This window comes from Ischnura elegans, assembly GCF_921293095.1.
Source record: "Ischnura elegans chromosome 13 unlocalized genomic scaffold, ioIscEleg1.1 SUPER_13_unloc_1, whole genome shotgun sequence".
Taxonomy (NCBI): Eukaryota; Metazoa; Arthropoda; class Insecta; order Odonata; family Coenagrionidae; genus Ischnura; species Ischnura elegans.
The window spans coordinates 2,288,238-2,360,326 of NW_025791657.1; the positions used below are offsets into that span (position 1 = coordinate 2,288,238).

General features: G+C 36.7%; 3 protein-coding genes and 3 long non-coding RNA genes across 7 annotated transcripts in view; 2 read left to right on the forward strand and 4 right to left on the reverse strand.

The window, feature by feature from the left end:
- Nucleotides 1-3,384: 3,384 nt before the first annotated feature.
- On the reverse strand, nt 3,385-4,916 carry LOC124172611. The gene is made up of 2 exons (XM_046552054.1): nt 4,726-4,916; nt 3,385-3,805 (listed from the first exon to the last, which is right to left on the reverse strand). Exons 1-2 carry the CDS (start codon nt 4,843-4,845, stop codon nt 3,605-3,607), a joined length of 321 nt encoding a protein of 106 aa, XP_046408010.1. The 5' UTR covers nt 4,846-4,916; the 3' UTR covers nt 3,385-3,604.
- Nucleotides 4,917-4,965: 49 nt separating this feature from the next.
- On the reverse strand, nt 4,966-10,657 carry LOC124172614. Its single transcript, XR_006868212.1, has 3 exons — nt 10,622-10,657; nt 10,103-10,236; nt 4,966-5,489 (listed from the first exon to the last, which is right to left on the reverse strand). It is a non-coding gene; the product is annotated as an uncharacterized LOC124172614 (long non-coding RNA).
- Nucleotides 10,658-11,964: 1,307 nt separating this feature from the next.
- Nucleotides 11,965-21,158, forward strand: LOC124172615. The gene is made up of 3 exons (XR_006868213.1): nt 11,965-12,003; nt 12,122-12,259; nt 21,146-21,158. It is a non-coding gene; the product is annotated as an uncharacterized LOC124172615 (long non-coding RNA).
- Nucleotides 21,159-22,054: 896 nt separating this feature from the next.
- On the forward strand, nt 22,055-39,412 carry LOC124172603 (zinc finger protein 84-like). Of its 2 annotated transcripts, XM_046552046.1 has the most exons (5): nt 22,055-22,154; nt 23,226-23,357; nt 26,106-26,231; nt 27,243-27,315; nt 37,757-39,412. In XM_046552046.1, the coding sequence occupies exons 1-5, from the start codon at nt 22,086-22,088 to the stop codon at nt 38,860-38,862; spliced, it is 1,506 nt and encodes a 501-aa protein (XP_046408002.1). In that variant the 5' UTR covers nt 22,055-22,085; the 3' UTR covers nt 38,863-39,412. The 2 variants fall into 2 exon arrangements, with proteins under 2 accessions (XP_046408002.1, XP_046408003.1); XM_046552047.1 differs by lacking the exon at nt 23,226-23,357.
- On the reverse strand, nt 32,740-36,688 carry LOC124172613. Its single transcript, XR_006868211.1, has 4 exons — nt 36,497-36,688; nt 36,230-36,411; nt 34,403-34,527; nt 32,740-34,306 (listed from the first exon to the last, which is right to left on the reverse strand). It is a non-coding gene; the product is annotated as an uncharacterized LOC124172613 (long non-coding RNA).
- A 28,914-nt stretch (nt 39,413-68,326) lies between the features above and the next one.
- LOC124172601 (zinc finger protein 568-like) overlaps nt 68,327-72,089 on the reverse strand; it is a 21,465-nt gene continuing 17,702 nt past the window's right edge. The window contains exon 7 of the mRNA XM_046552044.1: nt 68,327-70,049. Coding sequence (XP_046408000.1) covers nt 68,542-70,049 — 1,508 coding nt within the window. The 3' untranslated portion in view covers nt 68,327-68,541. The remainder of the gene's footprint in view (nt 70,050-72,089) is intronic.

The window sequence follows — 72,089 nt, forward strand, 5'->3', positions numbered from 1 at the left end:
TAAGTATTCTATGCTACTTCTTACAAGTGACAACAGATATAATTAATATAATGATATCCACATTCAATCACAGTTTTACACCTGCCTCTTGAAACACAAAACTTCATTCCATGCTATATGTAAATTTGAGCTTTCTTACAATTAGTGATGGGTCGATTCCAAAATTTTATCGATTCCGATCCCGATTCCGATTCTGACATTTCGACTCCGATTCTACCGATACCGATTCCATCGATTCTGATGCCAAAGGCTCCAAGAAAAATATCACTTAATTCCAGGCAACAAGAAAACCACTTTAAAAAATATTACTCTGTGAAAGAGAGTTGACAAAAGCATCTTTCATATCATCACTATGTAATTAAAATATAATAGCTAAATTTCAAGACAGAACATACCTGAAAAGTGGTGTTACACGATAGACACTCATAATGTCGACCATATCTATGTATCCAAACTACAAGGGAGAGCCCTGAGTACAGACATTTTCATAGCTGTAATAAAGATTACATACTACGTAAGTATATGAATCGTGAAATATTTTCCCTTTCAAATTTTCAAGCAGAAAAACCAATTATTCTACATGCTCAGCCAGCAGGTTTTGACGTCTCCATGTTACAGTATTACTGCCTGCAGAAAATTGCCTTTTGCTACTCACTTGTGTGATTGAGCAAGTACTTTCCTACCAAAATTGCAAGATTTCGGAGACTTTGCAATTTTTATTAAAAATTATATCAACGATTTTTTTGGATCTTGAATCCTCATGGAATTCAAGTGGACGAAGCGAACGAACTATAGAACTAAACTTTAGTTTTGTAGAGCCAAAAAATTCTATACTTCTCACATCATTTAATCAACCTTAAAATCTCTTGCTTTTTTTAAGTTCAAGAAAGAAACTAAACGCTACAAATGAATATCACATCGGACGGACGCAGTAATAAAAAAGGCCAAAAGAGCCTTGTGGTGTGAAAACTCCCCCTTCCGCGCGACTCACCTCGGCGAAGGTGGAAAGGGAAAAAGGGTATCGGTTGTTGCCTTTCACGGAAACAGTTCATTTTTCTCTCTCTTAAGCTTGCTGACTTAATCTCTTCACTTTACTTCAATACCCGAGGCATATTCCTTATGCGTGGGATGGTTCCGAAAAATATGCAATCCTTAGTATTTTCACTCCAATAGTGCGCTAAATGTTCTAGTCGATCTAAACATAATCCTTTTTAACATCCTCAGTTTAGTGTTTTAAGTCAATGAAGACGATTACCAATGCTTTACATGACGATTTTCAAGACTAATGCTTTAAAAAACTTGAAAAATCGGCCTCAGTTAGCGTTAGAGTTCCGCAGCGTGTAGCTCAGCCTTGACGCGCGATTGAAAAATCGCACTTATTTCCTTCGTCGCACACTTTTTTTTTCCAAGATTTCTAATTAGTACTCTTTATAAATCTGTACTTTATATTGTGGTTCAAATTTTCCGAGTTATATTTTTCGTAAACGAAAGACAATGTCTACTTTATGTCAAATTTCACGTGAAAAACGGGTCGGCCATTTTGCGTCGTAAAACCAGACAGATGAGAGCCAAAATCTGCAAAAGTCATTGAAAGTATAGGCGGTATAGGCTAAGCACCAGATCAAAGGAATATTGCGTTTTTTATTCCATGAAACTCATACCAACGCAAAACCACTTGGATAAATTCAAAGATTTTTTGAGGAAAAACGATATCTCGCGTGGCATTGAAAAATTGGTCATGTTTGGGCCTCTGTATCTCACTAAATGTTCGTATTTATGTAAAATGGCATATACATATATATATGGTAATGATTTATGAGTATTTACGCTAAGTTTCAAGTCTCTATCCCCAAAAAGGTCATTTTGGACTTTATTCCAGCTTTTTCCGATTTTGGACCAGTGTGCGCCGGGTAGGAAGACGATCGGCCGCCGCGGCTGGCGTAAAGGTATTCGGCGCCCACGGCTTGTATACAGCAAGCTGAAACTACAAGGCCAAGGCATTAGAATGACTTATCGGCTTTAAAAACTGCATTATTACTTGAGTTTCATGATAGCACTTCCTGTCGGCAGATTCCTGGACCTACTAGCCTGGAAAGCTCTGTAACCTTAACTACTCGACTCGACATTTGTAATGCTACTCGAAACGCTCGAGTCGAGTACCAACTACTCGATCGACTTGAATTTTCGAGTACTCGCACATCCCTAGAAGATATGTGTTTTGTTATTATGATTACGTGGCGCGAAAATTCAAATGACTGTTGGAAACGCGGTCGTATATTTTGTTGTTTGAAGTACTACTGGAATCGGAATCGATTTTTCACCTTGGCAAGTACTCGTTTTCGATTCCGGTTCTTGGTCGAGAATCGATGAATCAAAAAACAGTGCCTTTAAAGGAGGGAAATCTATCAAATGTTAAGGAAAGATGATCATAATCACCAATATCCCGGATATTGACAACTTAACAACGATCACACGAACCCACGACCTTCAGTTAGTCAGGCAAGTACTTTATTCTGCCGCCACTGCATTTTAGGTAACACTGCAGTAAGTGTAGATTGTAAAATTTATACTCAATACTGGCAATAGAGTGTTTAAGGTTGCTATAGGAAGCATGGAAAAGCTATGAATTGAATTACCTTTTAAATGCACCCTGTAGTATATATAGAGGGCAAGAGCCTAACAATCTTCCTTAACCCTCTTATGGATTCTCTTCACCTTAGAAGAGCTCATAGTTTTCCTTCTTTCTTACCATCTATAACCCATACTTTTTTTATCTCCCACCAATCCAGGAGTAAAACCTAATCTGCCGCACTACACCACATCACATTTACCCGTCCATCTCTAAGGAAACGTCCTCAGTGAGGGAATGGGGCTCTGCGGTACAAAAAAATACCAGGTCTTCTAGCTCCACTCCACAGTGGCATTGGGTTATTTGACATGTTGCTTATTATCCCATATTCTTTACATTTCAAAACCCATAAGACCTAATTTTTTTAAATTGCAGGATATAAGCTCCCAGAATATTCATAAGATTTGTCTTGATTGCCAGAATCACTGTAAAAATTACAAAAGTAACACTTGTCTCTTCTCACTTCACCTACACCTGTTCGATTATTAACGTTTAAGAACTTAGCCTTCTATGTACACTGCAAAGATATAACATATAAGGGGACACAGTGAACCAACATTATATATCACATGGTTACCTAAGACTTATTCGGTCCTCATTCGTTATATAAAGAGGTAACATGAGAGTTTAGGCACGTTTCATAATCAAGGTGAAGCGGGAAGATTGAACAAACAGGGAAGTATCTTGAAACCAATCAGTGTTATACATAAGAATATTTATTAGCTTGCAAGCAAACTCAAGCTATCTCAGTTCATTTGCCATGCAAATTTCTGCCATAAGATTAAGACTGTTCCACAACAAACATCGCCACAAGTGTAAATAGATAATAGTGATTAGGCTATTTGACTCGCATAAACTTGCTGTTCCGTACAACTGAGAGTTGTAGAATAGAATTGAGAATAGCATCTATTCATGTCAGGCACACCCATTTTCATTATACAGATGAGAAATTTACACAACACAAGGTCGTCCAACTCAGGTGTTACTGCAGGTGAGAATAAAACTTACCAAAGCATCTGGTCTCATTTCTTGGCAGTCTGACACAGGAATGTATATTTCAGTAGTTTGGAATGCACATGGGAGCTGTGAAGTGCCTTCATTTGCACTTTGCAAGCAGTCCTTTGAGTCAGTAGAAGACTCTAAATTGTCATCACCTGTCCACTCTTCTTTGATACTCTGCAGAGAAAGTAATGGAGATAAACAACTAACCTTCTTCAAAGTCAACAAATTAGGGGCACACCTATATATAATGAAAAAGGATTATTGAAATCTTACCTCTAATACGAGAAAAGATTACGTTAGATTGAAGGGCCAAGCATGCATCGCTAAGCCACTCCACTTGAACTGCATTTAAGGACGAAAGATCTAGAAAACACTGTCACGAGGCATTGGTGAGGATATTTCAGGGTGACAATAGTACACCTACAGAGGTATGGTTATTAAGGTGTACTCTTCAGCTAACACTTTTTTCTTTGGTTTATTTAAGACTCAATTCTCCCCATATAGTAACTGCTGGAAAAGAGGGACGTGAAGTAGAGAAGGGTCATTTTGGCTGAATACCTGAGCCTCTTCCATGAATTGCCAAGCAGCAAAGGGAATTTCAACATTGGGAGAGAGAGAAAGAGATTGTACACTATTTTAGCAAACCAGCTTTTCCCACCGACCAGGTAACAGGATACATATTGGAGAACAACACACTCCCTGAACACTTAATAGGCTAGCAATAAATAATCATAATATTTCCCCAATACTAGGCACTATTGACTGCCATCAAAATGATCCCTCCCTTCTCAGATGACCTCTCAGCACTAAAATCTGTCAACAAAATGGAGTCTCTTGCGGTAAAATTAGAAACAGTTAAAGAAGGTTTTGAAAACATGCAATCAGCATGGCCACAATGCACGCACTTCCCCTTACCTTTCTATCTGCAACCCATGCATCCCAGACCACAAAAGTCTTTACCACATTCTGCTTTCCTATTACTCAGTGGACCATTACCAGAACTAAATTATGTCTCCTCACTCTTTAATAACTTGACCACATGTATTCCACTTAACTTTACTCCCACCTTTTCCCTGGTGCTCTCAAAAACTTACCAGGCTGCCTCCAGGATTTGATGCTGCTAGCCAGGGTGCATCCATCAGCAATGAACATTCTTTGCACTCTACATCAGAACACTGAGCTTCAGTGATGGCCATACTAAGCACAAAATCCATGTTCTCCTGTACTTTTCTAAGACACTGGAAGGCCTCATTGTTCAGTAAGTCGATTGCATGATGACACCAATCAAATACAAGGAAAGGGTTAATGCAAGCCCCTATTATTTTAAAACAATAATTTATGTCATCAGGTAACTTGGCCATGAAATTCACTATCACGTTCCCAACAGTAGAGTGAGTTAACCTCTGACCATTGACCAAATCTTGGTTTTGTGACGGCAACAAGTTTTTCCCACAAAAGCTGTTCATAAATCGATACTCCTTCCATGTTATAGAAGATGGTAGAGAGGTAATTACACATTCCTGAGATTTTATCAACACTTTCACCGTTTTTTGTTCACTAATCCATTCAGGAAGTCTTCCCAGATGCACTACCACATTATCAGTTTTGGAGTGTAACGGCGATTTACATTGATTCATGATATCCTAATACAAATTTATAAACACTACAGACAAATCAAACAGAAATATCTGCTTTTTAGTCAACAAATAATTTGCATAAAATTTGGGGTGATGTTTGAGATCAATCTTCCACTAGTTGCAATGTAAAATATGAACATCAACAGCTGTGCATCAGTTCCCAGGAAGGGTATCATTAAATGTCCATGGCTTGTATTTTAATAGCAGTAGGCCAACAAACCCTGAAAAAATAAATGTTATTATAGACATTTAGATAAAATAAATTCACAACAGTAAAAGACACTGCCCAGCATAGTAATGGAAACCCATAGAGACACTGTTATCTTATAATGATACATGTTATTATATCTTGCTAATCCATTGCGAACAATTCAAAAATGAAGAAGTGGGAAACCTTCCAATGCAATGAGTGGATATCAAACGACGAGGTTAATGACCAAAGGTCACTAGGAAAAAGGTCCTCATTCAAAGAATTCACGATTATATTGTGCATACCAATGTGATAAATTTAATTCAAGGTGTATAACTAAACAAGAAAACCAATTCTGAGGATCTCTTTTGCCTGAACGAAGCAATCAATTTCATTGCCACCAGAAGCATGAGAGAGAGTACACAGTTGCGATAGGTCATAAAAATCCTCTGTTCCATAGTGCTTCATTCATTACATGTTAGTTTATTCTCATTATAATAATTGCACTTAAATTCATGTTTCCCAAGTTTGCGAGCCTTAATATCCCTTATTTTTCATTCCAATGACTCACAGTTTGGATGCAAGGACGCTAAAATTATTCCCATCTGTTTGAGAGTGACAAATTTTAAAAACCATGAAAATTGAAGATGATGCTTTAACGATGCAAATGTCTGCTAGTTTTAGAACCAATGGCTCAATTGAATGCCTATTGGTACTGTTATGTAATGCATAATGTCTTCAATGCAGCTGGTAAGAGTTTATAAAAGAGAGAATCAGTCAACCTTAACCTTCAGTTATTTTGGGTAAAAAAACTAGTGCTGTTGCTGATCACACCATCACGCATGGAATGTCCTTTAACATCAGGCATGCTGAGGCATAAACAGAGAGACCAAAAATAAACCCCAATGCCTGCTACAGAAAGACTGTTGAAAAATTAAGGCTAAATAATTTGGCTTAATTTTAATAATTCAGGAGCAGACTTAAGCATTTGGTCAATCTAAACTGGAACTGAGCTTGTCACCATTTCGTACCACTGAGCATATCATTCTGTGAATATTGGCCGGTGAAAAGTTGTTTCGTCTGAAAGCTGCCTTAATGTAGCACTGGCTGCATTTAACGCCATAGACGGCACACCATCGGGCCACACTGAGTAAACATACAAGTTTTCTAACAAACAGTATCCAAAGTATTTGCAACCGAGTAAAGTAATCTCCCAAATATCTGAGTGTGGATTTGAGCTGTAGATGAAAGGAATTTCAAAAACTCCATCATGAATTAGTCTTCAAATTTCATAGCAAAAAATGAAACATTTACAATTAAGTCTGTCTTCTCATTTTAATTTTTTGCCTTCTTGTGAGTAAATCAGAACATGCAAATAAAAAATTCCTCCCATAATTTTTTTGTTTCTATTTCAGGTACCCCTCACTTAACTATAAACATTTTCCTAAAGAGTGTCATACTAGCACATTTCATGCTAAGTGAGGTGTTTTTAATGCATAACAATACAACTTATATCCTGTGCACCACAAGATGACTTTTCTGGGGCTATTTTAGATTTTAGAGCAAAGTTGCTAATGCACAGTGATAACAAAATCCAGGTAATTATTATCTTTTGTAGAACCATTTACTTCATTAATACATTGGATTGTGTTCTCCTTTGCTTTTCCCATTCTAATTAAGAGGTGACAGTAGGTTTAGAGTTAGCACTTTAGCTGATGTAAAGCATGAATTTTCCTTGAACATTTACAGAACAATCTTTCATTCCAGCCATGTTTTACCAAATACTATTGCCTTGAAAATAGAATTGAGATTGTTTACCATTGGCCTACTACATTAGATACAAGACATTTCTCCTAGGAGATTAGCAGTGTTTTAGTGATTTAAAACTAAGAGTGACTTAAATGAAAATAATTACGGTTATGCTTTTTGCCTCATATCATACAAGTCATACCGCTGAAGTTCGCACAATTGACAGTGACTTCCCGCAGAAATATTTCTACTAGGCAAACTCACTTCCTTTTTTTCACCAAGAACTTATTGTATCTGGAGGTTTTTTATCCCAGGTTTCACAATAGATGAGAAAGAAACTAACCAACACATCGGCTCTCAGTAGATTACAGTCGGGTACAGGAATGTGTGCCACAGTTGTAAGGACAAAGCATGTGAGCTGTGAAGTGCCTCCAACCGCATTTCGAATGCAGATGTGACTGAAGGCACTTCACAGCCCCCATGCAGTCCCTCGTCTCTGAAGAAAAATCCTACTCGTCACCAGCTGCCTCCTCTCCTTTCAGAGAAAGTAACTGTGATAAGCAACTCACCTCCATCAAAGTAAAAAAGGAAGAGATGCTCATAATCTTGATGAAACAGGATTTCCAAATATTCTATCTACACTTTCAAATAAATATTGAGCATCGTCCATCTATAGCTAAGTGGCTTGAAAACTACTGAACCAAATGAAATTTAATTTGGCAGGAAGAAACCAGGTAAACTTGATTCGTATTCAGGCAATGTAACGACCTTTGAGCCCTCAAAGTGGGCCCTTTCACAGAAAAATATATTATGCATATGGATTAGAGTATTAAGGGTCGTGCAGATGTGGTTTTATTCCCTTAATTTAATTGTAATTATATTCTTAACAGCAATGTTGATGAAGGTTGTCATTGTCACATTTAAGTGAATGAAAATGAACATTTTTTTTATTCCCGCACTCAATCAGAATATCAGGAATTTCTGAGTAAAGAGTTATAAGCTATCAATATCACTTAATATATTTTATTTAAGCCCAAGTCTTACCATAGAAACCATTGACATAGCATATGCTTTCGATATACTTCTTTCATTCTTGATGTCTTCTTTGTGTTTAAAGATTATCTCTGGGGCTTACATCATTATGAAAAACATACTTGCTGGCTTAAATAAATTTATTTTCTACTTTCTATTATGCATGTGAATTGATTAGAGCATAAAAAATCAAAAGTGGTCAAGCACTAAAAACTTATTATACGTAGTAAAAAATGTCCAACATTGAATTCTAAAAAAATGAAATTAAAATTCTATAAACAAATTAACAAAATATATCTGAAATACCTTCATGTACTTGTTCCATTTGTATGCAAGTTGCTAATTTGTGACATCATAATCACGTTTATTATATTTACATCAACTTTGACTATCCAGATTATCATAGATTTTACTTAAACCAGCATTGTGAGTTCTATCATTACAATTTTAGTATGCCTTCATGTAAACAACCCTTTTTTAAAACAGTTGTGATACACTATATCCAGGATAGAAAATTATAGTTTTTTCATGGCCAAAGGTATGGTTTCCACTATTCTTCAACCAAACCATAGAGATGAGTGGGAGTAATACCATTAATAACCTACTTAATACAGTTGCAAAAACGACACACAAAATAATATTCTATGCTAAAAATATTTTATTTATCATGATTGTTTTCAAATAACCCTTATAACTGAAAAAAAAACAATAACACAGCAATCATGAGCAAAATATAACCACCGTTCTTTTCTGGCCTGTGCACACCATGCAAACACTTGAACAAGATAATGTGTGGGCGATTATAGTACACCAGAATGGAACAAGTACACATGTATGAACCATATTAGAACAGGTTCTATTTTTTCTTCATGCACTTATACGATTTGGGTGGTCAAACTGTGCATTTTCGTGTCAATTTACGCAATCCTACATGAAGACATTAACTAGTACAGGTAGGTACCATGTAAACAGGCATTTACCGTTGCACCAAGAACATTATTTAAGAAAAAAGAAACCTCAAAGTCATCTTCTCCTACAAAATTATTTCATGAAATTATTTTTTTAAACAACCCTGATATTCATATCCTTAAAACTTGTAAAACCAATCATGCAACAATTATGCATTACCCTCTTAACTTTTCTTACACAGAAAAAAGAAATATAATATGTTTATATTCACTTGGAACTAAAATTGACAACCGATCAACAAACTATTTGCAAGGTCTCTCACATTTCATTATTTAGCAGCATATGGTCAGAGGTTTCTTTGTTCTGAAAAAAATGGAGTATGGAAGAGCCATGTGTGTGAATTGCCTTGCTAAGTTGATACTGGGTGAATTCGAATCCCATACTTTCCTGAATATCATTGTCTATTAAACACTAAGTTTTACCAGAAGATGAAAAGTCTTCAGTCTTTGGCACTGAAAAACCAACTGCAACATAAATAACATCCTGCCAAGTGCTCAGAGATAAGTAAAAACCGTTTATGGGAATTTGGACTTGTTACATTTTTTCGGTAGACCATGGACGAGGACCTTTCATGTGCCCTATTATTGTAGATTACCAAAAGGTATGCTAAATTATCTTTTGACCGTTAATCGAAGCGCCTTTTTAGTTATCATTCCAATTAATGGCCACCGGTAGTACTACAACATTATATTTCTCCAATTTTGTCACCAAGAATTTAATCGATTACAATATAGAGTTAATCCTCACAACTTTATACAACAAATATTTCAGTCCGCAAAATTTATCTTTCAAGATTCCTACTGTTGTCGACAAAAACCGAAGAGTGTCACCCTTAACTCTGCCATACTTACACCACGTCAGTCATCAAATTAAGAAAAAAGGAAAAGTACTCACCCTGCAGCAACTAGTCGGCAAACTTTCTGTCAGAACCGCGTCTGTGATGATAAAATCTTTTTGAAAACACTGCATTCCGGAAGTTTCTTCAAGCACGCTGGTCTGGTAGTGGGCACGCCATCTCCCACAGCAATCTGAGATATTAATAAACAAATTATTAACGTATCACAGCGATTAAATTCATGTAAATATCATTAGACACTCTGTTTTATTCTCAATACACTTTATTTACACCCACTTCAAGATGGCTCTCTGATTAACAATTTATTATTTATCTTTTATCACCATAGCATGGTCTCAAACAAATAAATAAAAATAAAAACAAACATACTCACAAATAAAAAAAACAACAAATGAACTTAAAAACAGAAAATAAACTAAGCATTTACAAAAGTGATTTTGGTCATAAAGGCACATGCATCATTATACATCAACAGATCTCGTAATTATCTTGGAAAAAAACAAAATAAATGAAGCACCATTGTAAAGAAAATCGATAGCACTTTATGTGCCACTCACATGTAAGCCGACTAAATCATGTAGGGCATCCTTCACAGCTACTATTGCATGCTACATCCGAAGTGAATATATTGTAATAATAATCATGATTTTTCCTACTAAGTCAGCAATTCCTTCCTGAAGATTCCGTGAAAATCCCGCTGGTGCGACTTATGTTTTCACTTCAAAATCTCATTCACTGTTTTAATCAGGTACATCGTCAAAGATATCATCCACTCACTGACAAAGATCTCAAAATCACACAAGGAAACTACATTCAGTACGTTGATGTTTGAAAATGAAAATACTTATGATTATTATGCTCAACGAAAGGACCAGCGACGCCAACAAGGAACAACAATCGCCTGAGAGACATTTCACGACTCAATAGAAAGGGCTGAGAATATTTTCAACAATTTATGACATGGTTGTAAATCTTACGAATACATCATGCACGACCGCAACGTTTACTTGTTATTACAAGAACATGCAATCAAGCCTCAGATTAGAATCGATGATATCTAGTTCCCAGTTTATCCGCAAACAGCACACCTATAGAACAGGCCAAACATCCGCGTTTCAAGACAAATTTCTTTCCATTTGAAAAAATAAAGGGACATTTAATATATATTCGTCAATTTTCTTTCAATTTCTGGTAGTATTATAATTTATGTTTAATTATTATTCTATGCTTAGGACAGAAACTGAATTTAAGGCCGACTTAAGCTTCCACACGGTCACATTTCATTTACGATCTTTAAATATGAAAAAGGTTACAAAATATCTTGAACGCTGAATTTAAAGAGTTTTAAATATTTATGTTTAAAAAAATTCAAGTAAGCTCAATTAGATATATCTAATCGTTGCAAATACATCATTTATCGATGTAGGCCTATTGCGTACGTAATCCTCTAGTGGTCAGAAAGGCAATTAAAGTCTGGTATCTGAACTAAACGTTTCTACCTTGGTCTGTTATATCGTAGAACGTCAATAAACATGGAATTTGTTGAAGTATTTGCTGATTACTCTGCTGCGATGTGATATCTTTTTGAGGTCATAATTAAATGTGAGCTTAACACGCCCTTTATCTTAATAATTCCAATGTTTTTGCACTGGTGTACGCAATGGAAATGATCGTAATTTATTAGGAATTTAGTAATCACTGAGTGCTGTGCGGATGCTTTGCTTGAGAAGTGAACTGGTTTAGAGACTGAATTAGTTATAGCAGTGAAACCATGAGTGCTACCACTGGGAATTACTTAGAGTCTTTAGACAGGATTTCCAAGGACACCCCGTGCAGACTTTGCTTGAAGAAAAATGATTATTATTATAACATATTCACTTCAATTGTAGCAAGCCAGATAACTGTAGAGGATGCCTTATATGATTTAGTCGACTTAAAAGTAAGTGGCGGGTTACATGTTATCGATTTCCTCACCTCTTGTTTTATTCCGTTCTATGAGTACATATTTTCCTTGGTACGTCTGAAATCTCTTGCATATGTTTTCATTCCTTTCTTAGGTTGCTGTGGGAGATGGCCTGCCTGCCACTTTATGTCCATTGTGCTTGAAAAAGATCATCGAATTCTACGATTTCAAAAATATTTGTCATGAATCGGACGCAGAACTGAGAAAATTTTCGTCCAGAAATTACTTCAGGGTGAGTGCTTATTATTTTTTTCATTGGATGCCTCGTGTAACTTCCACATGATGTTAAATCGTTCTCGCAAACAGATATTAACTTGTTCGTGATTATGTACCGTGTAGCCCGGTATTAGTAGTTTTAAGTTTATATCAACAAGAATGAAAAATGTAGCAAGATGTTTGTATTTGTTGGTTAAACTGGTTATAACAGTTACTTTAAAAAGTAAATTGATTGTGTATTTGATGAAGCACTTGCTACGACGGGGTAAGTATAATGCTTTATGACTGTAGCAAACTGGTACGTGCAACGTTTGTTAAAAATAGCTTTGATTAGGCATCAAAAGTTAATGGGGTATTAAATTTGTTAATGAACAACATAAGATGGTACTAAAGGCCCTTGTGCATGATCGACTGAACAGTGAAAAGAGTCCAATGTCCAACATAGTGTTTCCGAATTAGTTAATCCTGACGAGGCATTAGTTAACTCGCATCTGGTTACTCAATGGTGAAGGGTGAAGTCGTTTTTTTATTTTGGTATAACTAAGTGTTTACAATTCAATCATAGCCGAAAAAGTGAATCATTTGAGTTCATGAATACCCAACTCAAAATAGATATCAATGATCATGAAAATTTTGTGGAATATGTTTTCGATGTATTTCTTTTGCTTTTTACCTCCTGTTTGGTTTTAAATTCCAGCACTTACAGTTTAGATAATTTATAGAATCGTACTTGCCGACTTTTAGAAGTTTATTTGCCATTTTGAAGTTGAAATGCACGAAGATATATCCAATGAAATATTTTAACAAATCGATCTAAAATGTTTATAACAGGTTAAGAAAATTTATTGTACATACCTGGCTATTTAATGTGCTTGTTCGTTGCAATGTTACAATATTAAGCATATGCATTATTTTATATATTTGTAACATATCTGATTGATTTGATAACAATATTATTTGCTAAAATTATCTTTGTCAGCTGTTTATGAAATTTTTTATGTCTTCGCTCATATAAACCGTAAATTCATACAATTCTTCAATAATAATATTTTGTGTACATGATTTTGGTGCTATCAAAAATCATGTACACAACAGTGTGTTTTTTATTTATTGACAGTTTGGGTTTTAGTTATTACACTGTAAAAATGGGTACATTTCTATAGGTATCCTAATTTTAAGAGATGTTTTTCGTTGTAAAATACTATTTTTTATGTATTGAGATGTTTTTCCCATGTAAGAATTGTAATAATTGTGGCTGGGGATATTAAACACTGTATTGCTTTTTAAATCGGTAGGGGTTATTACAATACGGTTCATGGTTAAAGGTCTGTTTACTCCATGAATTTAACTGTGCTAGTTATTGTCTAAATAAATGAATCCAGAAATGTACACAAGAATGCATTGTGTAACGCACCCAACTTGTGTGAATGCATGAATAGAAAATTGAACCTGTCTGATTTGGTCCTTGCTTTCATTATTCATGCATTCACACATTAAGTTGCATATGTTATTGTTTGGTGTAAACAGGCCTTAAAAGTATGAGGTGATGATTTTGATTCTCATGATATATTTTTTCCGTCAACTTTTTTGAAAATGCTTATTATTTGTACAGATATTTTTTTTGCAAATAGCTTCATGGCATAGGGAATGGGATGTATTTCATTTTATAGATATATTTTGTTCTACGAATTTGAAGTGCATGGAAAAATTGTTGGAGTAGAGATTGGAATGAACTACTTGAATGGGAAGGTCTTCTTTTCTTGTATATTTTTGGGATATCTTGCATTTTAATTTTAATGGCTGTCTTTCCAAAATCACCACCAGGTTATGACACGCACAATAAAAACTGTAGAAAGCAGCTTTCCTGAGGCCATAATATCATACTCTGTTGTGTATGAGTGTGTTACTTTGCTTTGTGCAATATTTCTCCAGCAGACGCTCGCTCGTTGGCATGTATTTTTGCATTGCACGATTCGTTGTCTCTTCTTGAAATGTACAACCCATGAAGCACTGGCTTAGAATTCAAATCCTGGAGATATGTGCTGAAATCACCCTGAAATAGCCTATTCTTGTAAAGTCCGCATCATCACCTGTTCATTCCTGTTCCTGGCTTCCACAAAGCGATCGTATACCCATCTGTTGATCATTTCAAGCTTGTCAATTTTCATTCTCCCTGATTTTATATCTTTCTCCCACATGGAACCTGGGTAACTCTTTAGAGACAGTACATTTAAAATCTTTTGCTCTGAAAATAAGTTCCCTTCATTTTGATGCCAGCACCACAGTTTTACCACTCCTGTTTGGATGAATCTTGGCGGCATAAATGTCAATATAGGGCTTATTCTCAAAAAGCAGTCAAACCCGGGCTTATATGGACAAAACCCTTCAACAGTATTCATATCTAATTGTCTACTTTCAAATAAAGAAGGTTTCATCTTCTTTCTTGACATTACAAGTAAAAAAATGTGATATGTATGAAATCAACTAATCTGAAGAAGATGGAACAGATTAGAGAAAAGGTTGTTGGGTGACTGGAAAAAATTTACCCTCTCCGAGTCTCGAACCCTGGTCTTTCGAAATGATAGTGCAGTACGCTACCACTAGGCCAAACTGGCATTGAAACAATGAGCCAAATTATTTAATGAAATTCAATGTCATTATTTTTTAATTTAAATGCTTTTTTCCCTCAAACCCGGGCGTATATGGACAAAACCCTTCAACAGTATTCATATCTAATTGTCTACTTTCAAATAAAAAAGGTTTCATCTTCTTTCTTGAAATAACTTGCACAAAGTCTCCATGAGGCTGTAAGAGATACTTCATGGTGATATCAGGTTGCCTTAGGGGATCCCATTTTTTATTTGAAATCAATTATCTATGCTTTCATTAAACAGCCATAGTGGACATTAACATAAAATAATTTTTACAAATCTTCCTTCCTCAAAATTGTAATCTGCATTGTTATCTCCTATTTATCTCAACGGAATTTAATGGTTAACATCATTTTTATACAGTTATAAGAAGTGATATAACTTCAATGGAGCAAAGCGTATTTGAGTAATGTAAAGGAACTCTTACTTGATTAATTTCATTAGAGAAACCTAAGGATACGTAATGTTGTATTCATTTAAGGATACATTGGTAACGATTTTTTTAATGAATTAAACGCTCTCATGAGTAGGTAGATCTGTGTATGAAACTAAGAACTGGTTTATGGTCTCTATCCAAATCATTATGTTTTTTGGTAGTTTCATTGTTCATGGAAGGAGTTATTGTTGTTTATAATCAATTTTCTTTCCTTTGAAAAGTTTTTTTTAATAATGGAACTTACCGTTGATCAATGTTATGTTGTCAGGTTCTTAAGTTAAACAATGTCAGTACAATTATTTTTCAAAATTTGAGTTTCTTAATATTTCTTTACCGTAACCATCGCTTGAGACACGTGAATATCGCAAAAGCGATATGGATGCGATGTTCGCAAATAAATGCCAGATAGATGCGGTGACTGGAATTTCATGATATTTTACGCAAATTTGCTGTTTAGATCGCAAAATTCATACCTTATGTGCCAAGCACAGTTTGAATGCTCTGCCGACACTCACTGCTTAAAACATGTGAGCCACTTGCCAGCTGCTAGTTGGCTAGGACTCTACATGGCCACGAGCTACAAGTGGGCATGGGCAAGCTACACCTCCGCCACTATATGTCTTGTTCCTTAATTTATTGAAGATACGTCTCTTTCGGGTAATACACCGCGTGGGTCCATTGTTCTCGGACGACAGTTTCGCCGGCGTTACAGTCGGCTTCCTCAGGTCAGTGAAGTAATGATGCAGTGCATTGGCCGCCTTATATATCTGTCCGTAGAGGCTAGGTCATCTGTGATTGGCTGTCGCTGCTGTGTCTTTTTCCACGCAAAACTCGTTTCCAGGCATGCGGAAGGGGATAGCCGTCTTCCCTATTGAAATTATCTTGAGTCTTGCTTATTTCGATGGCTTCCCGTATCAGGCGTGGAAAATATCTCCTTTCTTCGGAAATAAGCTTCGTTTCGTCAAAATTGATGTTATGGGTAGGGCCTGTCCATATGTGCTCTGCTATGGCAGAAAGTCGAAATTGTCTGTTTTTAGTTGCCCTTTGATGCTCCATTAGGCGGCACTTGAGGGATCTGGAGGTCTGGCTTATGTAGCTACTCCCACAGCTGCACTTGACTTCATACACTCCGCTCTTCGACTGCGTAGGAACTCGGTCTTTTACTCTGACAAGAAGGCTTCTGGTCTTGGAGACGCAATTGAACCTTGTGATTACATTGCGTTTGCCGAGAACGCGTGAAATCCTCTCTGTGGTTCCTGCAACATAGGGGATCATTGCGAAAGCGGCAGGTTTCGATTTTTCTTCTGCAGGTTGGTCATCGGTCTTTAAAAGGGCCATATTCGCTTTCCTTTCTTCCCTCCGGATGATGTCTCGGTGGTATCCATTTTTCCCCATTACTTTCCTCAGGTGTTTTTTCTCCTTATCTAGGGAATTGTCGTCGCAAATAGTTAGGGCTCGGTGGAATAGGGTCCTGATTACAGAGCTATTCTGCAGTGGATGGTGGTGTGAAGAATATTGTATGTACCGCTCCGTGTGGGTCTTTTTCCTGTAGACCTCATGGCCTAGTGTCCCGTCGGTCTTCTTCTTCACGAGGACGTCTAAGAATGGTAGGCATTTGTCTTTTTCTATCTCCATCGTAAACTTGATGGAGTCGTCTTGCTGGTTAAAATGCTGTAGGAATAGATACAGCTCTTTCTCTCCGTGCTGCCAAATGACGAAAGTGTCGTCTACGTATCTTAGGAAGAGTTTAGGTACAACCCTAGAGGTACTCAGCGCCTGCTCCTCGAACTTTTCCATATAGAGGTTGGCGATGACTGGCGAGAGAGGAGATCCCATGGCCGCACCTTTCTTTTGTTCATAAAATTTCCCATTCCAAAGGAAATATGAGTTCTTTAAACATAACTCCACCATCTTCGGGATGTCGTGCGGTAATCCTTCCGATACGAGTGCTCGCCCAGCCTGCACCGCCTCTTCCACTGGTATGCTTGTAAAAAGGGACTCCACGTTGAAACTCACTAGGAGATCAGTCTCTGTGGTCTCCGTGTCCTTGCAGATCTGCACGAAATGCGATGAGTTCCTTACGAAGGTCGACGTCGTACCGGTGAAGGGTTTCAGGAGACTCGCGAGGTATCTTGCCAATTTGTGTGTGGGTGAGTCCACGGCACTAACAATGGGGCGAAGAGGGACGCCCGCTTTGTGGATCTTGGGGAGCCCGTACAGCCGAGGTGGTTTGGGAGCCGGTTCAATGAGTCTTTTCCTCTCTTACACTGGGATTGATGATTGGTACATGATATCTTTCGTTTTTCGCTGTATACTTGACGTCGGGTCGGACTTCTATGTTGCAGGAACCACAGAGAGGATTTCACGCGTTCTCGGCAAACGCAATGTAATCACAAGGTTCAATTGCGTCTCCAAGACCAGAAGCCTTCTCGTCAGAGTAAAAGACCGAGTTCCTACGTAGTCGAAGAGCGGAGTGTATGAAGTCAAGTGCAGCTGTGGGAGTAGCTACATAAGCCAGACCTCCAGATCCCTCAAGTGCCGCCTAATGGAGCATCAAAGGGCAACTAAAAACAGACAATTTCGACTTTCTGCCATAGCAGAGCACATATGGACAGGCCCTACCCATAACATCAATTTTGACGAAACGAAGCTTATTTCCGAAGAAAGGAGATATTTTCCACGCCTGATACGGGAAGCCATCGAAATAAGCAAGACTCAAGATAATTTCAATAGGGAAGACGGCTATCCCCTTCCGCATGCCTGGAAACGAGTTTTGCGTGGAAAAAGACACAGCAGCGACAGCCAATGACAGATGACCTAGCCTCTACGGACAGATATATAAGGCGGCCAATGCACTGCATCATTACTTCACTGACCTGAGGAAGCCGACTGTAACGCCGGCAAAACTGTCGTCCGAGAACAATGGACCCACGCGGTGTATTACCAGAAAGAGATGTATCTTCATACTCATCGACCCGCGGAAGCCTGCATAAGGAATCCTTAATTTACTATTGTTATACTACATAATTATTTAACATATTCTGTATTTTGTCATATGACTGTGTTTCACTACATTTTATCATCATCTACCTCATTATGAAAATAAAAAATAGACGCTACAAAATGCGATAAACTGTTATTGAGAGTGCAATAAAATAAAAATGAAAGTGCCATTTTCACGTGATGCCAGTTTTAAGTATAATAATAGTATAGTGGTTATTTGAAAAATATCCTGTTTTTTTTAAATAGTTTAGGCATAGGAGAGGATTATTTTTTGCTTTTAAATTGTATTAATTTGGTCATTGGTAAATAAAATAAATAGAGGTTAGAACATAAGGTGCACTGACCTAAAAAAGTAGTACTCTTAAGTTGTAGGTAGTATTTTAGATGCTGCATAAAATCTATCAAAATCATTATTAATATATGTATTTTACATGTAAACAAAAAATTGTAATAATTGGTTAGACAAAAGTAGTTTTACTAAACTTTATACCAGTCAAATTCATCAAAAGTGAAGCAAATATAAGACATGTTATTATAATATTACAACATATAATCAAGTAACTAACAAACTAAAGGACCCTAATTTTTAGTTCCCATATAACTATATGCAAGAGTTAATGAAATGTAAGGAAAAATTATTCCACATCAATGATCCTATTCAAAGACACCATAGTTGAAAATTGAGAATTTGGTGGTTTTGACGCAAGAGATCTTTGCAGCTTGCAGGCTGTGTACTAATTACTAAAGCATACATTCCTGTGACAGACTGCAAACTACCAAAAGCCCATATCTTGGTAAGTTATTTGCTCTTCGACATTAAAAACAGAGGTGAATAACCTTCAGTTGTGAAAGTGTAAATATATGTGTTCTTATGGGTAGTCTCTCTAAATAGTATATCCTTCAGCTGGGCAACTTAATTAATTGTACAATACTAGGCAAAAAGCATATCCATGCTGATCTATTTTCATGTAAGAAAATCCTAGCTTCACAAAACTGCTTGTCTTCTGTCAGAAATATCACATGCCACATGGAGTAAGAATATGGTAATCGGAGACTATTCTATTAAGAAGCTACATGTCTTCATATTGGACCCCATATTTTCTTCAGTATGACATGTTTATATATATTAAGAGGTCATCAACAAAATAAATACATTCCTCTTCAGTTTCTGAGACACCACTGTGTAAAATTATTAGGTAGTGATTTTATCCTTATAAACGCAACTTCTCTGACTATTATTGCAGAAGCGAATTCAGCATTAAAAAATTTAGTTTTTTTTGTTCATTTAACAATGATAATTGTTACCCTATGTCTCTATTTTAAGTACAAGCTTGTAACTTAAAAAAAGGAAGTTAGGATACTTCACATGAACATAATATTCCAGGGGTAACGTGAATTTTCTGCGAATGGGACGATTTGAAGGCCTTCTCCTGGCTCCAAGAATTTTGTGATAAAGACATAATATGAACTGAGTTTCAACAAGCTATAGCTTAAGCTCCATCTGGCAAGGTCACCAGGTCCCACGCTTTGTTACACTTAAAGGACTGCATTTCCTGATGCAGTGCCCTTTTCCAATATGACCTTTCTGGGCCAGCCAAGGCCTCATCGACTGAAATAGGATCCTTGCCACTAAAAAAACTACTCGAAGCTAAAATGAAGGTACAAAGTCAGGGTAAAGCTTAGGGGTCCTATTTCTTAAAGGGTATTTTCTCTCTCTCACACTACTGGATTCCCTGACTTCAATGGATTCACCACAATTTTCAATACCAAGGACATCGTTATTGGAGTCTACTTCCCCATCCAAAACACAATCTTGACTTTCTGTCATTGGTCCTTCCATTCTAATCTCATTAAACCCAATTGACTTAACATTATTTAAAGGCAAACTAGATTCATTCCTAGGATAAAATGATAAAAAATGGTACACTGCATCATTCTTACCCTAATTGGGTACACTTTCATCCCTTACATTTGGCTTCGCATAATTTTCTAACAAAACATGCCTAGCCTTTATGACTTTTGAGGTATTATTTGGATCAACTTGTATATAACCTTTTCGTGTTTCACAATACCCAACAAAATTAACCTTTTCCCCTAAGCATCCCACTTATTTCTTTTCTGATCAGGAACATGATCATATGCTGGACACCAAAACACCCTTAAATGTTTGAATGATGAAATTTTTCCTCTCCACAACTCTTGTGGAGCCTTACCTTGAATAGCTCTATGTGGTACACGGTTTTTAATGTAGACTGCAGTGTTACAGGTCTCCACCCAATAACCCTTTGGTAAGCCTGAATCAAACAACGTGCATCTAGTCTTTACACATATTGTGCGATTAGCACATTGTGCCACACGATTCTGTTCAGAAGTATATGGGGTGCTAGTCTGATGCTCTATTCCATGTACCCTTAAAAAGAATCAAACTTTTGATTAGTTATCACAAGACCATTGTCAGATCTTACAACCTTAATCCTTAGATCTGTCCTGTTCTCAGCCCAAGCTTTAAATTCATTGAATCTATCAAATGTTTCACTTCTGGATTTCAAAAAATAGCAAAATGGCTTCATGGAATAATCATCAACAACCACAAACATGTTTTTTGCCCCGCCAACTAAGACATCACCTATTCGACCACAGAGATCCATATTTACCAGACCCAAAACTTGATTAACAGGCATGCTGACACCACTCCATTTTTATATGAAAACATAGACAGTATGTTTAACATCCATCTTGGTATTACTTTTGAGCATCCCATGCATGTATTTTTAAGGAGATGAGTGTTTTTTCACTGTTACTTTTTCTGCAGAGTTTTGAAGGAGGGGCAGCTGATGACAATTCGGGGCCTTCTGTGGAGACTAAGGGTTGCATTCAAGATGTGATTGAAAAGAATTCACAGCTCACATGCTCAGCCCAAACCACTGAAATATACATTCCTGTGCCAGACTTGGTACTGCCCAGGGAAAATGAGTTGGTAAGTTATGTTCTAGTACACAGTGAAACCTGATTTGAACCACCTTCAGTTATACAAATTTCTCCGTAGCAATAAAGAAGACGGTGTGTCTGTCATAAATATATGTATATTTATGGGAAGTCACTCAAAGTAATGCCACCGTCAGTTGAGGGATTTTCTAGTTGTAACATATGAAGCAGAAAACTGAACCACACGAATATTTTTCAGTCAATATCACCTGTACAACACTGGAAATCTCCTGATAGAAATTACTTGTATCTGATGGAGTAGGCTTGTAGATAACGATGTGAAATGTCTGTTTAAGTCATTTGTCTTGGCTATAATTGGGCAGTGTCTCATTATTGCCCTCTCTTTGTTTTAAGCCATCTTTCTCCTTAATTTCAATGAAGGATCCAGCTTTAACTGTTGTGACACCTTATTACAAGCATGGGTAAAGAAATTATTAAGTCAATTCAATGTACAGTGGAACCTCAATCTGTCGTTTCAGCTATTTTGCCTCTGCTGTAAGTGGACAAAACTCTCATTCAAATCACACGCCCTTTGTGACATAACTCTCCCTCCCTAGTTGAACGTTGATATTCTGGAGTTTGATCCGGGAGTCGCAAAAATATCATGAGTACATTGGCCAGCTGGAATGATTTCAAGAAAATGAGTATTTTTTATGATCGAATGGGCTTAGTATTGTTTTTTCTTTAATTGAGTGAAGCCTATTACTATCTTCCAGTTTCAAGTGAAGGGCAAGGATGAAGGTAACCTCAGTGAAGGGATTTATCCTATGCTGTACACATCAGATCCAGCAGGAATTTCAACTGATGTGTCAGACCCATTGGCCACTGATGAATTGGTGAGTTGACTTTTGCCTTGTATAGTTCTAATTTTCTACGGCACAATATCATTCCTTAGTGGATTATTCCCAACACCTCTTAGAACAAACGTAAAGCATTCTCCTACTCCTGATCAATAATGACCAGCTACAGCATACATTTCATGAATGAATAATTTTAAATGAATTATTTATTGTAATGAACCTTTTTTTTGCCTTTTTATGCAAAACTGACAGCACAAATTTATTTACTGAGCAAGTGAGAGCACTGTCATTACATCACTGAGCAGTTATTAATGTTTTGATAGTGTAACACAGCATTTAAATCCGGTTTTGATAGATTGGAAGGGTGATTAGGAATTGAGAGTTGAGAGGAGCACTGTTGAGTTTGGAACAGTTTAATAGCATGACCATGACATCATGATGCAGCTGCTAGCCCGGTCGAACAACATAGCTCGTTCCTTATGAGAGATTGATATTCACAGGAATCAGATCAGATATGGAGTTCGTGATAAAAGTGAATAGGAATATATAACAAGGACTAGGGATTTGTCCTTTACCATTTTTGAATGGGGTGTTGCACGTTGGCAATGCAAATCCATTACCAAAAGACATCAAATTTTAGTGAGGTGAACTGATTTTTATTTACTTTGACTCAATTTTCTGCTGTTGTTGTTCATAGTCTTGAAACTCTTCCACTATTAATGTAATATTAATATTTTGCTTATTCTTGGATTTATATTATTTTCTTAGAAATCAGTGCTCTTTGCCTTGCTCATTTTTGAAAATTAATTTAATGCCAGGGGAAGTCTGCAATTTTAAGAGCTATTTACTCTCAAGATTTTCCCAATAAAGGGGTTCCTTCTTCTCACTAAGAATTTCATTAGATTATATTGAAACAATAAGAAATTTATTAGCCAAATGTTGTTGGTTGATTAAGTAAATCTATTTCTACAAAGAGGCAAGAATCGTTCATTAGGAATAATTTATTTTGTACCGACATCCTGTAATTAAAGCATTCTTCATGATCACTTTTGCTTCTTGTACCAATTGATTATAATATGTATCAATGGAGGTTCCTTTTTCCAATAGAGTAATGCGGTAACATACAAGTGCCCTTCTGTTAAAGAAGATCATATCAGCGATGATGAAGATAGATATAGACTCAATGATTGCACTGATGGTGCATCAAGCAAACTGATTCATCAAGACATTTCTGGTCAGGTAATACTATTTATGAACTATGTATTGTCTGTTGACCTTGAGTTACACATAAAATGATTGGCATCTTCCTAAAATTGGTTTTTCTTACCTTTAAATATTTATTTTCTTTTTCTGTTATAAATCCTTATTAATCTAACTAATGATATATGTACATCTAGAAGCATTCTTATCCCTTCTTCCCATCCATTTCTCCATTTCCCTTTTGACTAATGTCTTTATAAGTGTATCATATCTCATGCTGTGGCTGATGAAGTTTTGTTTTTTCGAAGACTTCTCCATCTATTTTCTGTACTTCCTTGGTACTTCCTCATTCGATCCCTTTTACCTTCTACATTATTCATGAGCAACACATTTTCAATGCTTTCACTAATGACTTTCATGCGGCCGTCGATTTAGAATCTAGCTATCATTTTTAAATATGCTCAGCATGTAGTGTCCAATGAATATTTTCCATATTTTAGTATTAGTACTCTCAGCTGTGTGGAGATTCCCATTTTCTTTAGAGTTCTCTTTGTGCCGAAGCTATTCTATTCACTATTTCTTTCTTGCTTCATCCATCACTGATAACTAGGCCTCATGTAGCTTGTGTGCTTTTAAGGTTATGAGACATGAAAATGACAGTGTTGAAACCATAGTCAGGAGTGGAGATATATGTGAAAGTGTGGAAGTTATCATTTGTTGTTCATATTTTATCATAGATAATTATTGTATTTACACCTGAAACAATTTCATACACTTGAAAGCACTGTTGTATAGCTTTTGAGCAAATATGTATGCAAAGGTTTGTTATTTTCGTGCAAGATAATGACATTCTTCTTAAAAGCTCAGTGCTCTTTGCTCTGCTCCTTTTGGGAAGTTAACTACAATGATAGGGGAAGTCCCCACCTTTAAAAGATATTCATTCTCATTATGTACCCAATGAAGTTGTTCCTCCCTTTTCTTAAGGCTTTTATTGGGTTGTATGAGAAGGAAGAATAAGTTAACTGACTGAATCTTGTTAGTCAATTAAGTTACTCTGTTTTTTACAAATAGGCCAGAATAATTGATCAGGGATTACTTGTTTACTACAGACACCCTGTAATTCAAGCTTCGTTCATGATCACTTTTGCTTGTGCACCAATAGATGAAAATGTGTATCAAAGTGTGTTCCTCTTTCCAATAGAGTGATCCAGTAACGTACAAGTGCTCTTCTGTTAAAAGCGATGAGATAAGCGATGATGAAGAAGAATATGTGTTGAATGATTGCTCTGATGGTTTTACAAGCAAACAGGTGCATCAAGATTCTTCTAATCAGGTGTTACTATTTATCAACTATTTATTTTCCATTGAACTTGAATTGCATATGAACTACATTGCCATCATACACCCACGTTCCTTAAATTCATTTCATAGAGTCCTCAAATCTTAACTAACATCTGCTTATCTTTCCATTTTAATGCTCTTCTTGTTGTATATCCTTAATAATCTGACTTATTAAAACTTTCTGAGCCATTTTTTCCCTACTTTCAGTCCACCTGTCTCTGTCTGTCTATTCTTATTACAAGGCCATCATATCTCATGATGTAGCCGATTAAGTTAACATTTTTAGAAGACATCTTATCTCCCACTCCTCTTTGACTTTTCTGCAGCTGTCAATTTTGAAACCTTGCTACTATTTATAAATATGTTCCATATGTAGTGTTTCATGAATTGTTTCCTTACGTCTGTATTTTAATTCTCAGCTGTGAGTAGATTATTCTTTTTTTGTAGAATGCTCTCTGTACCTGTGCTATTCTACTTACTATTTCTTTCCCGCTTCATCCATCACTGGTTATTCTGCTTCCCTTAGTATAACATGTCAGTCAGTTTTTAAGGTTATGAGAAGTGAAAATGAGATAGTGATGAAACCATTGTCAGTAGTGGAGTTATACTTTATAGAGGTGAAGTTATCATTTGTTGTTTATAATTATTACGGATATATTGCATTTATACCAGAAAAAATGTTCACATCGTTGAAAGCACTGTCGCATACCTTTTGAGCAAATAAGTTGTTAAGAATTTAGTTATTTCTGTGAAAGCTAATGACAATCCATTTCAATAAACATTATAAAATTTTTATTTAGTCACTCGTAGTAAGAACAGCTCTATTACACACCACTCATCAATTGTTTGTGCAGAGTAAAATAAACCTTCATATTTTCCCATTGAAGTTAAGCATCTCTTGTCTTATAAGGAGTTCATGTATGGATAACTTTTTCATCAACTTGGAATTGCCACCTGTTATATCTAGACTGAGTAACTTATTTTTATTAATCAAAATGTTTAACAAACTGACTTATAAAGCAAAACACAATAAATTATTCACCTTTATTGACCCTATTAATTTTCCATGTATGTGTGTTATTACATTTGTGCTCTGGACTCTCATGGAAATTTCTCCCATAAAATAGGTTTCTAATAAGAATAGGATTACATCTGGAGTTTTACATTTCCAGAAATCATTGCCCTGATGATCGTTACGTGGCTTTTGAAGGGATTTTGCAATGAAAATAAGAGGTTTTAAGTCTTTATTTAAGTGGTAAATTTAATAAACATAAGCATAAACATTATAAAATTCTGACATTATTTACTTTGAGGATGCTTGCAAGGTAGCATGAAGAATGTATCCATCTTGAATGAACTTTAATTTTATTCGTGAGACAAATTCTCAAAAGCATTTCTTTTTTGTATGTGAATCATTTATGATGATGATTTGGCATTATGTTGCAGCCCATAACCTTAACTGCATCCCAAGGTGAAAAGGTGAAAACTCAGGGGACAGGAGCCATGGTAGAAGACCTGGAGTGGAGTCTGATTGGGGCAAAAAAGGAACCATCTCTGGAAGAGAATACCCAGGTATGTAAGGAATTCTTGTTATGGAATTAAATGAATTGATGACGGCTATATGTAGTTGGTAAAAATTTAAACATTTATCATTGTAAATGGTAGGACGTTTTGCTTTCTGAAGAGCTGTTAAGGTTACCCATTTGATTCAAAGTTTCTAATTCCTGAAGTAGTATTCATGTCTCAAAAGAAGCCGTTTTCATTCCTCTTTATGTTTTATTTATGTGTGATAGTATGCTTTCCTTATATTTTACAAAAGTAAACGCTTGTACTAATAAATCATCTCATTAAGAATATCAGGTCTTACATTTAAATCAAACTTTTTAGTGATATAATATGTCGGAAGCTGTCCATGAATCATCCCTGTGTGGGGTAACATTACCAATGCTTTGATTAAGAAATGCAGTTCAACATTTACATGTCTATTTTACTCCCTTATACATGGTCTACCTTCATGTAGGAGCGATAGCCTGGCGACTATGCTGTGTGGCTACTACCTGGAACTTCTAAGTACTATTTTTGCATGCAGCTGTTTTCATAATTTGTTCCGACTTTTCATTTAACAAATACCTTATGTTCATCAATATCTCCATGATTTTCACAGAAAAATTTACATTTCAGTGTCATTATCTTCTTCTGCAATGAGGCTGCATCAGATTTTATCCCATTTTTTGACATGATGTATAGTTTCAAACATGTCATTTTGGTTTTTCATTACCAAAGAAATCTTAATTCTTTTATGGTATCTTATGAATAAAATGACATCAATCGCAGAGTTTACGAATAAAAGTAATATTGCAATGCTGGCGTAGCGTAAATTCAAGACCACTTCTTTGTTGAAAGAAATGCAAAAATATACAATTCTCTGAGTGTTGAAAAAATGTTTATTTTGAATGGAAAATATTTGTTGGGAGTTCCAACTTTTGATGCAGTGTGGTGTATGAAGTAGTTTTAGTCAATCCTTAAAAACAATTTCTGAAACCTTTGTGCATACATGATTCATATGTTGATGATTACTTACAGCTTACTTTAGGCGAGGATGGGGACCCAATTGAGAGATTGACTATTGCCCATGATTCCACTACGAAGGCATTTGGTGAGTACTCTTAATGGTTGAAAGTAACTCTATACATGAAGGAAATGATGCTAATGTGGAGGATGCACATGTTAATGCTTTCATTTAGCCAACTTTTACTGTTACAAGGGACATAGTTTAAAAGTACGACAGTGGCCAATGAGTCCGCAATGAAATCAGTGGGTTAGTGCTCTCCAGGGCTACAAATAGCAGTATATAGATAAGGCTTATGCTGCTTTCTGATGGGATGTCTTTTCACTGGCCACCATCCCAAGCGTGCTGGCGTGCTTTCAAATAACCATACGTCTTTATGGATGCCTTCAGATGAGTCTAATCACACCATGGTCTCCGCAGCACCCATTTCATTCCGGAATGGAACCGTGCCATCGACACCATCAACGGGCCAAAAAATTGAGGCCATTTTCAAATGTGACGACTTGCTAGATTTCATGATGACGTGTCGTGAATGGTGGATTGTACTGTGATGTCATATTTCCTGAAAGTGGCCTTCTTGTGACTGATTAGTCATCCATCCATATTCTCTGTTTTCTTTAGCTTAAGTGCCAAATGGATAGGGGAGAAGAGTTACGTTTACATGCTTTTTTGTGGTCATCTATATCATTTGTAATGCTTTACAAAAATTTTGTTGTATTGAAATTTTTAATATTTAACTAGCCATGTTTTGAGACCAGTTTATTGAAAAAATAGCAACAAATCACCATAATGGAGCACTTGATTTGATTATCGAGCATCGAAAAGTCTTAATAGAGAATGTTAATATGGAAACTGGTCATGTGAATTGAAAAATTATCTTTGCTTTTGGCCCATTATAAGTTAGTGGCAAAATTATGGAAAATATTTTAAATGTGTGCATTCCTTTTCGCCCTTCTTTCCCTAGAATAGGCTATGGTGCTTTGTTGGGTTTAACGGAGAGCCAAGCATGAAGCTTCCTTGGTGGAGAAAATACTGTTGACATAATATAAAATCGATAGTAATGCGCCAGTAATGGAATCAGTATGGCTAAGAATAGCCAAACTTGATTTCAATCCCTTAATTGTAGGATTTTGGTGTTATAAAACAGTATATTATTGATAGTGGGTGTCATGCTAACTTTGGTTAGTAAGGTAATGATTCTAGCTGTAAGTTTTATCCATCTCACAGCAGGATGTAAATTTAGGGGCAGTCACTTTTTCCCTTTTAACACTTTCACGCCAAATGTGGGTCGCAGCCGACGGGCATTTTCATGTCATACACCTAACGTCAGGTATAGCTGTCGTGGATTTTTCAATGCAAACGATTAGACATCTGCTCCTGCCAATGCGAGGGAAGGTAAGATACGCCTGAGTTAGAAATCATCAGATGCTTTCAGTGGCCATACTCTATATTTCGAATTTATTTAGTATTAGAATGTAAAGTTATGGGCAGTCACCTATACCCTTTCCTGCCAGCACCTATGGTTGGAAAATGTTTTAGTGCTACGAGAATCATTAGGACATTTTAAACATTTCTGTACGGAGCTCTATTTTGGGGGGAGTTGCATGGGTATTTTAGTCCCTTAGAATTCGGACCCAGCTCATCATTGCATCTATCCCTCACCCCAGTCTCTAACGCAGTCATAGCATTAATCCACAGCCAACTTATTGCATTACCAATGTTTTTTCAACCAAACATTAAATTTTATTTTCAATAATTTACTCTTCTAAAAGAATTCCTGCAGTGAGGATGATCATAAATAAGTGGGAGGGTTCCGGTCCTCTACGTATGAAAATGTTCATCGCCTCCACGCGACGTCGGGCACAAAAGGGTGTAGCCCAACCCACCCACTCATTTATATCCTCTCCCCAGTACTCCGTCGTGAAGTGTTTCACTGTCATTGGTTTTTGCGATGATATCTTTCGTTGCGTACTACATACTGTTGAATTTTTTTACTTTGAAATGAATTTCCATTTTTTCTCTGTGCATAAGCAATTTTTAAAACGAAATTTTAGCATTAAAAATAACGAATTTCTGAAGTTATAGTCTTAGGACCTTGTGTTCACTAACTTTGTTGTCATTAACACTACAAATCCGTTTAAAATTCCGAAATGCTTAAAAGAGGTAAGTAATTTTTTAGAAGGTTAAATTATTGAAATCAAGTACTACATTTGGTTTAAAAAATACTGGTAACACAATAAGTTGTCCATGGACATGTGTTAAGATAGAGATAGAGGCTCAAGTGCAGTAGCAGGCTTAAAGGAAGGGCACACCGTTGAGTTGTCTCCCAAATCTGAGTAATGAAAAAACCAACGGTGACTCTACTCTAAAATTAATCTACACACAGATAGACTCCAAACATTCTCATGCTGTTCATAGCGTGGAAAAGGTTTTCCTAGTGTAGGTGCTTGCAGGAGAGGGTTCTAGTGACTGCCCATAATGTTGCATCCCAACCCTTTAACTCTTTAGTAGGCATGAGGGGCACAAAGGTGGTCGATAGTGTGTCATCAGGTGTGCCATTTATCATATGATGGCATATTATGCACCTGATATTAGTAGCTGTACATCATTTAGTCCTCTAAAGCCTCACACAGTTGTATGTTAGTAATTGGCACATGGTTAGCATAAATAGAGCAAGAAATGAAGCTGGTGTGACTTGGCCACATGACTTTGCCTCACGCCGGTGAAAATTTTTTTGTCAGCATTGCTTATAAATATGCAACAAATTTTGTGTGATATTTTTCTACATTGATGAAGACAGTGTTTCACACATCTAAGTTACTGCTATGGGTTCCTTGTAAAGTGGCCTGCTTTATTGCCTCCTCTGCAGGGAAGGGTAGTGGGAATGCAAGAGACCTTAAGCTGGTGCTTTTCAAGGGACAAAGTTCAACCGTTTTCCCTGCAGTGAGTTACAGAAATCCACTCTCCTAAAATACAAAGCAGTGATTCGCAGCCGTACGATTTATTGAAGGTACCCTTCTTCTGGGTTCTTTATCTCTTATCTTAGCTGATATGGGAGTATTTATTGTGGGTGTCACTCCCCTGTCGCGTTTAGATATAGCGTATCTTCTTTTTAGCGGAATTGCTAAATAGTCAACTGAATAGGAAGTGATTCGCAGTTTCCTTTTCATTTTCTATTATAAACTGTGAATAAGCGGTTCTGTTTTTGCAACAGTTTTTCATGGTAACTTTCTTTTATAGAACTAATTTTACATATTTTTACAGCCCAAAGGACCGTACTGAAGTAGTAATTCAGCTGTTGATATTGTTATTCTGTTAGTTCAGCGATTTGTGGGTGCCAAAAGGTACATGTGATAACTAGTTCACTATTGTTTCCCTGGCCCAAATATTTGCAGGAAAAAAGGCTTTCATACATTGGTACGATCAAAAGTAGTTAAATGTAAATTAGGAAAGGATTTTTACCCAGCAAGAGCAGAACATTGAATTAATCTCTCTTTAATTTCCAAAAGAATTGTATGTTCATGTCATACTGCCCAAAGACCATATATCAGTTCTTGTTCATTTCACAATGCTTCACGATACTGCCATTGATGTTGAAAGTGGTAGCTAAAAGAAATCTGATGTGTGTACATCTTACAACAAAACTAAAATTGGCGTCGACCAACTGTGTGAAAAATGTAATGTGGCTCAGTGATTGTGTAGTGATTTTCTGCAGAAGATAGCAGGGATAGCAATAAAGACGCTAATTATGATAAAGAGTGGAATCACTACTATCCCAACGTAAATAATAGCTGAGGCGTGCGTGCAATCCTGAAATATGTAAAGTTATTTTGGTTATTTTATTGCTTTAAGGTAGTTTGAGCGAAAAATCAATCATCATAGAATTCTATGATTTTTATCTCATTGTAAAGAAAAAGTCTTGATCTTTCCAGTGATATCATAATATACACCCCTTACCGGGCTAAATTCAGAGATATTTGTGAGCAAAGAGAAGCTGATTTACATGGCATAGATAGGAGCCATGCGCTTTGGCGACAGAATTTATTTAAAAAGAATTATTTCCCGTTTATAGAAATCGACAAAAAACTAACTGAGTGTATTAAACTTCATTTATGAATTTTTGGTTGCATTAAAATTATAGGTCACCGGTAGTATAATTAAAATATAAAAGAAAAACTTTTCGTCGAACAGGCATTTCCTGCAGACGACCGGATGCCGGAAGATTCGGCTTGGCAACGCTGCTTTAGAATTAAACGTAAACAAACATGATCGCATACGACAGCATACAAGGAATAAGCATTACTGGATATAATTGATTGCGTAAGAGTTTAGTGTACTGACTTTCCATATTGTCGCAGTAAATTCCAAGTACAAAAATTACTTCGTGGTGGATATTGGGAAGTGAAATATGAGAATCGCGATTCCTAATACTATTTGGGTTTCTGTAAACTTCGAATAAAGAGATTTCTTATGTGTACGTAAATATTATTTGGCATGCTTTGGGAGGAAAGATATTACCGATTTTACGCATACTAAAGGTGTCTGCATATTTACTTTCACCAGTACGATTCTCCATCCGCATTAATGAACTTGCTATTTGTGGTGAAATCGAGTGGCTCAAACCATCTTTTAGGTATGAGCCGTGCGTGAAACCTATTGAACAACGTTAACAGGTAGTTATTGACAGGTACTTTTTATATTTAAGTCAACGCAGTCCGAACCTTACATAAACGAAAGGATAGGATTCAAAGCGAGATATTATGAGTGTAGTCATGCGTTTACACTTAAGTCAAACAACACATTTCGTTTATGGTAAAATTCTGTCGAATCATCTCCCTTTTGGAAATCAGAATTCATCCCACAATGCATAAAACCTACTAAATCTTGTTGCCTAAACCGAATTTGAGGAAACCTTTCGAAAAAATGAATGTAGAACCAGCCCTCCGAATATATTAACATTGGCCGACATCGATTTTAAATTACCTATCTTTTCTTCCACGTAATGCAAAATTACAAGATTGCTCTGTTGGAAAGTTCTTGCTCCAGTAACTGTAGATTTGCACGTCATGAATGCAGAGCTGACTACTAACCACGAAGCAATCAAATGAATCTAATCTTTAGATAGAACGTAACCGAAGTATAAATTAATCTTCCAATAATAGTCATATTGAGTCTAAAAGGAAGTGCATCTTGCCATTTCCTTACAACAATCCCTTAGGAACAAGAAATTCACACCAAATGGACTTCTGCTTACATCATTACAGAGATACTAAAAGCTAAAGAATCGCAATATTGAGCTTCAACTACTAAAATCTCCATAACACTATTCTAAATGAAGCTTGCCATTCACCTTTATGCCTACTGCAATACCCCCTTACCTTTAGTTAAACTGGATACAATTTCAATATTCTGCTTTTCATCTCAAGGCCCTATTCTGGAAATATATGCACATAGCTACCAACTTAGGGTTTGTAGGAAGGAATCAGACAAAAAAATGATATATTACTACACTTCTGGTATGCATATTTCTTATTAATACATAACAAAAATTACAAAATATTTACAGAAAAGCACTCTACAATGTTACATAAATGCAGCAATACACATTTCAGTTTCACTCAGTGTTGGCTAAGAACATAAAAAGGAGAGCCAGGGCTCCCAAGAGACATTAAATTGGCTACTATATACTTTATTTGTTTGTATATGAGGTATTTCTCTGCTGTCTTATCACTCTAACTTGCTTGTGATAATGTTCCCTCATATTTCCAACATAGTAGTGGGATTTTTTCCTTAAAATCAGTGTTAAAAAATACACTTCAGGCATTCACAGTAAATTTTGAAGAAATGGGCAGAGGCTAGTCTTAAAAAGAAACATTTCTTTGCTAGCATTCAACACTGCATATGCCCCACTCCAGCAGAATAGAAGAAAAAATGAAGGCTACAGTAAGGAGGCAAGTTACAGTCCCTGTGAACCAACTTTGGTTGTTCCCGAAGTCATTCATTGTAAGAGCAAAAGATATAATACGAAAGGGAATATGTTACCAATGTTAGCTATGTAAGCTGATCTTGATTGTGATTAACTTCAGGAGCCAATAGCATTGTACATGGAGACCACCAGATTTGCCTTAACCTTATTTCTACATAATATAGAAAAGCTGGTGGACATTTTCAGGTTAATTTTATATATAAAGATATTTATATACATAGAGTGGAACACAATGTCTTTCAGTAATTAGATGGCAATTAGTTAAACAGTACTTTAAAATAACTTTCACCGATGCAAATATAATAAAATCCTTGCTACCCTTGTAACAACAATCCCTTGGGAGGGACAGCATAATTTTCTTGCCAATCAAGGTGCGCAAAGAAATTGATCAGCCCTATTGACAAAATCCCACTAACAATACAGGAGGGAGTTTCTAAAGAGTCATTCTCACTCAAAGGCGTTGACGCATTAACCAGTATACAAGATAATCACCCAAAAGAAAAAATGGAAAAATTGCCCAATATTATGTCACGCAAACCTTTAGACCCTTGCAGCAAACCTGAAGATACTAGTTAAAATACTCAGGAGACACCTGTTACCACAAGCCAGAGGACGTGGGGAGAATCTTAAAGAAGCTAAAAAATCTCTAATAGACTTTACAGTATGACCATTTCTACTATGTACATTTACAACCATGCTATACATAAGGCATAAGATAATTTATCAGTCTACTCTTTAAGTTTTCTCAACTCCTCAAAATATTTACTAATAGCCTCAATAGACTTGTGAAACTCTATTCTCCTTTGGATGGTAACATGGGGCTTACCATTGATACTCTCTCACATGTGTACTTAATCTTATTCCCTCAGTTCCACATTTACTGAGCCAGCTGTAGCCACCACCAGTATTTCCACCAGCTTCTCCATATTAATGCCAGCTGTAGCCATTTGGGAAATCATTAAGCTTGAAATAACACTCCACAGGGTTTGTAACATTGCCACCTTCTGTGTCTTCTACACATTGCACAGATAGTGCTGCATACATAATACGCAAGTAATTTTTTGGAGTGGTAATCAATGACAGACCAATGCCCTGTAAATGTAAAAAGAAAGACATTTTAACTGTTAACATAATAAAGAGGAACAATTTATACATAATTTATTTCCCAGAAAATATGATGGAATTTACCAGGTTTACTGTCATATGATTACCCATTGCCTTTCTTCTGCCATCCATAATCATAAGAGGCAATGATATCTACCTCAGCTCCATCATTGCATTGCATAGGAGACTCTTCACTGGGAGTCATGCCACTGAAATAAATTATGTACACTGAATGAGGGGCCACATATTAATTAGCCAATGCACTGCACTTAGATTTCTGTGACTGGGTGGAATTAAAACTAAGGAATAGAAATAGTATGATAACATTGGAGGTAATCTACCGCTTAACTTATGATATTCTTGATTCAACATTAGGGAGGACATTGTATATGTGTCAGACACTTATACCCTGTCATTGGTTAATGTGACACAAATACATTTTGCCACTTTGGAACTCATTAGCATAACAAAAACATTAATCAGTATGTATAATGAAGTCTTACTAAAATTATAAATTGCAATATTTCCACTGAGTTTTATTATGACAAAACGCATTTCATTGCTACAAACAACATTATCAAGTGTTGTTGTCATAATAAAACTCAGTGGAAATGTTGCAATGTCTTTTAAATTGTACTAATATTAAAAACTTCCACCATATTGTGCCCAACATCATACCAGATATAGTGAAGTAGGTTGTAATTATGATAAATGTAGGAAAGCAACCACAATCAGGACAGAACCATCAAGAACAACAGGGAGATGATGTCGATGGATAGGAACATTTTCCTGCAATATTATTTCCACTAGTAAAATATGATTATATGCAATTCTTTTAGAAATATAAGTTCAATGTGATCATTAACATTCACTCAATGCAACATTAGGAATTTGAAATGAATAAGGGTTTGCAAATAGTATGTCCAGCCTTGACTTTTAAAAAATTAACGACAGAGAAAACATTTCTTCACATTGCATAAAAAAATAAGTTGAGAGAGAAGGATGAGCATCATAAGTGGAAAGGGTATGGCCACGGAAACAAAGCTGATTGAATTATAACTAATACTCCTCTTCTGGCAAGCACATGCAAATAGCTGTTAGAGGAGACAGGTAATCCCTTTAAGAAATCAAGAAAAGTTATTGATCCACGAAGAATATTGAAAGTCTTAGATAAATAAGTAGCATGTAAAATTATGGCATAGAATAATAGTTGCAACACTGAGCACACCAGTAAAAGGGCTGTGCTGAGTACTTTACCTCTTTAAGAAACAATGACTAAGGAATGATAATCAAGGAGAAATTAGATTGTCTTCAATTGCTGAATAAATACTTAAGATAAGTATACTGTAGTTGAAAATATATGTTAGATAGACTTCTAATCCTATGACCTGATAACAGATCACCATAATTAATCAACTTATAATCCACATTAACACAATCCAGCAGTTATTGATTTTCTATGTTAAAAACAGTAAATCTGTGGTAATTCTCTGGTTCTAAATATCAAACACTTTATATAGCTCACATCACCAAATTCCAGTCAACAGTCACTTAATCAATTATGGTTTCATCCAAAGGAACCAATAACAAATTACATTGAAGGACAATAAAAAATTAAATGAAACTTAATTTAAAATTACACTTGAACAAAGTAATCATCAAAAAAATTAAAGCCTCTGCATTTACTAAATTTTAGTTTATATATTGGACCTACTACTGGTAATGTTCATGGAATGCAATGTACATGGAAATAAAAAGCACACCGACTGAATATTTCCAAGAGATATGAAAGAACGTAATGCAACCACAAAGCACATTAAAAAAAATGAATTAACATTCACATTGGGTTTCGGGGGACCAATAACGCTACTGCTTATAGTCTCATTTTTTTACTGATGCGGTGAAACTTACGGTGTTAAGGCCAAAGTGAGAAGCTTCTCCACCTCCACAGCTTCCGTACTCGATTGCATCTTCAACCTTTGACCCCACAGATCGCTCCTACCTTTTCCAAGTGGAATTGGCGACAGACGGAATAACTAGGGTTGCCAAAACCCGATTCATTTGCTCATTCCCAACACATGACAGGACGCACACTATAAATGAAACAAAAATTTATTTTCAGCTAATAACATACTTCCATTCTTAAATTCGCAATGAGGTATTTACTAGAACACTTACCTATATTCACTGAACGTTCGAGAAGAACTCTTCTGTCCCTTCGTAAATTCCTTCTTCCGCACAAACCGCCCCGCTTTACTAGTGGATGGCTTCATCGTTGAAGCAGAGAAGGCTGAAAAACTGGCATATTTCACTAAAAAGTTAGAGAAATACTCGACTTTATAAAGTATATTTCAACATCGAAATCTCTGCACTCCTGTAACGCTTCAAGCCATTCACTTGTTTCTCTGAGAGTCGCACCAACCTAAGAAATTTGACGTTGTTGCCAAGTCGAACGTCTCTTAGACATATGTCATTTCTTGCGATACAATGCTTTAAAATTGCTTTCTAATATAAGTAACTCTTATAGTTTTATGTTTGAACATTTCAGATGCCAGGATATCGTACTCCAAGTCGGGATTAAGTCCATACTATATTAAGGAAACTTATTATTATATTACTAAAAGTACGGTTGGTACCTTTGGTAATAAGTCAAGATAGAGTTTAAAATACGTATATTTTGTTCATTACCGAGAAAAATAAGCAACTGAAGCAAATATTTTCCCAACAAAAAATTATAAAATTGTATCAAAAACCTTAACAACTCTTGATATTTGTAAATTTTGAGAAGATTCAGTCGCTGTTGTGACTACGGATCTATCTCGCTCAAACTACCTTAAGCTTTAAATGTTTAATAGTTTTATGAAAACTAATTCAGTAATAATTTAAAAAATATTTACGAGATGTTCGTCTGTAGTGCCACAAAATTTACGATTTTAATTTTTTAATTTTTAATTGGTTGATTGAATCATGTTTTAATTTACAAAACATTTGCCAATCATAAGATATTGAATTGAATAGTAAATTAATTTATATTTTTAAAATATCTACCTTAGGACTATTCAACTTAAAGAAAATAGGTTTAAATCACAGTCTGCCATAGAAAGGACAAATTCTTAAAATGACCTGATTTTATTCTTTTTTATCAATTGTATGTCAGATGTGCTGTGTGCATGTGTTTTGGCTTTTGTATTAATACAATGGGTTATAATGATTCATGTTGTCCTAGACGTTTTTGTGTTATGTGTTTCTTTCCCAATTTTTTCCCATCTATTTATTTTCTGTTTATTTTTGCTTCTGGTTTCAAGTCCAAGCCAGGCTAGATTTTAACTCAGTGAATTATGCCTTTTTTCATCCATTAAATCACTTTTGAGTTGTAGGTTTAGGAATCTTAGTTTTCATGTATAACTATGATAGTTGTCATTTGAAATTATTTTCTAGGGGTCCAAACAACCGATGGAATGCCGATTCAAACAACATCAACGTCATATCTGCCTGCGGAAGGAAATGTAAGGAGTTATACAAATGAGGAATGCACTGGTCCCACAGCTTTGGTGACACAAAGTGATTTCAACGCTGGAGCATCCCTAGTAAAGACGGAAAGAAACCTGATGGATGAAGACATGGAAAAATGTGGTGCTCCAGCAACTGACATGAAAAAAAATCGCTCAATTCCTGATGATAGACAATGCAATGTGAGAAACAACAAATCACATAAACTCAGTGGAACTGGAGGCGCAAAGACTTTTTTTGGGGAGAAAGGTGGTTTTGATGCACCAAAAACTATGAATAGCCTAAGGAATATCAGAATTATTAGAATTGAAAGAAATGGCTGTGAGACCCTCGTGGGAGACAAGGAGGAGATGCCTGATTGCTCGATCAAAAATCCTAGGAGCAGTAACAGGTTAAACAAAAATTCATTTCACTGCAGAGATACATTCAACGACAAAAATGAGCTAATCAAACACACAAAAAGTAATTCTGATGCTCATAATTTTGATGCTGTAGCAGAATCATCAATCGCAGAGAAATCTTATTTGTGTTCAGTCTGCAAAAAGTCCTTCTCTCTGTGTAATGACCTTGTTTCCCACATACATTCACACACGGGAGAAAAATCTTTTTCATGTAATGAGTGTGAAAAGTCTTTCTCGAATAAGAGCAACTTAGTTGCACATATTCGTACACACACGGGAGAGAAGCCTTATTCTTGTACAATTTGCTCCAAGTCTTTTACTGAGAAAGGCAACCTCAATTCACACATCCATGCGCACACAGGAGAGAGACCTCATTCTTGCAACTATTGTGAAAAGACTTTTTCGAAAAAGAGCTACTTAGTTACACATATTCGCACACACACGGGAGAGAAACCTTATTCTTGTACAATTTGCTTCAAGTCTTTTACCCAGAGTGGCAACCTCAATGCACACATCCGTTCACACGCGGGAGAGAGACCTTATACTTGCAACTTGTGTGAAAAGTCTTTCTCGAATAAGAGCCACTTAGTTAGACATGTACGTACTCATTCGGTAAAGATACCTTTTTCATGAAATGATTTTGAAAAATCTTTCTCAAGAAAGGGGGACGTAGCGACACTTTTTCGTGCACACTCGGGGGAGAATCCTTATTCGTGCAGAAGGTGCGAAAATTCTTTTCCTGTGAGCAACTTTCTGGTCGGACACATTCGAACGTACGCCGGAGGGAGACCTTGTTCATGCAGAATTTGCAAAAACAACATTCATTCAGAGGTGATCTCTCAACAGTCACATGCGAAACAACCCAGAGGAGAAATGTTATTCGTGCGGTGACAAAGAGCCTATGGATATGTGTGCACACCCAATAGGATATTTATTTTTGCAACATCTGCAGCAACTATTTCACTCGTTTATACGACCTAGTTACACATTAGTACACAAAGAAAAGATAAAACTTTTCAATTTAACATTTGTTGTATATATTTTGATGTGAGTGCTTACCTTCACAGTCACATGCATGCTCACATGTGAGAGCAGCTATTTTTATGCATAGCCTGCATCAATCCGTCACTGCAAGGAAAGGCCTTGACCACCACATGTGTACATTAAAAGCTTTGAAACATTATTAATGTTGAGTTTGTGCTATTTATTTCACTTTGTGTTTCAACCTCTACTGCCACATTGGAACACAAGTGAGAGACATTATTCATGTTGTGTATGCTGTGATGATTTCACTGGGATAAGTCGCCTTTGTGCATGCAACATATTTGCTCGGGGACAGGATAATTCACATAAATGTTACAAATGTTTCTAATTCAATCTCATGCAAATATGCACTTAAAAGCCCAATAGTAAATTCTTGCCTGCACAATTAGGACTGAAGGATAGTTAAGTGCCGACAGGGATTATTGGCAATCTATGTAAATGCATGAAGAATGTACCAAGTCATGTATTTTTAGATTTTCAAAGTGAATATTGGAGGAAAGTAGTTGCAGAAAAGGGTACAGCCAGTCTCGCAGATTGGGATGAAGCAGCCTGCATTCCGCATTTTATATTGAAGACGCCCACAATATTCACTTCAACGTATATTGCTCTAAGTCCAGCCTTTTTGGTCATCTCATAAATGGATCTGAATATTCATGGAATATCATGTGTCTTTTGAATATGCTTGGTGGAAATAATAACTTTCGGGGATCAGGTTGGTGTGGTGGCTTGAGTGTTGGCTTCCCACCCGGTGGGCCCAGGTTCAAATCCCGGTAGCAGCAGAGAATTTTCAGAGACTGCCCGATCCCTCTTGAATGTTGTGTGGAGGACATTTCAAGCGCAACACTCCGTCCGTCGGATGGGACGTTAAGCCGTGGTCCCCTTGGCGCCTTTCGTTAAGAGCAGGCTAATGCCGATGCCGGGTTTCTCTCCACCCAACCTTACCTACCCTTCCCTCATGGCGCAAATGGCCTCAGCTGTCGGTCGCCTCCTCCAAATACCATACCATACCAATAATAACTGTCTTTTCCCCATGTTATAAATAATGCGATATTATTGCATAATAATAGACTCATGTCAGAGTTAGCTAATTAAATGAATGTAGTACGTTATTTATTTTTATTCTTAAAATATTTTCAATTTTATTCCTACATTTTTTTATTTTCAGTCAAGGCTGAGCTGTAAACCACCAAATACATCTGATGTGTTGCGGTTGTTGGGTAAAATTTATTATATAAAGTTTAGCGGCCATATAAGAAAGTTTTCTTGTTGAATAATCAGTCATGGACAAATGGTGGTATTACCCTAAGCTGATATGAGTCTATCCCCGGCCAAGATAGGCTATCTAAATGATACATAAAGCCTGTGAAGATGCCGTGATTTTGTGATATGAGGCTTCCCTAATTGTGCTTCACAAAGCCTGGGGGAGAGGGCAGAAGCTATTCTTCATATGAGTGAAGGTGGAGACCACAGTGGTCTACACGGCGACACTCTTTTCACTGCAGGCGTGGGAACATGTACTTAAACAGCTGTAGTACTGCAATGTGGAAGGCAAGGGAAACCATCAAATTATTGTCTGACCAGTATTTCTTCTTTCACTTTTTTCATATTTCAGTGAATGAAGAATTCTTTCACTCATTTAACTGTGAAAATTATAACCCTCATTCTCATTTTAAGGTTATTTAAAAAGGAGATTGGAGGCTGTGAACAAATCACTGAAACATACATTCCTGTTCCAGGCTGCAAACTACTCAAAACCTATACTTTGATAAGTTATTCACTCTTCTACAGTAAAACACAGAATAATGACCATTAGCTGAGAAAGTTTAAGGATATGTGTTCCTATGATTAGTAACTCCAAGTTGTATGACCTTCAGTTGAGCAACTTGACTAGTTGTATGATGAAAGCCAAAAAGCCTAGCCATGCTTATCTATTTTCATGTTAGCAAATCAAGCTCTACAAAACCGCTTATCTTCTGGCAGAAATATCACACTCCATATGGAGTAATCTTATAGCGATATGCGTCTATTCTACTGAGAAGCTATTAGTCTACGGTGGACCCCATATTTTCTTCCATACACCACATATAGATACATAAAGAGGTCATTAACATAATACACACATTCCGGGTCAGTTTATGAGACATCACTGTGTTATATTATTATTTAGTGATATGTCTTTTTAAATGAAACTACTCTGAAAATTATTATCGCAGAAGCAAATTCAGCAAAATAAAAAAAAATTGTTCATTCAGCAGTGAAGATTCTTACCCTCAATCTCTATGTAAATAACAAGCTTGTAAAATGAAAAGAAGTGAATTAAGATATATTGCATGATCTTGACATTCCAGGAGTAACATGAATTAGCTGTGAAAGGGACGATTTGAAGGCCTTCTTATGGCACCATGGATGTTGCCATAGAGAACATAATATGAACAATTTGAGATCTTCTACTGAACAAAGGACTGCATTCAAGATGTGATTGTAGTCGCTTCACAGAAAGCACGCTTAGTCCAACCAACTGAAATATTCATTCCTGTGCCAAACCTCCAACTTCCCACAAACAATTCTCATATACGTAAAATCTGAGTTGAAAGATCCGTTCCTTTAATTTTAGTTGCATTAATATATAATATGCTATTTGTGAGATGAAAATGGGTATGTCTTGCATAAGTATATGCATTTCTATGGGGCGTCTTCTTTAACATTACAACCTTTACCTGTTTCATAGTAGACAAAATGTCTATACACGCTTATCTATTTATTCATAATTAGAAAGTTGTTCAACGCCGCCAATGTTTTGTTTTTAATTTCGCACATCCTATCAGGAAAATTACTAGAATCGAAAAAATACTAGATTTTTTGGCTATCTTTGAATATCCATAGGTCGAACGAATTTCGAATAATTAACTTTTTTCGATTTTCCATTGTCGAGATGGGGAATTTTGAATTTCGGATTTCGGCCTTGGGTCTTTGCCATATGAATATTCGGAATCTCCACAAAAAAATCGTTAAGGGAGCTTCGAATTATAACGGTCTTCCCTCGTTTTCCCGCAACCCTCTCGGTTACTTCAAAATAATTAATCGAAATCGCGACCCTTACAACGTTTGGTAACTTACAACACAGCCGCCTAGAAGTTTGAATCTCACCAACGCACAATTTTCAGATTTTTCGGAATTTGTTAGCCACTTCCCGAGTAGGTAGGGACACCAAATTCACGTGAGTGATGTTTTTTATGTTCCCCTTTCTGCCGCTACCTGGTGAACGCGGAATGTTTACTTTAAAAGGTCGCAAAAAGAATTTTTAGTGATGGAAGGCGACAACGCATAACACGGGAAAAGCACCTTAAGATCCGCGATAACCCCCTGCAACTTTCAAAAACAAAATTTGTAGAAAAGTCGAATTTTTCGGCAAATTATCATCCCACATTTGTAAATTTTAATGTAACCCACTATGTATATTTTAATCGATTCACAAAGGCTTAGGAAGACGCTTTCTCCCACGTCACTTTCATTTCTCCCGGACTATTGACGGATCTGCATAAAACTTCAAATTTGTAAATGTACATTTCGTCATAAAATAATGGTATCAAAATGAGAGTTTTGGGGTACTGACAGCTTAACATAACTTTTTAAAGCACTTCCCGACAAGATACGGCCACGAAATTCACGTGGATGATAGCTAATTGGTGCGCCTATGCACCGCTACTTGGAGAACGCGGAATTTGCAATGTTAGCGGTAGTAAGAGTCGAAAAATCATAGTTCCACTAAAGCTAGAGAGCTGGAATTTTTACTGTGAGCGGACAAACCGATGTTGTGAAGGAAAATCTCTGGAACACTCCGTTGGCTCCCTGAAAAAAAAACCCGAAAAAATTAACTTTTGTAATAAGTCGGAAAATATAGTCGTTTTCGCATATTTCTACCGCAATACCGCGCCCCTATGACTCTAGATACGGAATGAAGGTGGACGACAATGTACGAAGTCACAACACCCATAAAAACCCCCGGCAACCCCTCGGATCCCCTTAGGGAAATTAAAAAAAGGAAACAGGCCGCAATCACGAGTATCATGCGTCTAAATTCCGCCGCATTCTTTTCGGATCGGGAAAATCGATTTTTTTTTCTAAAAACCATATGGTGTAATAAAAAAAATTGTGGGACCGATCAAAAATAAGGCCTGAAAATTTAGAGATCTCTAGGTGAACCCTTACTCAAATGCTATTTAGGGGGAGAGGGTCAAAATCCGAAAAATTTAATATTTTATGGTCATTTCCTATAGATTTTGCTGAGTTACTTCACTTCTAAGACAACACTTTAATGCATTTTGACGTATCTGCCAGCTTTTAGCCACAAAATGCCTAATTTGAGTCTGCATCCGCGAAGAAAATATTCCAATGCCCACGCAGCGTCGCGGATACAAGAACGGCAGGCCGATCCCGTCCCCTCCCCGCTCGTTTCTTCCCCTCCCACGCCTCAAATACAGCAAAATTCATCTCCGTGTGCTGCTAGGAGGGCAGGGCGTACATCTTTAAATAATATATATTTAATTCATAATATAAATCGGAAGGTGGTAGAAGGTAAAAACTGATGCGTAGTGAGACGACTTATCTCTTATTTGGCGCCTCGTCGGCGTTAAAGAAATCGATGTTACCAACTTTTAGAGAAGCGATGAAATATTTTTAGAACCATTCCGGTTATTGTCCGACAGCTGTGACTAAACGGATTTTGGGTGACGGCCGCTCGCGTCCCCTCCCCGCTCGCCTCTCCCACGCCCAAAATGCACCAAAATACACACCCAGTGCGTCTATATTGGTGATTCTAACTAATATTTAATGATTCAGCATCCTTTGCGGAGAAACTATCACGAAAGAACTACTCAATAATTGCTTTCCAGTCTGTATTTCTTATGTCAGTGTCATTTCTCGTCTTTCGCTGCAGTCAAAAATTCTAGATACCCCAACTCGCCGCTGGTAACGCCCTACGACGGGATGCAGGGAACAGTTTGCTTATATAGTCCTGGATTACTTGGATAAAAATTAAAATATTTTGAAATTCGCCGAAAATTAAGATTCCAAAACATCGACAAAAGATTTCTTCAACTTTTGCCTTTTCGATGTCGTTTAAAGTTTGCAATTACAATAAACACTACGTAGTGTTTAAGAAAATTTCAAAATTTAAAGAATTCTATCATCGATACACCCGCAAAAAATTAAATGGAGTAAACTTCCAATTTTTATCAAGGATGACGTTTGCCATATACTGAAATAATCTCGAAATATGGATGTCATTGGGCTTATTTCTGTTACTTATTAAATCAATGGATGTGACCCCGTATTATTGTTATTTTTAAGTGGGTTTTTCGTCTTTAGTTGCGAAAATGCCGTCCGAAAATATGCTTCACGGAAAAAATTTCAATGTTTTCCATCATCTCTTCTGCCATCAACGTACTATTGATACGTGGACCAAGAAAAATATAATCATAGAAAGTGAGTGTTTTCACTATAGATAGGTAATAATTTTCTTACAACACTATTACTTTGCGAGATAAAAATTAAATTATTCTGACAGTCACCGAAAATTACGATTTTCGAAAGAATAAGACATTATTTCGTTGAAATATAGCCGGCTTAATCCTATTAATGATTGTAAGAACATCAATCACGGTATTTGCCATTAGAAATGGACAACTTGTCGAAAGCTTTGACCCCGATTACCCCGCAAAAAAGGCGGACGCATCGGATGCTTTCTAAACGGATAAAGCAGGACTCAAGATGCATAGGAACGAGGAACAGTGAAGCCGTCCAGAGGTTTGCCGCCCACGGCAGTCCATACCGTTTCCCCTGGCCGCGGAAGCCGGCCCCGGGGATTTACGGGGTACAGAGTGTGCCGGCGAAGCCGACTGCGTCGTAGCCGAGTGCTCGATTTACTCCCACCCCCCCGAGTAGGTTTGTCTTATATCCCTTGTACGCTTTTTATAGTATATACATTTTTTATGGATAATTGTGCATTTCCTGTAGTTTTATTTGTAGTTTGTAAAATGTTGTGCCCGGGTAAATCCACGTCAATTCTACACAGAAAAGTGACATTTTCAACCCGACCATGTCAGATTTCTTTCAAATTTGATGTATTCAATGGTTCTGGTATGTGATGGAAAAATACCAATTTGTAGAGGTCAATGATGATTTTGACAAAAGTTACAGGTCCGCAAATGTTGTGAATTTGTCGAAATTTCAGCGTGTCTCTTTAAAGATAAATGACTATAATTCCGGTTCTATTCAAGGTAGAAAAATGAAACTTATGGTTTTGGAGAGGTAATATATAGGGCTTTACAATGATATACAACACGGCCTATTTATAATAATTTTAATACTCGATGTCATTGACCTTGACCTTTGACCTTGAATATCTCAAAACATCCCCCTTTCAATTTTTTATAAAAATATGTGTTAATGCTCATACATTTTTCTAAACGCATACAAAATATCAAGATGGCACACTTAGGGCGCCATGCCCAAAAAATTATTTGTCTACAAAACTACTTAAGCAAAATGCAAGAAGTACCACTTAAATATGAAATGCCCATTGTTGAACGGTATAGGTCATGGCTATATCATTACTGTGTTACAGAAAACAATGTGATGGGTAGCTTCAATGAAAATACAGTTTAAATTGGTAATATCCAGGGGTGGTTACAAAGAGGAGCTGGGGGGGCTAATCGCCCCTTCGGTATCCAATTTACACTAGATGAAATGGTAATTTTTTCGGTCCCCCTCCACTGCTGCAAGTTTCAGGTCAATGCCTTCACTATTATTGTCAAGATGAAAGAGACAGAAAAGCAGATGATAATGAACCACGGAGGAAAGCAATCAGCGCCCCCATGCAGAACACACAATCGCTAAGAAAACACATAAATTGGAGCGTGAGTGGAAGAATATCTTCTGTGAGGGTCCACCAGACGCTGCTCCTAAAGGAAGCATCCTAGAATCAGCTGGAAAAAATATCATTAAAAAATACGAGCACGCAAACGAAGGCAATGAAGAGGCACAGAATGAAAGCAGGCAGATATATCTCATATACACTTACCAAAAGTACACAAATGAAAGTGTAAGAGATAGGAAATCTTAATGAAAGACTTGGACGCCTTTGGTCTATCGCCCACGCTTTAGGCAGGGCATTTAGAAGACGCATGCAGTGCGTTGCGCACTCTTAGAGTGGAACTACGGGCATTTATCGTCACGCTTGAGTGGTTAATCTAATTAAGACTAATTTGCAGTTAACCTAATTACATATTTTCATTATTGAATCAAACTGTGAGAGACTAATCTGATTAGATTCAGAGAGTTTAATTTAGAGTGAGAATCATACAGTCATTTAAGCTACTTATCTGTTGCTTGTCCCATGGATGTCACTTCAGTAGGAACTACAGTGAAGTGTATGTGTGAGAATCAGACAGTCATTTAAGCTAATTATCTGTTGCTTTTCCCAGGATGTGACTTCAGTCGGAACTACAGTGAAGTGCATAAATGATTTTAGCACTATTTATTTTATGTGTAACATTAGTTAGTGAAAAATGGCTTTCAAGTCAAAAATGTACTGTTGCAATCCATTTAAAGAAGAAGGCCTTGCAAGAGTAAAGAAAAATTTGAGAGACGTTCAGGATTGGATGGCAAATGAATCACCTAATGTATTGATAGGTGGGAAAATTTGCACCAAAATTTTGTATATCATTGTAAAGCCCTATATATTACCTTTCCAAAACCATAAGTTTAATATTTCTACCTTGAATAGAACCGGAATTATAGTCATTTATCTTTATAGAGACACGCTGAAATTTCGACAAATTCACAACATTTGCGGACCTGTTACTTTTGTCAAAATCATCATTGACCTCTAAAAATTGGTATTTTTCCATCACTTACCAGTACCATTGAATACACCAAATTTGAAAGAAATCTGAGGTGGTCGGGTTGAGTGGTGTGTTGAATTCACATGGAATGACCCGCCCGTTAAAATAAATATATTATTATTAATTACAAATATTAGATGGAAAGAATTTTTTGGCAAACCCTGATTTCCTTTTACGAACAAAACTGTTTTATATGGCTCTAAACCGGTTTTGGCTTCATTGGAGTCATTTGTCCCTCATATTGCCATCCTTGATAAACCGTGGGGGGCTAACACCTAGTAACATTAGCGTTGGTGCAATTGCCATGGGAATGTGCATTGTGATCTTCACTGTCACCTAGTGAGCCATGGTTCAATTTGTAGTCCATGAGGAATTTTTTTCATGGCAATCCGAGCGTATTTCATACGCAATAGGATTCAAACACGACGATAAAAATGTTATGGTGAGAATTAACTGAATTGCTCATGGGAAGGAGAAAAATTAACATTGGGGTACTTTAGTGTTAAAATTACATTTAGCTTCACTGAAGACGACATTTTAATGTTTGTAAAGACATAATACAAGAAAAATAAAATGGATGTTAGGGCTAACTAGAAATTTGGAAATGAGGAAAGGGGAATTCCTGTAGGTAAGGACAGAACTCCAGAAATTTTCGACGAACACGAAATTTCCGACCGTCTCTGACCACATGATTTGCTTTAGAAGACGCAGACCATGGAATGCTTTGTTTACATGTGCGCTTGAACATATTTTTGTATTGCTTGTACTTTCAGAGAGGTATTACGTCTTAAGTATTTAGAGATATTTGAATGGTACAAATTGATAGCGGAAAGCCAGTTAAATAAATCGTGCGTTTTGTGATCCCGTAACGAAGTACCTACTACCTAATAAGTTGTATTCCCCGCAGATGATTATGCTTCAAGATAGTAAACCTTAAACATAATCATAAGGAAACTTACTCTTCAAGTTGCTATCCGAAAACTTTTCCTTTCCGATTCAGTAAATTATTAAGTAAGTGAAAAAATAATTTGGGAGAAAACTGCACGGAAAAATCCACCCTTATGGAGACGAGTCCCATACTGGTGTCGCAGTATCCAGCTCCAATAAAAAAACATTAAGATTCTTAAAGCAAAGGCTCCACATGGGTTAAGGCCACACGACAATGAGTTTTCATGTTCAGGTTCTCTTCGGGTGCACAGCCTTCACAATGTAGGTGAACAAAGGTCACTCCTGTGCGAGAGAAAAAAGGAAGAGGGAAGAGAGAAAAGGAAGGGATCTGCTCTATTTTCCTTTCGAATAATTGTGCAATTTCTGTATTTCAATTTGTAATTTGTAAAAGGACTTGTGCTCGGTAAAATAAATATATTATTATTAATTACAAATATTAGATGGAAAGACTTTTTTGACAAACCCTGATTTCCTTATAAGAACAAAACTATTTTATATGGCTTTAAACCAGTTTTGGCTTCATTGGAGTCATTTGTCCCTCATGTTGCCATCCTTGATAAACCGTGGGGGGCTAACACCTAGTAACATTAGTGTTGGTGCAATTGCCATGGGAATGTGCATTGTGATCTTCACTGTCACCTGGTGAGCTATGGTTCTATTTGCAGTCCATGCGGAATTTTTTTCTCGTGGTAATCCCAGCGTATTTTATATGCAATAGGAATCAAACGCGATGTAAAAAATGTAATGGTGAGAATTAACTGATTTGCTCACGGGAAGGAGAAAAAATAAACATTAGGGTACTTTAGTGTTAACATTACATTTAGCTACACTGTAGACGTCATTTTATGTATATAAAGACATTTGGATAAATAAAATGGATGTTAGGGCTCACTAGAAATTTGGAAATGAGGAGGGAAGGGGGATTTTGTTAGGTAAGGACAGAATTCCAGAGATAGGAAAATGTTCATGATATTTGTATTCAGCGTACCTGGAATGTAAGATGCAATCCAAGGACCAAAACAGAACTCCTTTCCTAGGAGTGTCTATCTGTCATTGGGTGGCAACTTTGCAAGCATCAGTCTCCAACTTGTTACAGGCGGCTGCAAATAAACCTGATGGTAAAACAATACAGTTTTTTACTACGTCCACAATAGTAACCCAATGCCAATAACAGCTCAAGCAGATGGATGTGCTTCTGAGAATCCTCACTTACTGGTGACCAGTAAAGCCGGGTGGGAGCATGCACACATAATATGGAACCAAGGACTTAACTGCTTCTTCATGCAAACGTAATACCAAATCAATATAATGAATCTGACACGCCTTTATATTTTTCAAGAAATGCAGTATTGTTTGATAATTTTGTAGCCCACCACAATAACAAAATTCAATTTGTACTTGCAAGTGTCCATCATGATGGATTATGTCAGTCGTAATAATTTTATTGTAAGATAAAAATGGTAAAAGTGAATTCGTCTTTATTTATCAAACAATTTCAGTGGCATAAAGTGATTCTGATGAAGTTGGTGGACTCTCATATATATCTACACACTGGAACCCACCCAGGTGGGCTTCAAACCTTTAACCCCTGGATTAATGACAATTACTCGGTGTACTAGAACTTACTTACTCCCATGTCCATTTATACCACAAATGGTATTTAGCCTCGCCGTCTGTCTGTCTCCAACGCTTTTGAACTTCTGCATCCGCCTTGCTGACACCCATTCTCCCGATACCAATCCACACCTCATCCTCCCACCTTTTTTGGTCTTCCTAGAGGTCGTCTTCTATCAGGGTTTTCTGCCCAGACTTGTTTCACCAGGGCCTCTAGCTCTCTTCATATCATGTGTCTTGCCCATCGCATTCTGCAGATCTAGTTTTAGCTATTACTTTTTCAAGTTGAAATGATCCCTGTGTATTATTTTCCAGTTTTCATTTTTTCTTGCAGGTCCAAAAATTTCCTAAAAACTTCATATTAAAAGATACTTACTAAATTTTTCTGTTTTATTGTCGATTAATATTGCTCCGTACAGAAGGATAGGTCTTATAATGGTTTCATATTTTTAGTTTGGTTCTGATGGGTAAAATATTTTTTATGTTAGGACTTTGTTGAGGGCATACATTCTCTTACTGCATTAAATATAATAATTAAAAATATGTTATTATTATTAGAACTTTATTCCTGGTATGACTCGGCAGAAACACACAAACATTTCCCTAACTTAATCAAATGTCAACAAGTACTCTAGGGCTTTGCATTTAACGAAGAAATTTTCCAAAATGGGCGATTAATTATTATTAACAGAATAGGTCATTCAACCACTCAAGGAAAGTCAATTGCTCAGCTGGACAGGAAAGGAATGTCATGTCTGCAATTTTATTTAAGTTGGTCACATAAATCTCATGCATAGGTGCATTTGACCAGCAAGTGTATTATCCGTTAAAATGGTAAGTTTTACTGGTTTCATTATTATTTGGATATAAGTTAGTGACACACAGTATTCTCTTCTATTTTATGCAAAAGAGGGGAACAACGACCCACATAGAGAAGAAAATAATGACGTTTTGCGTGGAACAGCTCCAGGTGGATCTCAAATTGATGCCTTAGACCCCTTGGATAATGATAACTTGGTTAATGAACACACTTTCATTGTTTTGCAGTTTTGTTAAAATGCATTCCTCAGTGGAACATTGCAACATTCCCAGCCTCACGTAGTGGAAACAAGCAACCTTTTTCCTCACTTGATAAAAAGTGGACAAGTACAGACTTACTGTATTGTGAATTAATGAATCGTTAAAAATGAACCACTAATTGTGATGAGCAAAATGTCTGCCAGATGCTGTGTGAGGGAAAATTGGTGCGAGTGCCGATATGATCCAGGCTGCTAGCAGGTACTAAGATTGGCCGAATCTCCTACCTTCCGTTGCACATAATCTTCACATTTTTTCCATGCTAAAATACAGATATAAGTTGATGGTGTCAGAAGTTCAGAAACTAGGAGTCACCAGTTTAAAACGTCGCGGGAGTTCCTACAATTTAAAACTATATAAAAGTCTTGGCAGTTCAAGCATGTGCGACATTAGGAAGTTTTAAAATGTGGTTGTAAATAAATTATTTAACACTACTTCTCAGACAAATGAAAATACTCAACGAGGAAAATATGACTTCATTATTTTTGGCCAGGGTATCCCATGCTTTACGACAATATGAGTCAAATTCTTCATGCAGTATATTATTTTAGATAAAATCGTCACAAGACATAGTCCTAGCATTGCATAAGCATATATTTAAAATAGTAAATTTTTCATATCAATTTTCCTTCACATGTAGAAGGGACAACTGAACAACCGGTTGACTACCAACAGATGTGAGACAGTTACCCTGGCATTGTTGGAAATTCATTTGAAAATAAAATTCCCTATCCCAAGTAGCCATGAATATCGGCTAAATATTGGTCCAATATAGGCTTCAGATTGATATATCGGCCCCTCATTGCCATCATTCTGCCAATGTTGGCCCGATATTGGCATCTTATATAGGACCGACATCATCTGCTGATGTTATGCTATGAGTCAAAAATCTAAGTGCCAATAAGAGCATGTTTTAAAATGCAATTCATGAAGTATGTAAACTATTAAACATTAGGTCAAAAAATTTTTTACTCACTTTAGACTTAACCATTTTTTGGCCCAGCCTATTTGACCCTCATTGCCATCATTCTGCCAATGTTGGTCCCATATTGGCTGCCTTTATAGGACCGACATCATCTGCTGATGTTATGTTATGAGTAAAAAGTCTACGTTCCAAAAGCATGTTTTAAAATGCAATTCATTAAGTATGTAAACTATTAAACATTAGGTCAGGAGTTTTTTTACTCACTTTGGACTTCACCATTTCTGGCCCAGAACATTTTCCCCTCATTGCCATAATTCTGCCAATGTTGGTCCCATATTGGCAGCCTACATAGGACCGACATCATCTGCTGATTTTATGCTATGAGTCAAAAATCTAAGTTCCAAAAGCATATTTTAAAATGCAATTCATGAAGTATGTAAGCTATTAAACATTTTGTCGGGATTTTTTTTAACTCACTTTGGACTTAACCATTTTTGTGGCCTAGTGAAAAATTGCTTATGAAACAGATATTGATGAAGCAGTAAAGTATCTTTTGTTTCAAAAACACTCTTGGAAATATGATTTTAATTTTTTTTAATCCATTGGAGCGATGGAATGTATTTGGTACTTCTTCCAGTGGTGAATATTACTTAAGCCATCAGTCCGCTTTTCCCATTCCTGAATGCCTATTTTCAAACTCCCGCTCGTAGTTTAAAAGTATCGACCTACCGGCTACCATCGATCTAATCGTATATCGATTGCCATCGATAGAAAATGTCCACTATTTTGCTGTTTCCTGCCACCGCATGCCACAATTGCATCACCTTGCTTAATGACTATGAGTATTACCTTAGAATGCAAAGTTATAGTGCTTTAATGAGTGTTACTGTGATCCAAATCAAGTTGCAATCATGTGCATTGAGCTGCGAATCAATGGTTATCTGACAGTGCGGTGTTTTGTTTACAATCTGTGTACTTCTAGATCACTAGAAAGGGTTTCGACCGTTGAGATTCTTTTACTAGCTTCATCAGAACTGGTGAGTAGATTTTTTTGTATTGAAATTCATACTAGGCAGCATTTATATCCATAATATTGTGAACCATTTTTACTTTGTGGACTTCTTGATTGTTTGTTGTCAGCGCAATTATCATGTAGACTAGGGTTTCAACTTTAACAAGTAATCAAATATTATCCTAGCGTTAAAACCAACAGCTTTCTCAATATCAATTCATATATTTACTGTGAACGTGCGACTCCTCCTAGCTAGAATCTGTACAATAGAGATGCAGTAGTCCATTGACAAAATTCCTGCCTTGAGGCACCGAGTTTTCGCAGAAAACATGTTATGCAAAAATAATAAGGTTTTTATTTTATCCCAATGACTGATTCCTACGGGAAATTTTAACAGGAAGGCAACGATTTCGCTCATGGCGCATGAGGCATAGTTGTTGAGAATAATTAAATTTAAAAACTAAAGAATGCCAATAAGAATGCTCAGTAAAATTTTGAAATTTGGTAAACATGAAGAAAAACCTGATGGCTGCAGTGTTTTAAAGATTCATTTGGTGTCAAACTCTTCGAGTTGCCATAATTCTAACGCAAAAAACGTCCGAAAATTGCATTAAGAAATTGGTCGGTAAAAAAATTTATAAATGATGACCTGAATCACTTTAAAATGCAATGATCTCTCCCAGAGTTATTTAAGTTTAAGTCTGCAAGAGTTTGGCGTGGGCAAAACATATTCTAGAAATCCACTTGGTGGAAATGGTTCAAGATGGAATGAATATAAAATATGGCTCATAGGAATTTTAATAATCTACTCATCTAGATGCTGCTGAAGCAAGTGAATAAGTTTGATACCCTCTCGAGGAATCTGGAAGGATTCCTTAAAAGGCAAATGGAAAGAGACGAACATCCTTTCTTCTCTTGTTTTATTCCAAGCAATCACAATTAAGTGTCAGCTGGTATAAAGTTATTGCCATCGAAGCTGTTTCTTAGCTCACGAAATGTAATATTGCTGTTCTACTTTTAATGGAGCAACTAGAAAAGTGTTAAACACATAATTCACAGTGTCCGGCGATATACAGCGGAAATGTTTTATATTCATGAGGATAAAATAAAATGGTTAACTTCCACACACTTTTTTATTAACAAACTACCGACCCGGTTTCGACACGTAGTGTCATTATCAAGGTTCACCACATCGAATTATTTTATCCTCATGTTAAACACATCCACTGATATGGATATTCAGGCCTGCATAAGCAAGATTTTGGCTGGTGCTAAAGACAGAGGAGACAGACATGAAAGAAGACTGTCAAAAGCTGTGGTTCAGTAGTTTAGTTGTAGCAATAGAATGTTATTAAATATTAAATTCACCTTAAAAGTGTTTTTTCATTCCTACTCCTTCATTATAATCATCAAATCAATCTCAGTCTCTGCTATGACTGCTATGTCATCCACTAATCGTAGCATACTAATTCTTTATTCCTGGATATTAACACCCAAGGCCTTCCTCTTGATTTCATTGATGGCCGTCTCGATGTAAACATTAAATATTGCGGGGGACAATGCATACCCTTTTATCAATCCTTTAGCTATTCTTGCTTCTGCACAGCTAGGTCCCCATTTTATCATAACTATTTGGTTTTTATACAAGATGTGCACAGGTCTAAGATCACTGTAGAGTACTCCAATACCATTCATGACAACAAATGCTATCATATTGATGTTTTTTACTGGTTTTGGACACGTCTTGTTCAATTCTCATTTGTCATTCTAAATATAGGTCCAGCATTTGCAGAAGAAATCAGATCAATCAATATTGGGTGAGCACCAGTGAAGTGGGTAAATATAGGCTGCCAATATCGGCAATAAGACTGAAAACGTTATAATATGGCCATTTGCCCTATATTGGCAGTCAATATTGGTCCGGCAATGGCTGAAGAAAGCGGAGCAATATCGGTCCAATATTGAGTGAATGCCGGTACAGTGGGTAAATATATTCTGCCATTATTGGGCCAATATGAGCTGCCAATATCGGCTAAAAAACGCAAAATGTTACATTTGGATATTGGCCCTATATTGGCAGACAATATAGGGCCGACATAAGAACACTGGCAGATGATATTGGTCAGACATATGCCCGATATTGGGTGGCTACTTGGGATGATAGAGTAATGTACATTTTTAAGACAGTCTGAGAAAACATTGCTTTCATTTGAATGTATGTAATAATATTTGTACGTATATTTTAAAAAAGACAATTTGGAATAGAATTGATAATAATTAGAAACTAATGAAATAACAAAATAAATTAATTTAATTGGCAAACTCTATCTCATACTTATAATTATACAAAAATGGTACATTATTTCGAAGAAACACAATAATTTGTTTATTTCAAGGAAGGATGCTGCAAGCATCATGACCATTTTCAGAATAAGTCAGAACCATTAGGTACATGACAAATGAGAATGGAGTTTGAGAAAGACACCTTAGACTGAGATTTATGAGCACACCTTCACCTGCTAGCGAGGACATGTGTCTTTTTCTGCCACCGCTATCCTCAAATATTCATTTCGAAATCCAAAAATACATGAAGCTCGGAATAAGGACACACGTACATTCCGCATGAGATTCAGTAGGAAGCACTCCAGATAGGCCATAAACGACGACCTATTCAAAAGACTGCCCTTAACGTCTGATCTATTTCTTTCCTCTACACTGACATCAACTCGGAGAAGTCCAAAGGAAATGCCAAAAGATTTAAGAGATCTGCTGATTTTGGATGATGTTGAAGAAATGGACTCACACATCAGTGACGACAGTTCATTCGGATGGTGAAAGTTAAATTACCGTCACTGAAAAAAGACAATCTAAAAATTAAAAAAAAAGCGAAGGAAAATGTGAATTCCGAAGTATGTATCCGTTTTACATTCTTATATAATTCTTCGCATTATTATAATCTGTAAGTTTTTGAGCTAATGATTGGTAGTCCATTAATGCTACATTGTTTTCTATTGAAATATTCCATGACGAATAAAAAAAAACTGTTTTCAAACTTTATAAAACGCAAATGTTACATTTCATAATGATTTTTGCATTTATCAAACGTGTTTCTTGTTTGCTGTATAACGATGGATTGAAAGTGAAATTTGATTAAATCAAGTTAACTCTTTATTTACCATTTTAATATAGGTAATATTTAATTATGAATTCAAGGATAAAAGATTATCTTTTCTTCTTCCTTCAAAATTCCCCTGTGTATGGTGACATCAAAAAGGAAAAACCTGTGTAGAAGGACCCTTTACATACAGTTGCCTTAAAAGGCCTTGCGTGGTCATAAAACGCCAATATCCGCGCGACCCTCTTCGGCGAGGATTGGAAAGGGAGGGTAGCTACTGGTAGGGGCAAAGAGTAGAGGTCGTTGCCTTTCCCAGAAACTGTTTACTTCTCTCTTTCTTTCGCATGCCAACTGAATCTCTTAACAATACTGCAACATCTGAAGCATACTTCGTGAACGTATAATGGTTCGGACAAAAATCTAATCCTGACCATCTTCACTAGAGTAATGCGCAAAACGGACAAGTCGATCGACCCATTATCTTGGTAATAGTGTTTTAGGTCAATGCTGACTATGTGCCATGCTTCAAATGGCGATTTTTAAGAGTTAATTCTGAAAAAAAAACTTGATAAATCGGCCGCAGTGGCCGAGCTTCAGAGTCCCGCGTCGCGTAGCTCAGACTTGACGTGCGACCGAAAAATCGCTCTCATTTCCGTGGTCGCAAACATTTTCCAAGATGCCTTCGCAGTATCCTTAAAAAATGTCTACTCCACACTGTAATGTAAATTTTTCGATTACCATATTTCGTAAACGAAAGATAATTTTACTCTAATTTATTTAAAATTTCACGCCAAAAAAGGTGCGCCATTTTGTGTTGTAAAACCATGTAAATATGAACTAAAATCTTCAAAAATCATGAACAATATGGCCAAAGCATTTTCTCAAAGGGTTGTTTTTTTTATTTCATAAAAATCATGCAACTGCAACACCGCCTGCTTAAGTTCAAAGATTTTCGCAGAAAAGCGAGTTTTTGAAAATTGGCCACGTTTGAGCTGCTGTATCTCAACAACAGATCAAAATTATGAAAAATGGCATTCAAATTCATGATTTGCTATTATTTTAGAGTATTTGTGCCAAGTTTTAGGTCCCCATCTCAAAAAAAGACATTTAGGACTTTTGTCTGGCTTTTTCCGATTTCAGACCACTGTGCGCCGTCGGGCTCCTATCGAGGCATTGCCTCCTTCCATTTTCGTTCCCGTCCTCCCCCTTCTGTGGTGCTCACGTGATAAGCTTATTGTTTCAGACTTCGTCCAAGGAGCGCAACAGTACAAGTGCGAAATGGCACGAGGTACTGCAGTACATGGTGTCATTTTGAATGCTTCCAAGGCCTTAACATTGGTTTCATATAATCCCTCGACCAATAATATCTACTTATTATTAAGCCTTTCCTGCCAGTGCCTACAACAGGGAAACATTCTCTGTACTATGAGTAGCATTGAAATGCTTGAAAATTCTCTTTGCGGCTTTCTCTTTTGGGGAGACGTTACCGATTACGTTACTGTTATTTTCGTCCCTCAGTCCGTCCCGGCTCCACTGCCGTGATAAGCAAGGGAAGTGAGCGGGAGTATTACATTTAGGTATAATCTCGTTAAGCTCGGCATCTCGTTCAAGACTACGAGTACTTCGAGAACGTGCTATTGGAGGAACTCCGGCATTTAAGCTAATAACCAAAAGAAAATCCGTGTTTAACTAGCTACTGATGTATAGTTATTTTACGATGTCATATTTCTTTGTATTATTATACGTATTGGCTGAATTGACAATATGTTTTAATCCTCGATAACCGGTGCATGTGGATTGTATGCTCAACTCGAAGCTATGTTTTGCTGAAAATCTGCTTCCATCCCACACGTTATTGCGATTCGTGCAAGCCAACTCCAACAGTTTCCTGTCACCGGATAATTAAGGTGAGGTATGATTTATCTTTTATTGTGGGTGAAACGATTGATACCACTGTAAACCATGCACGCAGTTCTCCATTGTGTTTCAAGAGAGTATTTTCGTACGTGTATTCTTCACTATTTTGACTAAAGATGAACTATTACACGATTAATATCTTCTATTTATAAGTTATTTGGCAAAATTACGTCGCAATTATATTGTACCCTTACATAGACTCCAAATATTGAGTATATTTATGTGTTGATCACATTGTGCCAATAGATGTACCCAAGGATAGATTCCTCGACGTTCCAAGGCTTAAGAAAAAGGTGCGCACGGCCCAAATTAATTAATTCTAATTTTCTTTTCATGCTCTTTCGCGCATATCCAGCGGGTGACGATGTAAATAGCTTGGCCAGAACAAAAGGAGAATGGAATACGGAAAAAATCGGCGAAGCAAAGCCAGAAGACCCAGAAGAATTGTTAATACCGAGGTAAGCTTTAAGGGAACAGAATTTTATCCATAATGGAGAGGTTTCTATTAGTTAAGCCTGAAATTATCAGTTATATATGAAATTTATTGTTTGAAAATTTGCTATCACAAGTTTTATCTTTTTTCTGTGTGAATCATCCGCAACTAAATCATGGTGCTAATATATTAGTATCATGTACTAAATAAGCATACCAATGGATAAACTTTTTCCTTGTTAATTTATATTTAAAAGTAGTCATGTGATCTTTTCTCATATTTCTCAGTCTTCTTAAGAGAAAGGCCATTAATTTTGTATAATGAAAGCATATCCCCAAAATATCTGATTTCTCAAAGGACAAGGTGAATCTGTGCTAGCTGGGACCTTGACATAATTAACCCACGTAAGACACTGCCTCCAAAATGCGCCTTAAAGGTGCCTTTTTTAAGGCAAGGCACTGCCTTCAAAAGGCACACACAAGGCACCTATAAGGTGTCTATCATCTTCTAGCTTAAATGCGCCTTTCAGGCGCCTTGAGAAGGCACCTCAAAAGGCTACTTGAAGGCACACGTAAAAATTTTATTTTCACAGTGCCTTTAAAGTTGTACAATGGAATTGCAATTATAAACCAATTTCCAGTGCAAATATCGGCTACACCAGTTACAAGTCTTCCAATTTATATGAATACAGGGTTCTCAAGCATAACTAAAAAAAATAATATTACCTCATTTTACACACGAAATATTAATACAGTAAAATATAAAAAATGACTAACTCAATTTTCAGGACATATCAGCTACACTAGTTACAATTCCTAATTTAGAGTATTTTTTCAAGGGTTCATTCCCAATAAAAATTAAATAAGAAAATGTTTTCTTTCGTTAAAAAAGCAAAAATCTACTTTCCCCAAAGGACATGCCTAAAAAATTAATTAATCGGGCATTTTTTTTTTACTCTCGATCCTGCTCCCCGCTCAAGTAAAAATTTCTCCCTTGCAACTTGACTGAAACTGGGCTAAAACTACCTTGAAACTCACTGACTTGCTTCTATGCTGAAACTGCATTGAAATTGAAACAAAACAGTGGAGTTTGGAAGAGGGATGGCAGTGCAGTAGCAGTGCAATTAAGTACTCCAGCTACTCCAATGAAACTCCCTTGGCCGACTAAACTGAAACTCCCTTGGCTATCTACACTGAAACTCCCTTGGCTACAGACTAGAATGAAACTCCCTTGGTTACCAGCTTGACTGAAACTCCCTTGTTTGGCTGAATACAATTCCCCTGCCCAATCCATTAAAATTCCCTTGTCAAATCCTATGAAGCACAATAAATTAATAACTTGCGCAACCCAGCCAACAGTGGATGATCATATAACAGGTTTCTCCCACAATTTTGCATGCATCATAAAAGATAAAGGGTGCACTGGTGATTGCGATCAACAATAGTTATTACTGCAATGATTACAACATTTTTTAAGAAACTATTTATTGTAACATGAAAATACATAAATAAATAATTGTTAAAAGCATATGCAAAAATTTTCTAAGTGGAAGAGGTCCCGGAAGTTAGATGCTCCTGCAATAGAAAAGAAACATTACTGATGAGAGTCACAAACGACTTAAATCATAATAAAATTAGCAATATTGCTCATTAAAAAAACTCATGGCTTATTAGTTGTATGGTATATTAATGTGAAGCATTCAAAATATAAAAAGCAAAACTTAAATTATCACTGAGGAAGCATGCGCTTTGCATGAAAGTTCAATTGAAAAACGAAGCAATGACTCGTTACTTAGGCTATGTGTGAACTCCAAACAAAAACCACGCAAGCTTCCAAAACTATTAGCAGTAACTAACAAGTATAAGCAGTAAATTTACATTGCACTATAGCGATACCCACCCGCATTCCTTATTTCTTCGTAAGCCCACTCGAGCTCACCGAGTTCGTTAGGGACTCCACAGGATGACAAACGGAAGGCGTGGCATCCGCGGCATTGATGACCGGTCGGTGTATTCTCCTCCTCGTCCGGGGTATCCATGAGCAGGAAAAGTGGATGGCAGTCGCCAACGCGTTGAAAGAAGAATTCGTTACTTGCGGCATGAACCCCGAAAAAGGAGCTCGAAATCCTTCCTGCCTGGATTAAAACACTAATTCAATATCAACGTTCTCATGGCTAAACATGGAAGGAATAAACATGCCATCAGAGAACTTAAAACGCTTACCTCCAATTTTGACTGCAGTCACCACCACCGACCTCATTCTCCCCTTCACCTTAATTTCGATTAATTCTTGCCGTTAACAACTGTCTAAGTACCGGAAAAATAATTATGCCATCAATCTTTTCATGCCAAAACCCATGCTCACCACTCGTCTTTTGCTCCTAGCAACTTGAGAGAAATAACGGCAACCGACAGCTTTACGCGCGGGAAAAGATGTACGTGTTGCCAAAAGCTAACTTTAAAAAATACATTGCCGCTGAAAACCGGGGTCGCTTATTTGTCCGGTAGATGGGTTCCGTATGTTGGCAAAACATACGATGGGTAGCACACACGCAGCAAGGGAGAAGCTGTTCAAATTTATGAGGGAGAGGGGATACCCAAATGTTGCAGCAGATCTGTGGCAGGGCAGTAAAGACATGCGACAAGAGAGATGCAGTGGTGTCATAAAGTCGGCCTGACCTGAGGCTATTGTGGCATTTTTAGTGCCCCCCCCCCAGATATTCCTCGAACTTCCTCCGACCTTATCCGCAGAACTTCTCCCGCTAAGGACTTTTCGCGCTAAGGTTTTTCGCGCAAAGACCCTGTTTCGCAAAACCTTGTCTCCGGAAAAACCTGCATCCGGAAAGCAGCATCCGAAAGCAGCATCCAAAAGCAGCATCCGAAAGCAGCACCCGAAACCAGCCCCGAAACCAGCCTACCTTCAATCCAAGACGTATATAGGACTACTGCGGAGGAATACTTACTCCTTGGCAAGCAAGGGGAAATCGGTGCTGAGTCCATAGTTTATAACTTTGGTGAGAAGTTTTACCATAGACCTATCACAACTCTCTCTCCCTACAACACCTGACCCGACTATGTCTCTCCCCTCCTTGTGTTCCAATAAATATCCCTCTGATTCGACTGATGCCTCCAACCCAGAAGTTTGAGGGGAAAATTCTGGCTGGTATGCCGTTCACCCAAACCCAGGGACGATGTTTTGCGGAGCAGCCTGTCAACAGGGGCAGTAACGCCGCGAATGAATTCGCCCTGGCTACCCTTCCGCTGCTTGGAAAAACCCCTCCCCTCAAATCCTGTCTCGTCTTGCAATAGGCAACCTCTCTTTTGCTCGAGCCCTGGTCGTGGACGCATGGCTAGTGAGACATGGCAAATTTAGAGAAATTATACTACTGGTATTTAGCTGGTAATGTTTCCTATAGGATCATGAATTACTATCATTGTTTTCTGTAATACTTTTGATTTTGAATACTCTACTTGCAATAGATTTTGAACAAAAATACTCGTAAATTTTTAGGCAATTATTTTCTTGTGAGCTGATTTCTTGTTTGTGGAGTCTTTCCCTGATCCAGCTTGTGACCGACGGTTGGAGTTTTTCCCTATGTCTGGGCTTACGTGAAGAATCGACCAGATTTAGCGACGTAACGCCACACTATTGCCCAGTTCAGTATCAGTGGGGCACACATGCAGCAAGGGAGAAGCAGTTCAAATGCAATGGACTTGCAAGGGAGAATGGCATCAGAGTTTCAGTTAAGTGCCCTTTTTCTTGTTGCAGTGCAGTGCAGTTACAAGGTTGTTTCAAGGAAGTTTCCACACATTCAGTGAAGTTTAAGCCCAGAATCAGCTCTGTTTCAAAGGAAAAAGTTTTACTTGAGCAGGCTCGAACGACGCTCTACCCCGTAAAGCATTTGGGCAATTCCATTTGTGACGGAATTACCTTTAGAAAAAATTATGCAATAGGATATTTCGATTGATTTGTAAAATACAAAAAAAATTGTAAAACCTTTAACTGTGCATGATCAAAAAGTATTTATGAAGGTGATTTTCATGTACATAAACAAAATTAATTATCGGAATACCTTCTAAACAAGCCCATAGTTAGCATGTGACGGAATTAGTGCGAGGTCAACCTCCAAAGTGTGATGATTTTAAACATCTTCAAAGCTCTGTGAATCGAAGTATAGTTTGAAAACTTTTAGCAAGGCTGTGAATAATATTTTAAACATTGATTTCTTGAAATTCAATCAATCAGCTGTTGATTTATCAAGATAAAATATTTTCAGCCTAAATTTTAATCTGTGAGAAAAAGTTGACATTTTCATGGAAATGCCCATTTACGTGTACCCTTTCATTTACATTTCTCCAAAACGATAAAACCTGTCCCGATTCTACAGCAACGGTAATGTAGTCAAAACGTCTTCATTAATGATCTACCCACTCGGATGACCATTCGGCCTCACGCTGACGACTTGGCAATTATTTCCACGTCCTTCAATCAAATCACGGATGTGGACTTCATCCCGGATCACTTGCACTAAGTGGAAGACTGAATTACCACCAGAAAGCCTCAACTTAAACCTAAAAAATAAGGAGATGCCGTTTACAAGGAAGAATAGAGGCTCTACCTGATTTCTCATTTACAATGGCTCCTATAGAACCAGGCGAGGAAAAACACAATGAAATTTCTAGGAGGTACTGCGGATGAAAATATGACTCAAAGCGCAAATAACACAGCACCAATCAATTGTGCAAAAAGTGCATCTCCTGCCATAATACTGTGAAAGTTTTCGAAATGGTTATGATCCAGCCAAAACTAACGTACGCCTATCCCGGTTAATCCCTCCAACGTCCATTCGATATTCGAGCATATCTCCTCTCACAGTTCCATGAAAATCTGTGGTGGTCGTGAATACTTCCGTGACCGTATCTAACTGATAGTCTGTTCGTTTAGCCCCCATGAAAATTTCCTCTCTCTCCTCTCGGCTTTCGGACTGCAATGTTTGAACTGCATAAGGCAGTTTAAACACTTATTCACAGCTGCATGTTATACAAATGTTTCCAGTAGTAATGGAGAAAGCCAAGCAGAGGGAAGAGGGAAGGATTCGTGGAAGATGCAGCTCACCAGGCGGGAAAGATATCCCTGAAGGGTCTGCATTTTTTCTCTCACAATCAGCCCGTGGCAAACATCGTCTTCCCTTCCTTGGATGCTTGGGAGACTGACGGAGAGTTAGGATGAGGGGATGGTGGGAAGGAAAGGGGAGAAGCGAGGGGCAGGTAATGACCTTGAAAGGTGACTCTCTCGCCTCTTGCTCGCCACTCCAGGGAAATCTATTAGCTCTTTGAGAATGAAAACTGTCGATACGATTTCCGCCTACGCCGTGAGCCCTCTAGAATATACTTACTCTATGGTTATGTCTTTATTTTTGCTGTTTCAGAAAAAAAATTGGAATTGGTGTCAGCTACAGCTGAAGATTCAAACAAACTTTCCGTTTCGTACCTTTATTTAAATTTCCCATACACACGGCAAAAATTCACTAAAAATCGAGTAGACATGAAATCTCATCAATTATCATAGAAGTCCACAGCAACCTAACTTGTTTCATACCGGGCAAGGGTATAGACTAACTGCCCACCAAGTCCATAGAATTATTAACACAGCGTTGTTATAATAAATAAGGCACTAAAAAAATTAAAGCACTTAATAAAACTTAAGTATTGATGCATAATATGAGTACTTATTTAAAGGCCGTATTCAGAAACGGTGATTCAACTTGCAACGGCGCGCTCTGTTGACTGCTATATCCAGAAACCTCACTACTCCAAATGGGTGGGAGATATGTTGCCACATTCATTTTGGACTAGGTTGATTACGCAGACGAACGTAGCGATATTGAAATCAAGAGGAACTAAGGGAAATAATTGAATAACGAATGTGTCAACGTGAGATGTGCGAGGTCGTTCTTTTCAAAGATTCCATCTTTATGATTCAAGTCATTGGGGTGATTACAACAACTGATTCAGTCATTTCGATCATTCATTCATTTTGATTGATGACCTGGAATTGATTGAATCAAGGAATGAGAGGATTGAAACAATTCAACTAATGAACACCGATGATAGACGGATAAAAACCTATCCATTGAAATGAATCGCGTGACTTTAATGAATTATGATCGAGATATTGAAGAAACTTATTTCAATAAACGCAATATGAAAACTATAGTCAACTGCTAATTTTAAATGAATCATCTCCTGTAATAAAGTGCTAATAGCGATTCTGTATTTGAAGACACGGAGAAACATTTTTGCATAGATAGGGTAGAGTCGGACAAAACCGGGTAGGCGGGTCAAACCGGGTACCTCCATAATTTTGTGATGGGTGCATCTATCTAGCGGTTGAACACTGGAACTACTAGCGACAGCCATTTCATGCAGTTGGAGAGAACAACAGCAGCAGAGAAGTACGTTTTCTTATTTCTAAGAATTTTTAAAGTTTTAAGCTGTAAATTTTTCAATGTTGTTCTGTTTGTTTGATGAGTTTGAAGCAGTATAACATCGTCTAAAGCTAGAGGTAAGTGCATATCTTGATTAAGTATATTTCACTGAATATTTTGACGTTCCTTCCATACACCTGCAGCAACACATAACCTAGTGACGCCATTTTCAAGTCGACAAGTCGCTATTGGGTCAAACCGGGTACCTAAGTGTGGGGCAAAACAGGGTACCCGGGTTTGGCCCACACATCAGAAGTAATATACCATTATTGTTTTGATTGCAAAATAGCAGTTAGGACGCTTTGAATGGAAAAAAACACTTAGGTAAGGGATTGCTATTATTACTGATCATGATAATATGAATATAATACAAACTTCTTCACCATAAAAAAATGAGTTTCAAGAAGAAGTTAAAAAGAAACAAGAGGGAGAAGAAAAAAAATTGAAAAGAAGACTTTTCAAGCTCAGTAGGTCTACAATTATTAGTAGGCCTGTATATAAAACAAAATTCCAGAAAGGAAAATGTTCCAAAATGATAAAATCTGTGGAGAAACAAATCAATCTCAACAACATGTAGACTGGCGAAAGAATAAAAGAAGATGTTTGATGAAAGTTCTAGCTCTTCAGAAAAAGAACCCTAAGGAAGCTTGCATATTTTGCAAAGAGTTGTATGCACAGTCTCATTCAGAATAAGGATGGATTCAGTGCATTTCCTGTCATGGTTGGGCACATGAGGCGTGCTCCAACGCCCAAGAGGAGGACGACAAATTTGTTTGTGATTTCTGTTCTTAGTTGATTAGGGCTAAGTTTGGTTTGCAAAATTTGTTCAGTTCTTCAAAATTAATAATTAAATTTAAAGATTTTTTTATATGCCTATTATGTTTATTTTATAATGTTAGAAACTGAAAATTTACCTTATAAAGTGAAATTGGACTAATAACATTGATTTTTAAGTATTTTAGGCCGAATTTTTGGTATTTAGTAAAGGAGCTTGTGGGAGCCTAGACTATTACATTTATTGACATATTCGAAGTTTGTATTGAGTTAAAAGGTTTTAAATAAAAATTTCACAAAAGTATACATTGTTTTGTATTGATTTAAATAGGTACCCGATTTTACCCAACCCATGGGGTAAAACCGGGTTTTTACACCTGCTGAACAAAAAAATTGTAAAAAATTGTGTTGATTTTAAAGTAAAAACATAATAATGTTGTTATATAAATGAGTCCTAAAAAACTATGGTTTGTAGATCTATTGCTAATAGATATGTTTTTATAACCATTTCAAGTTATGGTACCCGGTTTTGTCCGACCTTCCCCTACATTCTTGGAGAGATTTACGAATTTTGAGGGAAAGATGTTTCATGAAAGGAAAATTTGTAAAAGCATGTCTGAAATAAAAAAAAAACCGATTTCGGATTAAGCATGCTAAATCCAATTGATCTTCTCTCATTGAATTCTAATGTTGCTCTTGAATCACCCAACACCGATACTCATTGCTATACTAAAATTTTAGAGGGTGCAAATCATACATGTGCCAAGTGCAATTAGTTAATTTCAAGCAGAATGTTTTTCACACATTTCATCAGAAGTGACGATGAAAAATAAAAGATGAAACCAAAGTTTTGAAATATTGTTCTTTTAGTTACCACATTTTTCCCAATGAATTGCGGAAACGCAATATCTTAACATTTTGTAAATCATATTAAGGGATGAATATCACCATTACTTCCGAAAATTCATCTTAAGTAGACTTAAGCAATCCGTAAAATACGAGAAAAATAAGATAAAAGTCGTATGTACAGTCAGGGTAATTACGGCTTAATTATGTTTAAATTATCTATCGTACGACATTAATATGAATTATATTACGTATCTAAATATATGAATATACGTATATTAATTGAAATGTGTATGTCAATTAATATTCATGAAATTACCTGCTAATACAGCACGGATATAAAAAAATACATTGCGTAATGGGCGAAAAAAGCGATTATAGGAAAGTAAACGCATGAAAACATCAATTGGGTTCACAACGCACAACAGAAATATTTTCACACCAAGAGTGGGAACATTGAATCAATAACTGAATAAATAGGAAGTCTGATTGATCCAAAGACCGAAAAAAAACGGAAGTCGGGCTGATTGATAACAGACCATGGAGCCGTAAGTCGTGCTGATTGATGAACGACTTTACTTTGCGCAACGAATAATGAGTAATTTGAATCACTGGATGATTAAACAATTTTGAACGAATCGATCAAGAACGACCCATCACTAGTGGCTTTGTTTGTAAACAAAATGGAAACGAGTTGTAAGTAGAATTTCGGCGTAGGAGAAGATTCTGATTTTAAAATTAATTATTGATCGGAAGGTTGTATTGGAGTGAAAGAAAGCCGATGCTGTGGGTCTTTCTTTAAAGACTACGGCATGAAAGAAGGTGGAGGTCGAATTTAATCAACACGACGGCGTGATGAATATAAGCACAGTGTAGGTAAGGTAGATTTGTAAAAATTCTGTAAAAACGTTTTTTTTATTCTTCAAATCTGAATGGAAATTATTGATAAAATTTCTCTTTTCCATGATCTTTTAGACATCTTCATGATAGAAATGCCTTTTCGGACTTAAAAAGCCGGAGATTTTATTTCCTTACGATAAAATTGTTTATTGCTCACATTGTTTACTTCGTCCGTAATGAAATGATCTCAATTTATGTATCTCGACACGCAAAACCAAGCGTGTAATACGATGTTTTCCTAAAATATAATCTATTTGTACAAAGCAGGGAAGTTAATTTGTTCATGCCTATAGATGAGACACAGTTACCAGTAAATTTATGGCCACTTACATGAGAAGGAAATTCCCTGCATTCATCATTTAAGCCTAACCATGGCTGGCAATGTTTTCAAGAGGACGACTTCTATTGTCATTTAAACAAATAATTGCTTAGTGATTGTGGCTGGTGAATTAAAAAACGACCCAATATTGATGTAATAATTGACAGGAAAGGGCGTACAGGAACAAGTAAAACAGACGAGTAACTCAGTTTAACACTCTTTATCAATCGTAAAATATCACCAACTTGATATTTTCATAGAAATTACAAAGAGGCACTACATTAACTAACGTCAATAACACAAATTAACATTGATTAATAAAACATTGAACATAGATATTACACAAAAAGTTACTATTAGGACAAGATGCCTCAAACTTTTGTCGAAAGTGTTGAAATACATGGCCTACATTTAAATGTAAATAATTTTCAACCAGTAAAAAATTAGCAGTAAAAAACACAAAAATAAATTATTTAATCCTTGAAATAATGGTAGAGTAAATCTACATTTATGACATTAGGTCGCAGACCAAACTGAACATTGTTATATTATTTTCAACATCATGGGACAATTTTTACATTTAAAAAAACAGTAATCGTAATAATAAAAATTATTTACCTTGATGGCTAAAGAAAGTCAATTAGATTACTTAGACCTAACACTGAGGGCTTGCAAATAAAGAAAAGTTGGATCTACTGAGAGTCCTTTTACATTCATTGCAAGAATGAGGCTTCTTTCCTGTGTTCCCGCATGTGTAAAAGAAGGTTTTTTTTTGGAAGAAGTAGACTTCACATTCCTTGAATGTGTAAGGTTTTACCTTTTTATGAGTACGGATATGAACGAAAAGGCTTCTCTTTTGAGAAAGAGACTGCTTAGTAACGGTAGGAATGAGGTTTCTCCTTTGCATGAGTCCGAATGTGGACGACAAGGCAGTTCTTTTGATAGAAAAGTTTTTAACATTATCCGTAGTAATAAGGTTTCTTCTTCGTATGAATCATCATGTGTTGGACAATGTTGCTCTTGACAGAGGTAAACTTTTCACATTCCTTGCATGAGAAGGTTTCTCCTTTGTATGAGTCCGAATGTGGATGACAAGGCTGCTCTTTCGAGAGAAAGACTTTACACATTCACCGCAGGAATAGGATTTCTCCTTCGTGTGAGTCCGAACGTGATACACAAGGTCACACTTTCGGGAGAAAGACTTTTCACATTCATTGCATGGATAAGGTTTTTCCTTCGTATGAGTCCACATGTGATTGACAAGGGTGCTCTTTAGAGAGAAAGACTTATCACATTCATTGCATGAATAAGGTTTTTCCTTCGTATGGGTCCACATGTGATTGACAAGGGTACTCTTATGAGAGAAAGACTTATCACATTCATTGCATGAATACGGTTTCTCTTTCGTATGAGTCCGAATGTGATGGACAAGGTTGCCCTTTAGAGAGAAAGACATTCCACATTCATTGCATGGAAAAGGTTTCTCATTTGTATGAGTCCGAATATGATGGACAAGGTTGCACCTTAGAGAGAAAGACTTTTCACATTCATTGCATGAATACGGTTTTTCCTTCGTATGACTCCGAATGTGACTGACGAGGTCATTCTTTCGAGAAAAAGACTTTTCACATTCATTGCATGGATAAGGTTTTTCTTTCGTATGAGTCCGAATGTGACGGACAAGGTTGCCTTTAATAGAGAAAGACATTCCACATTCATTGCATGAAAATGGTTTTTCCTTCGTATGAGTCCGAATGTGGATGACAAGGCTGCCCTTTGTAGAGAAAGACTTACCGCATTCATTGCATGGATAAGGTTTCCCATTCGCATGAGTCTGAATGTGACATAGTAAGTTGCTCTTTTGAGAAAAAGACTTGTCACATTCATTGCACGAATAAGGTTTCTCCTTCGTATGACACCGAATGTGACGGACGAGGTCACTCTTTTGAGAGAAAGACTTGTCACATTCATTGCACGAATAAGGTTTCTCCTTCGTATGACACCGGATGTGACGGACGAGGTCACACTTTTGAGAGAAAGACTTGTCACATTCATTGCACGAATAAGGTTTTTCCTTTGCATTAGTCCGAATGTGACGAACAATGTCACTCTTTTGAGAGAAAGACTTTTCATATTCATGGCAGGAATAAGACTTCTTGGCTATGTTTCGACTACCTGTGCATGATTTCCCATCTATAATGAACCTTGTCCTCGCTTGCCTCACATTTTTCTTCTGCCTAGTTCCTCCTAAGTTTTCCTTAAGAATCCTATTTCCCTTTTGCCCCACCACTTGTCTTTTACATAAAAGCTGATTTAAACTCTTGGAGGAGGTGGGCTGGCTAGAACTAACAGTCTCCCTTTTTGAAGCAAGACTTTTGAGGGGCATATCTTTTCCGATTGACAAAGTTTCTTTCTTCACCTTCTTTCCTTTCCTTGAACGTGATGCTCCAATTTTTGGTTCAAGGAGTGCAAAAAAGGCTGAGGCTCTTACAGGAGCAGGGAGCTCTAGAAAAGAATTTCACATTAAAAATAAGTAAGAGATGAAATCTGTAACTCTTTACCCTTATTATAACAGCAATTAGACAGATATCAAGGTAGCCTCTTTGACTGACCTTTAGGTTAGATGCTTTCAAGGCGTAAGTTTATTTTTAAGGTGGTTTCGAAATGATTCTTCACAAATTGAGTAGTACTTCTCCTCAGAGAAAATGTGGCAAGTTTGGCATGTTAACCACAAGTATCTACTCCAGAAAACAACTCAGTGTAATTTTACATGAACAGAAGTAATCATAAACTCGATTTACCAACGGCATGCATACACATAACATTGATTTGAAAAATTATCATTATTAACAAAGACAAAAACTTCCTCGAATTGCAAGGCTTAAAATATGCAAAATACAAAGTCCCAGTAACAACAGAGGCCATAAGGTAATTGAAGCTCACAAACAAACCATTTCCAGCTTAATTTATCTTTGGGGGAAAATAAATGGCCACAAATATATGGTTTACTATATGAAATTATCTTCAAGAACAACAATTACTAAAAAAAAGAAATTTTGGTATTGGACCAACAACAAAAAAAGCATTAAGTGAACACCACATTTTCTTAGGGGCGGATCGCACTATGTCAGAAGAAACTTTTGTAACCACTATACCTTGCAATATTATAAAAAACATTTCAAGTACAAAGACATGGTGTATTAATGATCTCATACATAGGTTAACATTAAGGATGGTAAGCTCCGATGCCTCATATCAAAATATCCGCGGATATTGCCCTTCATCAGATATAAAGCAATAAGAACAGACTAGTTACATAGAATGTTAACACAAAATGCACAATACTACCACAACTTTGATAAAAAGCTTTCCATGCAAAGAGGAACTGCATTGGATAAACTATACAATTCGTAACTCATCAGTAGCCTTCCCCCACACTACTTCCCAACTCCATCCTAGGGCCACCTAACATCTTCCGGTTTCACCAGCGGAGCATGTATTCCAGATTGAATTGACTATAGATTAAGTCTTGTAAGCAATCACAGTAAAGCCTGATTCATGAGTGACTCTGTAAGAATGTCTATTACAATTCCTCACTTTCAATTCTTGTCCAGAATGAATTTTCATAACACTCAAAGTATGTCAAATGTGAATCAATGTACAAAGTGCCACTAGAGCATCTTATTGAAAAAATAAACCTAGCAGTTACACGTTATATTACCATACAAATAATTCAAACTTTTCATATCCATCCTGAATGATGGTGATGCCCTCTACTTCGCTGTACCACCTTTAAAAATTTTGGGTGAAACTAAGTGTTGAAGTCTTAGGTAACGAGAATACGTAAGCATAGTGTGGTCACCCTTTGTCATTACTCTGCAAAAGAAAACCTTCTGCACAAAAGGTATTGATATTGGGTTTAGTCTTTTTTAACCAAATCAGATTTTCTCCAAATTTCCCTTCTTCCATGATTAACTGTTAGGCCTAGTAAAGCACAGTTGCAAAGAGCGCAAAACAGTGAATTGGATGGGTTGTGTATCAAAGCCAAATTGTACTATTAAGTCATAATTGGACTACACTATTTTCACTCATTTCAACAAATTACATGTTTATTATGTCTATGTTCGCAATAATTGAAATAGGAATTGGAATCATATGCTAAGTATTCTTCACCAGTGATTTATTGGGAAATGCTTTCAATAATGAGTCTCAAAGGCTAAATTGTTAGGTAAGGTGTGCTGGAATTCCAATATGAATGCATATGACTACAAATATTGGTTTACATCATTCAAGCATGGCGAAAATTTTGCTAGACATTTGCCGACCAGCTTAAATTCTTCCGTAAACTATTAACATAAACTAAAGAAAGGTTACATGGTTGAGAAATTAAGATGCAACATCCTTCAAAGGGGAGTGTCCACCAATCGGGTGTCAGCATTCAATAGAATTTTCTCACTTTATACAGTCCATTGTGAGCTGTCCTTGAATGAGCCCCCATTGGGTTTTATAACCAAATACTTAAATCTGAAATGCAGTCAAACATTA

What these genes read in the sequence shown, in the direction of transcription:
- LOC124172611 (XM_046552054.1), bottom strand. Translation starts at nt 4,845, where the DNA reads ATGGATTTTGTGCTTAGTATGGCCATCACTGAAGCTCAGTGTTCTGAT. An exon ending in CAAATCCTGGAGGCAGCCTG is followed by an intron (nt 3,806 to 4,725) that starts GTAAGTTTTTGA and finishes CTTTCTCTGCAG; the next exon opens with AGTATCAAAGAAGAGTGGAC.
- LOC124172603 (XM_046552046.1), top strand. Translation starts at nt 22,086, where the DNA reads ATGCTGTACACATCAGATCCAGCAGGAATTTCAACTGATGTGTCAGAC. An exon ending in CATTGGCCACTGATGAATTG is followed by an intron (nt 22,155 to 23,225) that starts GTGAGTTGACTT and finishes TTTTTCCAATAG; the next exon opens with AGTAATGCGGTAACATACAA. An exon ending in TTCCACTACGAAGGCATTTG is followed by an intron (nt 27,316 to 37,756) that starts GTGAGTACTCTT and finishes ATTATTTTCTAG; the next exon opens with GGGTCCAAACAACCGATGGA.